The sequence below is a fragment of the Nelumbo nucifera genome, chromosome 5, assembly GCF_055504915.1.
Source record: "Nelumbo nucifera cultivar China Antique chromosome 5, China Antique-T2T, whole genome shotgun sequence".
NCBI classification, from domain to species: domain Eukaryota; kingdom Viridiplantae; phylum Streptophyta; class Magnoliopsida; order Proteales; family Nelumbonaceae; genus Nelumbo; species Nelumbo nucifera.
In genome coordinates this window covers 49596692-49668780 of record NC_142653.1, presented here as the reverse complement: position 1 = coordinate 49668780, position 72089 = coordinate 49596692, and the positions used below count along the sequence as shown (strand labels likewise).

At 38.6% G+C, this 72089-nt stretch overlaps 2 protein-coding genes and 1 pseudogene across 4 annotated transcripts; all 3 read left to right on the top strand.

The window, feature by feature from the left end:
- The first annotated feature begins 22484 nt into the window (after positions 1-22484).
- LOC148791595 (wall-associated receptor kinase 2-like) lies at positions 22485-37372 on the top strand. 3 transcript variants are annotated; one of them, XM_088888819.1, is made up of 3 exons: positions 22492-23280; positions 28311-29159; positions 29264-37372. In XM_088888819.1, the coding sequence occupies exons 2-3, from the start codon at positions 28544-28546 to the stop codon at positions 29929-29931; spliced, it is 1284 nt and encodes a 427-aa protein (XP_088744945.1). In that variant the 5' UTR covers positions 22492-23280; positions 28311-28543; the 3' UTR covers positions 29932-37372. The 3 variants fall into 3 exon arrangements, with proteins under 3 accessions (XP_088744943.1, XP_088744945.1, XP_088744944.1); XM_088888818.1 differs by having other exon boundaries at positions 22493-23280; positions 28332-29159; XM_088888817.1 differs by having other exon boundaries at positions 22485-29159; positions 29264-37370.
- Positions 37373-39519: 2147 nt separating this feature from the next.
- Positions 39520-41526, top strand: LOC148791594 (uncharacterized; annotated as a pseudogene).
- Positions 41527-54772: 13246 nt separating this feature from the next.
- LOC148791593 (uncharacterized) lies at positions 54773-66327 on the top strand. The gene is made up of 7 exons (XM_088887155.1): positions 54773-55742; positions 55971-56132; positions 56391-57248; positions 57768-57926; positions 60640-61515; positions 62834-63001; positions 65021-66327. Exons 1-7 carry the CDS (start codon positions 54815-54817, stop codon positions 65596-65598), a joined length of 3729 nt encoding a protein of 1242 aa, XP_088743281.1. The 5' UTR covers positions 54773-54814; the 3' UTR covers positions 65599-66327.
- Positions 66328-72089: the final 5762 nt, after the last annotated feature.

The window sequence follows — 72089 nt, the reverse complement described above, 5'->3', positions numbered from 1 at the left end:
GATAGGGAGGGGGACTACTTTGGTACTTTTAGATATTCACAAGCTAGAAAAATGGTTGCGTAGTTCTGTAAACCCACAATATAAAAAAGTTTATAGGGATACTATAAGAACCGATGCTTTAAAAATTTTTTATTCATATAAACAAAAGTTAATTTCTTTGTTAGCAAATTTTAATTCTAAAGTTGCAATTACTTCGTATATTTGGACATCCTAATTTAATATTAGTCATATTTGTGTTACAGGCCATTTCATTGATGAAAATTGGCTTTTGAATAAAATAATTTTAAGTTTTATTAGGCTTGAATGGCCACATAGTGGCCCAGCTATTGCTGCAAGTATTTTAAGTACTTTGCATGCTTATGGATATTCGTTTTAATAATGCTAGCAATAATGATTCTGCAATAAATATTTTAAAATTTCAATTAAAACCAAGCTTAAATAATAAATTATTTCATATTAGATGTGCATGTTACATCTTAAATTTATGATTTCAAGATGCCTTGAATATTATTTCAAATTATATTTCAAAAATTAGAAATTGTATTATATATATAAAAAGTTTAGGAGCAAGAAAACAAGAATTTAAATATTTATGCCAAAATTATAGTTTAAAATATAAACATTTTATATTAGAAGTAAAGCATAAGTGGAATTCTACCTATGCTATGTTAGAAAGTTGTATATCTCATAAACAAATTCTTTCTGATTTTCATAATTTTAAAATGTCTAATGATATGATATTTGAGGAAGACTGGGAAATGACAGTCTGTATAAGAGATTTTTTAAAACATTTTTATAATGCAACAAATGAATTATCTTGAATTTATTATCCAACTTGTTGTAATTTACCATATCAATTAATGGTAATTAGTGATTTTTTGCTAAATATAGAAATAATCCATAATTTCAATGTATTGTTAAAATTATGAAAAATAAATTTAAAAATTATATTGGGAGAACATTTCTCCCCTTTATTGTTTAGCCACAATATTAGACCCTACGATTAGGAAAGATGGTTTAGATATTTTACTTTAAACATATTGTGAAAATATGAATATTGATATAGGAAATAAAAAAGAAGAAATTAGTAATTTATTATTTGAAATGTACAGTTTGTATGAATCTGAAGTTGTAGAAAATGTTCCTACAACAGTAGTAGAAGAGAAAAACTTTTTTATTTAAGAAGTAGAAGGCAGAAATCTACTAGTTCCACAAGTTCATTTACTGAACTTAATTTTTATTTACAAGCAAATTTTTCTAATTTAGATGAAGTATCAAATAATTTTGATATTTTAGCCTGGTAGAGTGAACACTCGAAAAATTATTCGGTTCTCGCCACCATGGCACGTGATCTACTAACCCCTCTGGTATCTATAGTTCCATCAGAGTCTTGTTTTAGTGCAGGTACTAGGGTGCTGGATGACAAAAGAAGCTGCATGAACAATGAAAGCATAGAGATGTGCATTTGCTTCAAGGATTGGCTAGATGCAGAAGATATATTACAAGACAAGGGAGGGCATGATACAACATCGGACAAAGAAGCTGCATGAACAATGAAAGTCTTGAATGATGATTCATGAATTTTGACTACTTGTATAGAATTTTTCATATTTTCAAATTATTGTAATTTTTTTAATTTTATTTAATTTACTTTTTTAATTTTTTAACAATTTAATTTTGTATTTTCAATTTGTAACCATATTTTATTTTTTATATTTTATTAATTTATTCCATTTTTATATTTTATTCATCAAAGTATGTAATGATCAAATCATTGTATTTGTAATTCATTAATTTGTAGCATTCAAATTTAAATGAAATAAAATTCCTATTTTTCTTCCAATTTGTTATTCCATCATTCTTATTTAAATTTGGTTAAGTATTTTTTTTTTCATTTATGTGTAAAATAAATTAGAATTCTCATTTCCTAATTTTTTAAATAGTTCCCAATTCCTAAAGTCCATAGGAAAGTTAAATATTTTAGTTTTACAATTTTACTTAGAAAAGAAATCAAAATTTTCAAAAAAGAAATAGAAAAAAATGAAAAGAAAATAGTGCAGCCCAGTTCAGCCTAGGCCCAAAGCTCGCCCTGTGGCCCAGCCCGGTACGGCTTGCAGCTCGACCCGGCCTAGGCCCGCGTGCCAGCACAGCACGGCAAGAGCCCTTTTGGGCCTAGGCCGTGGGCCATGCTGGGCTGACCCCCAAAATTTCCACTAGGGAGGACGACACGACCCACTTTACACCTCTAATAGTGGAGAATCCCCTGCTTTAGAAACCACCAACGCCGAATGTGACTGAATCTCCCTTCTCCTTGTCTCTCCACAAATCCCGTGACTCAGAGCCTACCGATTCTTCCTGATGATGGAGGATTTGACCCTCCATTGGCACATCCTATCACCTCGGATGCACTTGGGAGCCACCCTGGAACACTAGGAGAGGACCTTGCACGTGCTAAGGAGCCTCAACGACACCTCGGCATACTGATGAACTGGTCATGGCCGACCTGTTGACCTCGGCAAAGGAGAGACCTCCCGCCGAGGTCCCATAGATCTAACCGCAACCTAGCTGATAACTGCATGATGTGGTGAACAGTCCCCTACATGCGTATTCCTCCCTCTAGGATCAGGCCTCCTAGTTTCCCGGGATCATGTTCCATACTCTACGGGCCCATTTCCCCATGCTGCACTCTTTAGGAATGACTCCCCCATGCGGACCCTGACTTTGACTCATAAATGACCTCCGAATGAGACAAACACATCTTCATCGAGGATCTCGAGCAAACAGCATGAAACACACGTATCTCGCATGTATATAAAGGCACCCCATTCACCAAAAGAGGTATTCGCGATTTAGCTCTCAAGCATCCTTAGCTCTCCTGCTTTCTAGATCTCCAAAATGTACTTCACTAACTTAAGCATCAGAGTGCCTACATTGGGAAAGCACCCTGTCGCTCTTATTGTTTTTCTTGCAGTTCATCTAGGTGACCTACTCAGTCCGGCATCTGAGCTATACTACGAGTAGGGAGCACCAGATCACGCATCATAAATTAGCATTGTCTGTGGGAACCATGACTAAAAGCCGAAGTTCTCACCAACTCCACTGCAATCACGCAAGCCACACGAAAAATAATGCCAACAACGTCCTAGTAGATGACACTACACAAGGGGGGTAGAATCAGCTTGTGATGAGCATTGAAAGTCCAATGGTTGCAGTCGGGCAAATTAGCAATACCCTCACCTTGCTAAGCATCGCATCCCCCTCGGTGGTTCCTACTGGGATTGATGGTTGACATTTTATGAGTTGTTATAGTACGTCCACAATATGGATTTACGGATGCAGTTCTGGAGGGTCGATGGCTGCCATTTTTATGAGTTGATACAATACATCATGGCCCCCTCGGTGTGCCAATGCCATTAGCCCCTCACTACCAACAGTAGCAACCACATCAGTATCAGATCACTGGTACATTCCCCACCCCGGTGGTGAACGAAAACATCAACCAGAACCCCAGCGACCAGAATCAAAACCATGCTAGTAGGCAGCAATGCACTCATAACCTTGAAGTTCGAGACTTAGTAGCATTCGAAGGCACTAGCCGAGCTAGCTCTGTTGCCGACCCGCCAATACAGACACGAAGGGGTCACGAAGGAGGCATCGCAGACTCTCCTAGTAGAACCTGAGAAGGACTCGCTTTGTGCCGAGCAAAGAAAAAGACAAGAAAGAAGAGGTGGTCGCCACTTCCACTACACTAACCGTCACTCGAGTGCAGCTATTAGCACCCGAGATCCTTGCGACTATTAGATAGTGTATGCCCTTCGCTCCAATCAGATTGATGTATAGATACATTTATTGTAATAGAATAAAAGTTCATTATTTGTTGATATTGGTATATTTCTATGTAATTACCCCTTAAATGGGAAACTTATGAGACTCGTGTTAGTTTAAAATCTTCTCAACTGTTGGATAGACTTAGGAAGTTTATCCTGCAAAGGCTAACACTGATATGCTACCAAAGAAATTGGGGCAACTTGTCTCAGCTACTATTAGTAGACCCGAAGGACATGTAATCTATGTTTGGATGAAACACTAAACCCGGACCATTTTCTAATTATGCTTTGGACCTTGGAAATTGATGGGTAAAACTGGAAAGTTACACATAACCCCTAGACTTGATTATGGTACTGCACTAGGTGTTGGATTGGGATGTCTTTGATATGCCAATCAGTGAGATCCATCAAGGTTCAAAACCAGGGTATGTTGGGGCAGTTTAAGAATTCATTTGAATGGGTGATCATAGTGATATGATCGACCCCTTTGTCGAACAAAGTGAATGATAGGAATTACACTCTCTCTGATGGAAACCTAAACTGTCGGTAGTGGATTTTAAATGTGTTTGAGATTTGGTTTTGCAAAATATATTTATATGATATATATATTATGTTTTATGAAAAATGTTTGCAAAAGATTTTAATTTATAGGATCCATCCGAGTTGAGAGTGTGACACTGAACCTTGTAGCCAAGGGAGAGGTCATTCCTTGTAGGGCAGTGTTTGATCATTATGAGCAGAGAAGTTAAGTGTAAGAGACCATTACAGGGCTGATTACCTGGTGGACTTTATCTTACTTAAGGCCATCATCGTCTGATCTTCATAGGATTGATGAATTCATTAATTATTTAGGTGTAAATGTTGGGCCCATATTGAGCCCATAGTGATGTGCTCAAGGGTTTACTACGTTTAGGAGTAAATTCAGCTTAACCTTTTCATAGAGGTTGGGCTGAACACATGTAGACTTATGTGAGGTCATTGTGGAGTCTCACGTCATACAAATCATGCCTAAGTTTTCCATGCAACATTTTGGGTCATGAGCCTTTGAAGGAAATGGGCCTAAGGCCCATAATTAATAAGATTAAGTAAGTTGTCACATGACAACTTAAGTTGCCATATGCTCTGGGTCAAATCTAGGTTTGGAAATGGGTATAGAGCACCCATCCTTTTAAGAGGATAGGGCTTATCTCTTAATAAATTCCAGATCCAAATTAGATTTGGATAATCTCCTAATTTGATTAGGAGAGTACTCCATAAGGAGATAAAAGAAGAAGAGGGCGAACTAGACTAGAACACCACTTTCTCTTGTTGACTCTTCTTCTCTTTTGTCTTCCAAGAAACCCTATCACGACTTAGGCTTCAAGGACTGATAGAGATTAGTTTTCTTTTGATTTTTGCAAGAAAAATTCAAAAGAATTTCAGGTTAACCTTCCCTAAATTGATCTAAGAACTTGATTGCAGTTTGTTAAAAACTGTGTTGTTGAATCAACTTCACCTATACACTATGCCATTTTCAATGGAGGCTGGTTTTAGGACTGAGTTGGGCGTGAACTTCCACCCTGGAATCTGCTTTTTTGGTATCCGTATCAGGTACAATTATCCTTCTTTGTTTGGTGTCAAATCTGGTCTGGTTCAATGCAAGACCGATCTTGAAAAATGTAGTTTTTCAAAACATAGGGAACTCAATTCCCAAAAGGACTAGAGAATTTTTGAAACTTTGCCTAGCCATCTAGCATGGTTCGGCCATCCATATGATGCATCCTAATCCTTCTAACAAAGGCACCCCATTCCAAGGACTTCAAGGCTCTCAGCCTCGAGTCTTATGATGGTACTACAGATTTGGTCAATCGCAATGACAGTTTTCAAGCCCTGATAAAGCTTCATAGGGCAACAGATGCCAGTTTGTGCATGGTGTTTCCTACAACATTTTGAGGCATAGCTTGGTTGTGGTATTTTGGGTTGACACTGGGTTCAATAAAGACATAGAATCAGTTCGCAGTCCTATTTACAACGGCGATGAAGTCAGTAACTTGCCTCCTATACGTAGTCCAATAAGACGATGAATCACTTAGGAACTATATTAAGAGGTTTAATCTGTAGTGCCTATAGATACCCAACCTCGACCCTACCGTTCAGCTCTCCGCGGTGTTCAACACTACAACTTGTGTTGAGAGGTTGAATTGAACCCCCAACAGTTCCTCGACCAAGCGGCCAAGTTTACTAAGGCTGAAGAAGCAATCGAATCTCAAGTAGAGCTCAGTGAGAAAAGGAAAGATCACAGGATGGCCAAAGCAATAGCAAATAGATGAAGAGAAGCAGGTTGCCCTGAAGACATAGTAGGTTGCCGCGTAGGCGTAGCAGGTATCCTTGTCGTAGAAGCAAAACCCTCCGTTGCAATAGCAGGTCGTCAGGTCAATGCTCCTGATCTTTGCCAGTCCAAACAAAGAACTATACACCCCTTAACGCAAAAAGAAGGGAGATACTACTGGAGCTTAAATCTATGGAGTACGTAAAGTGGCCAACTAGAGAATCGTCTCTTTGAACTAATTGAAAGTCGGCTTTTGAAAGAGGAAAATATTAAAGAATTTTTGGTGGTTGCTGAAATTACAAAGCGATGCCTCAATGTAAAAGGTGAAGAAAGACCAGCTTTGAAAGAGGTTGCAATTGGGATACAAGGACTGAGGTTAGAAAAACACCCATGGGTTCAACCACGAGAAGATGAGAATGTGAACATATTATCTAAACCCACAAAACTTTGTCCAGTACCACCAAAACATCATGTTGGTGATACATCTAAGTAGTCTTCTTTGCTGAAAGACATGATATTGTCAATGGATTTCCCTCACTAAGATGATCTAAGACATCTTATATGGTTAGTCTAAGTTCAAGGTATTTGACAATTATGTACTCTTTTGTTGGTTGATTTCAAAAGAAGAAACTTCCTATATGGATAAATAATAGGATCTATTCCCATATTGTAACATTAAAGCTATATGGCCATTTTGATAAATTTCATACCCCCATTTAAGTACCAACGTGCCATTGATAATCATTATAGAAATATTGAAACAATAAGTAGAGCACTTATTAAACAATTTGTTTTGTTAGTAAAGAACTTTTATATCCTAGATACAATGAGTTCTTCATTATTGTCCAAATGCACATTAAAGTTCTTCATTATTAATTGTATGAAAAACAGGGTTTTATTGCTTGGTGCAAGGTTGAAACCTCAAGGCTAGCAAAGATGAGAATTTGCGTTTGAATGTCTAAGTATTGCAGGGTTAAGCTTGTATCTAGTCTACTCTCCAATGACAAATGATGGATTCCATGCGGTATAATTTCAAGTAACAAACATGAGCACATGAATTCAAGTGGCAACTTTGTTTATTCACCACATTGATTGGTTCCATCTATTTCTCAACAAAGTTGGATTTTAGGTTCTACTTAAATCACCCCCATCACCTATAACTTTGGTTATTCTAAATTACTACTAACAAAGAATATGGAAAATATTGCACCAATTAGATGAAGCTAGTATCAAAAAAAGTCCAACAAAGGAATCAAAAGTTAAGGAAAAGAAAAATCAAAGGAAAACAAGAAACTTTGCCTCCTTATTTGGCCTTGTTAATAGATCTTTGAAGGACAACAAGAAAGCCCAAGGTTGATGAAACTTCATCACTTCCTTCAGCTCTCTCTCTCTCCCTCCCTCCCTCCCTCCCTCTCTCTCTCTCTCAAATTGAGAGTTTTTTATGGCAAACTCTAAAATTAAGAAATGCAGGGTAATAGATGTAGGGTTAAGGTATACAACAAGGGGAGGCGAGTGGTAATGTGTATTATGAGAAGGAAAGGACATAGACAAACATCACACCTCCAACACACTAACCTACATAGACAATCTACCATACACCCTTTCACCTCTGAATCTGTATGTACCTATGTCCTCACTCTCGTCCTCAAATACTTTCTTATCATACTTATCTTAGCCCATGTCAGCACCCAATTTTTTCTCGGTCCATTCACCCTACCTCTTTGTACTCTCCTTTTAGACCCAAGAAACTTGGAAACCCAACCAGATAAACTTGAGACTTTCCAAAGTCCGAAATACCCTCCTTTGACACAATCCACGAGACGAATAAGAACCTTGAGATCAACATCAACGTTTGATCAGACATCATCCCAGACTTGGAAAACAACAACTTAGTTACACATTAGTTTTCATGGCTAAACAACAAATATCCACTGTTCATCATGGCAACTTCCTTTCTAATGGTTCCGATCTATGCGATATACAAGTTCTAACTCCTTAAAATCAAATTCAACACACCCATCACCTCAAGATCACTAGAAAGTAATCAACGAGCGAATTCCACTACAAATCTACGATAACCAACCGCAAAAACATTAAGATCTTATTGTGATGGCCCTGAATGATTACCAAGACCAACCATATCTTTCTTAGATCTGAATTATCCGCTTGAATTTTCACCCTAATCCATGCCTACCTACCAAATTGTAGCTCAAAATACCCCCGTTTAACTCCCCATCAAGCCTACATCATATTTCAATAAATCTCATTAATTAGAGCTTACCATCCGTCATCCCAACTTTGTGACTAATCAGACCTTATTGTACTCGGAGACCTAAAAAACCTTAGCACATCAAATTTCATGACCAAACACCTCCATTTGATCGTTAAAAAAGTAAAATTCTATTTCCGGCCCTCTTCTTGATTAAAAAACCATAAGCTAAGACCATGATCAAAACTAAACCAGTCAATCTACACATCTGATCAAAGATCCATCAATTCCATTAAATTTAGTATGTTCAAAAGTTCCAACCCACCAAATTTCATCAAAAAATTCCCTTGTTTGACCCTTATCAAACAAAGATTCTATTTTACAAAAACCCGTTGATCCAAATTTGTCAACCATAGATCTCAATCATCCTGACTCTATTTGACCAATCAGACATCACCACTATGTTCAAAGACCCAAAATACCCTAGCATGTCAAATTTGACATCCTAGAGGTGTAAAGTGGGTCATGTCAGGCCGACACGGCACCGCCTGTGGGCCGTACCGTATTGGCCCACGGTTCGTCACGGGCCGTGCCACCCTCCCCAGTGAAAATTTTGGGGGTCAGCCCAGCATGGCCCATGGCCCGGGCCCTGCCATGCCATGCCGCAAGCTGGGGTGGCACGTGGGCTAAGCCTTAGGCCAGGTCGAGACATGCATCGGGCCAAAGCTAGTTATTTAAAAAAAATTGACAAAAATTTAAAATTTTAATTTTATATGAATTTTGTGTATAAAATTGCTTATATATGCAATAATTAAATAAATTAGTATAATAAAATTAAAAAATATATTTATTTTATTAATATATTATATATTATATATTATTATATAATATTATATATATGGGCCGTGATGGCCTGTAGACCTAAAACCCCAGGCCCAGCACGACCTACATGGTCATGCCGGGCCGGGCCGCGAGCGGCACGACCCAATTTACACCTCTATCACATCCTAATTCATCCATTTGACTGTTAAACTAGAAAGATATCATTTAGACGCATCAGATTGAATCACCACATCAGTAGTCCCAACCCAGGACCTCAAGAGTGTAGGGTCTGATGCCAATCCCTTACCTGACCCGTTAGAACACTTGGATCAATGAAATTTAGTCTAATAGACTCAGAAAACCCAAAACCCAAAGGTACCCCACTTAAAACTAAGAAAAGACAAAATAGCATTTTAAAATTCATCAAATTTACATTTTTTGCTACCAACAACCTCAAATACGAAACTGCCATGACATGCATGCCTCAAGCTCCCATTAGATGCACAAAACCCATGAAAACCATCCCAAATTGGTGAAAATGTTTCACCAAATAGGAAAACTTGACTAGACATTTGTTTCTTTGAAGAATTTTCGCTTATTTGTGTGAAAAAATTGCCATTGAGTCCCAAGCACTATATTTGGACGAATTTCAAACCTTTTCTCCTCATTTTTTTTCTCTATAAATAGATATCCAACTTGAGCTTGAAAAAGGGGTGCAATTTTCCAACTTTTATAATACACCCGTTCTACTTAAATCCTTAAATCCTTGAAGCCAAGCTCAAGCCTCAAATTTGTTTCTCCTATTTTCCAGACTTAACACCAAAAACATTCAATCCGGCTCTGTAATTCGCTCAAGCTTCATTTGAAGTATTTCTAGCTGCTGGAAAGTTTGTATCGAGGTCACACATGATGTGTCTTTTCCATGAAGAACAAAGTCACTATCAAAGGCAAATCAATTTTTCAAATTAAAAAATGAGGACCCATTTCCTCTTAAAAATGGGTGGTGACTCCACCTTTTTAAGCTAGCCATGAGCTTCTCGGAATGCATGGCCCATTCCTCTAAAAACTCATGGTGTCCAATGAAACTCAAATCTCTAAAACTCAACAGCATCCTCATCTGTTGTTGCAACCACTGTGTACCCCATCACTAGTTATCTCAAATATTACATCGCTCATTCCTATCAAGCTTGGTAGTACAAATTATCTTCTTTGCATCATGTTTGACATGTTTGACACTGTGAGTACCCCACTGGCAATATTTGAGATGTTTGACATGTTTGACATCTTTGGATCATGTTTGGTAGTACAACCACTGTGAGTACCCCACTGGCCACCGTATGATGTTTATTATTGATGGATCATGTTTGACACTGGCAAAGAAAAGTTTTGCATTTGAATCCTGGTATGAAAAGGATCAAATGCTCCTTTCTTGGATTCAGGCGACTCCGTCTACATTTGTGTTACGTGACACGGTAGGAGTAAAGTTGGTTAAGCAAGCTTGGGACATTGAGACATTCTCAAATGCCGTTATGCATCCCCGACACCCATGCACATCACCACCTTATGTCGACAATTGCATAGGCTCAAAAAGGGATTACACACCATGACCGAGTACCCATAACGGTGTAAAGGCATTTGTGATCAGCTTGTAACTTGTGGCTCCCTTGTATCTGATGAGGAGTTTCAAATTTGTCTTCTTGATGGATTGCCTCCTTCATACCGTCCTTTTGCATCAACTTTTAAAGGGCGATCTCGTAGAGATGGTGTCACTCTCTAGGAACTACACGATCTCCTTATTTGTGAAGAATTATATCTTTAATTTGGATTTTGGCACTTGCTCACAGCGCCCACATAAATCTAGATGTAATACATTCAATGGTCGTTCCTCTCCACAACAACGTGATAATGGCATTGGCAAATACTCTAGATCATCAACAATGACAATCACATCTCCACCCAACCCCTCTAGTGTTTCTCACTGCCTTCCCTTGATCTGGAGAACAACCATACACCTCCATTGTAGACTCTCACCACGTCTTTTTGCTACAAAAAGGAAGCCCCCGAGGGAAGACCTCTTGCATGGCTGCATGAAACTTTGAAGCCCAACGCTTTACGGGCTTCTTTTGATTTTCCCAAAATCTTTAATTATAACTAACAAGTTGATGGGCCCGATTCTCTCTTGGGCTCAATCCCACTTTAGAAAGCTAGGAAGAAAGGAGATTAGAAAACCTTTGACTATCATAACAACAAGGATTCCCCTTAACAAATCGGGAAACATAGACTTGGAGAAGAGGGTTTTATTTTGCTCTAGAATAGTTAAATACTAATTTAAGATGATGAAATTGGTTTATTTTCTTTTTATATTTTGATAAATAAGATTGGGGTTTGCATTTCTCAATACGGATCAAGCGCTCAAGGTAAGTGGTAGTTTTGAGATCAAAGATGTTTTTTGAGGTCTTATTTGCTCTAACAATACGTCCTTCAAATGTGTTTTTTGTTGAAATGGAGAAGAGAACTTGTAAATGCAGAACTCCTTGATTAATTTCTCATCATTCTCTACGATGGAAATGGAGGTCTGCTAAGACAAGGAACTAGAGTCGTGAAATAGGCCTGTTCTGACAACCAAGGCTTCAGCCGTTCAGCATCAATGATCAATGATGCTGAAGGAATCAATGGATTCCAGTGCTGAAATCATCACAAGTCGTCTCAGATAGTGTTATGTTTGTGTCTTGAATTATTTGTGGCGTCCCACTTCATGAATCCGCTCCGAATTAATTTGAGAAAAAATCCAAAGGTAAATTTTCATAGTGGTTTGTAGTGGATGCATAGGGGCTTGGGCCGATAGGACCCGACCCATTTTCATCTTATAGGTCTGAACCGAATACGAAGAGTTATGTATTTCGGCGGTTTTCTCTCTTGTACAGAGAGTCTGAGTCTTGTGAGAGACGAGGGAGACATTGGATGTATTTGGGGCTTAGGGTTTTTTGTGAGAGCACAACACTATATTTCTTCTCCATTACCTACTTCATAGTGGAGTTTTGTTCCTTCTTCGCCAATGGACGTAGGCTATAAGCCAGACCACATAAATCTATGTATTCTCTATGCTTTGTTTCTCTTTATCTCTGTTTTACTTTCATTTTGAGTGCCATTTTGAATCTATTTTCTTGGATTTTTCTCAACAGATAATGTTTGGTATTGTGGCAGTTTCGAATGAGGCGTTTTGTGTAGGAAACGGAAACACCATGCTAGGACACTTGAAATGGCCACAAAATACCTTTTCGTGTTTTGAGTGGGACATTTTGTCGTCAGGTAGGAATAGTGGAGTCATGTTGCCGAACCGTTTGAAGAAATGCATGGCTGAAGCAATGGTAATTAGTTGCATGCTTTTCCAAGGAGTTTTGGTTTTTTACCATTTTTTATTTTTCTTCCAAAATGGTCTCAAAATGCCTATATGGCACCCATGTTTACTCAAAGCAGCAACACCACACAACCATAACAAACAACTCCAGAGCAGTTTGGCTTCAATCGGTGCAAGCCAGTGCTCATACCATTCGAACAGTCTCGGGGATAGGCACATGCCTTAGTTGCCCTAGCTTAGCTTTACTTGGGGACTCTTGGGGTGTGAACCTATGGGAAGTTGAGGCCGTAAGGTTGTGCCTGGGCGAGGTCACAAAATGCTTCCTATTTTAGTGAAGTACTTAGTTGAATTTGTGTGTTTGCTCATGGTGGGCTGAAGTCTTAGGCCAATGCCATATCCGAGGTCCCCATAGTGTCTTACCTTAGCTAGAAGATCAAGTAGGCATATGGCCCATCAAGAGTTCTATGCCTTGGTTGTCATCCTGTCCAAGCGTATAGCCTTGGCAAAGGTTGTGTGCTTCAGCTAGTTGCACAACCGAGGGTTTCCGGTAGTTGGGCACAACCAGAACATTTCACTAGAGTTGAAGCTGAGGGGGGAGGAACTTTTTACTTTTCATTGATAAGCCTTCAAAATTACAATTTATTTGTAGTACATTCAGAGATTACCAGAATTCCAAGTATAAGGAACCGGTCTTCCATTCAAATACTCTAGCTGAAAGGTGTTGGAGTCGAGGGGTCCTAGCAGTTGGTCATAGTCAGAACATTTCACTAGAGCTGAAGCTGAGGGGCGAGGAGCTTTACACTTTTCATTGATAAGCCTTCAAAATTACAACTCATTGGTAGTACATTAGGAGATTATCAGAATTCCAAGTATGAGGAATTGGTCTTCTATTCAAATACTCTAGCCAAAAGGTATCAGGGCCAACGACCTTCTGTAGGGATCTTCCCAATTGGAACCAAGCTTGCTAACGCCAGGCTCAGGTACCATAACTTTTTTAAGGATGAGGTCTCATTCCTTATAATGCATTTCCTTCACTCAAGAGTTGTTATAGCAGGCTACCCTTTGCTAGTAGGCCGCAACCCTGAGTTTAGCTTGTTCTCGAACACCTTCCAATAGGTCTAAGTTATTTTTGAGTTCTTCATCATTTTCGGCCTCATCGTACACCGATCTTTATTGGAATGACAACCTCAATTCCATAAGTCAATTTGAACAAGGTCTCTCCCATGGCAGTCTGAGGTCTTGTTCGGTAAGCCCATAGGACGCTGAATGGCTCATTGGCCCAAAGGCATTTAGCTTTGTCTAACCTTGTCTTCAGTCCATCAAGGATATCTCTATTGGTGACCTCAGCCAGGCCATTGGTTTGAGGGTAGCCTACCGAGGTATATTGTTGCTTAATGTTGAGAACAGAAAACCATTCTCAGAATCTAACGTCATCGAATTGTTTGTCATTGTTAGTAACGAGCATTTGGGGGATGTTGAAGCGACAATTGATGTTCCTCAAAAGAGATTTTGAACCATCTTTCCGTGATGGTGGCCAAGGGCTTGGCTTCGATTCACTTGGTAAAGTAATCAATTGCAATGACGAGGTATTTCTTGTTTCCTGTGGCTTGAGGGAAGGGGTCAAGGACATCCATGCCCCATTTGAAAAGGGCCATGGACTGCTAAGCGCCAAGAGGGTGATGGCTGGCCGATGGGAGATGCCGGAATGTCTCTAGCACCAATGACACTTCTCCATAAGCTCGATTGCATCCTTTTGAATGTTTAGCCAAAAATACCCTTGTCTTAGTGCTTTTGAGACCAAGGCTCTTCCTCCGAGGTGGTTGCCATATATGCCTTCATAGATCTCTTGGAGAACATACTCACACTCCTCTTGATGAAGGCATTGGAGGTAGGGTAAGGTGAAAGACTTTCTATACACTTTCCCTTCAAGCAAAGTGTAGTCAGCCGCCTACCGTCGAATTCGTCTTGCTTCGTTTCTATCAGTGGGCAATTGCTCATGTTGTAGGTAGGCGAGGATGGGGTCCATCCAATAGGGGTTGGCTTACATGGGGAGCACCTAAACTTCTTCGATGTTGGGCCGCGCTAGTTTTTCTACACAGACAATGCGGCTAAGGGCTGGACCCAATGTGCTTGCCAATTTGGAGAGGGCATCAGCCCTCATATTTCCGGCTCGTGGGACTTGCAGCAAGGGAAAGCACTAGAAGTGGCGGGCAAGCTTTGGTTCTTTCGCCAAGTACTTGGCCATGTTGGGTTCTCTAGCCTCATACTCGTCATTCACTTGGTTCACCACCAGCTGAGAGTCACTAAAAACTTAAATGTGCTGGGCACCAAGGTCTTTGGCAAGTTATAAATTAGCGAGCATTGCCTTATTCTCAACTTCATTGTTACAGAGTAAGAAGTCAAATCTCAATACGTACTCCACTTTAATGTCATCTAGGGCAAGGAATATGAGACCTAGTCTGATTTGTTTTGCGTTGGAGGATCCATCTATGAACAACTTCCAAGTCGGTCGAGGTCTATTATCTTTTATTGGAGATTGGCTGAGGGGTTTACTGAAGGTGCACTCCACCAAGAAACTAGTCAAGACCTGCACTTTGATTCCAGGCCTCGGCTAATGCTATAGGTCAAACTCAAACAACTTAATGGCCCATTTGGTCAGCCAACTAGAGGTTTCCAGCTTGGAGAGGTTGGACTTGAGGGGTTGGCTGGTCAATACAGTGATATTGTGGGCTTGGAAGTTGGGTTTGAGTTTCTTGGCCAAGACCACAAGGGAAAAAGATAATTTCTCCACTTTAGGGTATCTCATCTCGGCGTCGCAGAGGACCTTACTGACATATTAGATAGGCCCATACACTCCTTCTTCTCTCACCAGTATGGAACTAATGGCCTCATCCCCGGCCAAGAGATATAGGAACGTGTCTCCTGGAAGCGGATGAGTGAGTAGAGGGGGCAAAGCGAGGTAGGACTTCAACTCATCAAAGGCTCATTGGCATTCTCTAGTCCACTAGAAGTCCTTCAGTTTCTTTAGGGTGCGAAACCAGGATAGGCAGCAATCAGTCGACTTCAACATGAATCAGCTGAGGGTAGCTACTTGGCTAGTAAGTCTCTGAGTTTCTTTGATTGACCTAGGTGGCATGACGTTAAGTATAGCTTGAATCTTTTCTAGGTTGGTCTCAATACCCCGCTGCATGACGATGAAGCCCAAGAATTTGTTTGCGGTGACACCAAAAGCACACTTTTTGGGATTAAACTTTATGTTATATTTCCACAAAGTGGCAAAGGTCTCAACTAAATCCGAGGTGTGTTGGTTGGCCTTCAGGATTTTGACAACCATGTCATCTACGTAGGCTTCAACGTTTCTTCCCATCTGATGCTCGAAAAACCTTGTTCACAATCTATTGATAGGTGGCTCTGGTATTCTTCAGGCCAAAGGGCATGACTTTGTGGTATTAGGTGCCATGCTCAGTGATGAATGAGGTATTCTCCTCGTCCTCAGGGTGCATCTATATTTGGTTGTATCTAGAGAAAGCATCCTTAAAGCTCAGTAGCTCGTACCCTATAGTGGTGTCAATGAGGTGGTTGATCCCTGGCAAAAGAAAGCTGTCTTTAGAGTAGGCCCAATTGAGGTTTGTGGAATCAATACAGATTCGCCATTTCCTACTAGTGTAATGTACCTTTTGGATGAAGTTGATGTCAAGTAGCTTGTCAAATTCCTCTTTGATAGATTTTTAATGCTGTAGTGCAAAGTTCTTCTTTTTCTGCCCAACTAGCCTACAACCTGGGTCCATGCTCAACCTTTGATTGAGTAATGACTGAAGGGTTAATTCAGGCCATGTTAGTGGTAGACCAAGCAAAGACGTTGACATTGGTTTTGAGAAAACATACCAGTTCGAAAAGGGTGTTTGGAGGAAGGTTGGACCCGATGTGTACTGCCTTCTTGGGCTTGTCCTCATCTAGGGGAACTGAGACAAGGGCCTTGGCTGGTTGGCTTCGGCTCGCTAGTTTGTCCCCAAGGTCGAGTCCTTCCAGCAATAAAGCTTCCTTGTTTTTCCTTTTAGCGTTGCCACATAGCATTGTATAGCTATTTATTGGTCCCTTCAAACAACTCCGATGCCATGCTTAGTGGGGAACTTGAGGATGAGGTGGTAGGAGGAGATGGCTACCTTGAGCACATGAAGGGTTGGCTGGCCAAGTATCATGACAAGGAGCTCGGTCATCCTCATCACCTACCAAGCATCATGACAACGAGTGGTACGCCGACCGGTTGTAGTTGCTCTTTAATCAACTTCTTCTTTTCAAAAGTGTCATGGAAGAGGATGTCGAATGATGATCCATTATCGATGAGGCTCCTCTTGACCATGAAGTTGGAGATGGTCATCGTGACCACCAATGCATTGTCTTGGGGCACTGGGACCCCCTACAAGTCATCGTTTGAGAAGGAGATGACATCATCTTTCTTCCGCTTCTTGGGAACTGGCCCTTGGATGTTGAGTTGCCTGGTGTAGGCCTTGTGGTCCAAGACCAAGGCACCACCTGTGGTTGTTCCCTCCACTATGATGTCGATTATGCCGACTAGATTGTTGTGCTTTTGTTGCTATGAGGATAAGGTGTTGACGTCGCCTCCAACATATTCCTTCAAGTGACCACAGCAGATGAGAGACTCGATCTCATTCTTTAAGTCATAGCAGTCCTCCATGTCATGGCTGGTGCCGCGGTGGTGTTTGCAATATTTTTTGAGATTAACCCTCTTGGGGTTCCTCTTCATCTTCTCATGTCACTTTATGTACTCCTATTTCCTTACTTGCATGAGAATTTGCATCTGGCTGGAGTTGAGCGGCGTGTAGTTGTTGTAGGTTAAGGTTGGCGGCTTCTTGTTGCCATCTTTATTGTTGTTGTTGCCAAGACCATCACCATTCTTCCTCTTCTTTTCTGATCCCCACCGGCCATGGTCAGCCTTGCCTTCTTGACGCTCGCCGGCCGAGGCCTCCTTGACGGTGATGTACTTCTATGCTATATTCAAAAATTTTGCCTTGGTTTTGGGTAGTGTCTTGGCAATGGAGCACTTGAGAGGCCCAAGTAGGAGGTTGTTGATTGCTGCATGCATGGAGACCGTGGGGTCAAGATCTCAAACCTCGAGCTCTTCTTTCTTGAAGCGGTCAATGTAGGACTGCAAACTCTTGCCACGCTTCTGTTGGATAGACATGAGTGAGATGACACTCTTCTAACACTATCGGCTTCCGATAAAGTGGGTGAGGAAAAGACTGGCGAACTACTACCTTGAAAGATTCCTGGAAAGCCTGGCATGTCAAGGTGTAAGAGTATCTGTAAAGGAGCATAAGCGCTCTAAAGCTTTCCAGGTGGTCATCCGAATCAGTGGTTGCGTCGTACATCTCCAATGTGGGGGCATTGAAGTGGGACATTAGGGACTCTGAGATGATGGAGTCGATGAAGTTGTCCATTTTGTTGGACGACGGACTCTGGCTTGTAGAAGCATCACATCGGCCCTCCTTAACCTACTGAAGTTCATTTTGCATGGTGCCAATCTATGCTTGAAGGTGGACAATCTTCTGGTTGATGGGAGCCTGGGCCTCGTCCCGGTCCTCTCGGACATGGAATGAGTCAGACCAGTTCCTAGAGTATTCGAACGCGGGCACATCTTGATTCCTTCCGGACATGGGCACATCCTAATTCCTTTAGGCCCGTCGATTGTTGAGGAGTTTGCGGAGCTCTAATACATGTGAGGGAGAGGTGTGGTGTCTGCCTCTAGCCCTTGGAGGAGGACTGTAGTAGCTAGAGCACCCGCCATCGTCTAGGGGGCTTTCAACTCGGTAGTGCCGTTTGTAGTCCCGATGGTTGTCGTAGGACCTTGTTGGATCTCCCCCCATTGGTTGGAGGTCTTCGATAGCTGGCTTGCGTGTCAGCTACTGCTGGATACGGAGGGGTTGGCCTTTTTGCGTCCAATGGTATTCGAAAATCCGATTTTGAATTCGATATTCGACATAATTGAATTGAATTTAGATAGTTTGGATATTTAATCAGTCAAATTCGGATATCCTATTCATACCGATTAGTTAATTGAATTCGAATTCAGATATGACGTGATTTCATTTGATAAATATCCGAATTCGACCAATTATTTTATTCTTATATATAATATATAAAATATTTTATATAATTTATATATATAATAATTAAGTTATATAAATAATTTATATATTTATGTACTTTATATCAATAAAATATTTATTTTATATTTATTAATTATCTCAAGTAATTAATTAAACGAATTCGAATCAAATCAAATATTCAAATATTTAATCGGATTCGAATTCAGATATTAATTTTCAATATTTGTCGGATATCGAATCAAATTCAAATATCGGGTTTTCTATTCGGATTCAAACTCGAATATTGTCTAATCTGATTCGAATTCGATCGGTTTACACCCCTAAGAAGAGTGTCTACTATGATGCCCCAAGCTCCTAGCGGGGCAGCTACCTTGAGGGTGGCCTCCTTTCGGGCACCCCACCTCGTCCAATCTCTGGGTGATGTTATCAAGCCGATTGAGGACCATCCTGAATTGGTCCATGGTTACCAGGTTCTGAGCATTTTGAATATTATCTTGATTATCAGCAATTGTATTGAAAGTTTGGTAGTTTTTTCAAAGAATAAATGTTCACTTGAGGGAAGTCTTAGCAGTCGTTCCCACAGACAGTGCCAATTGTTGCTGCCTAGGATGGGTTGAGGGCAACAATATAAATTTACCTCCTTGAGCTGAGGATTGATGTATCCGAAGGCTGTTAGAGTTGAGGGCTTATAGGTCTGACCTATAGAGGAAGAAATATGTCAGAGGGGCAGGCCCCTAGTGTTGTCCTTGGGGCGAAGGCTTCGACGGTCGAGTTAGTAAATACGTATTGAGGGGGTCGGATGAGGCATAAATAAAAATAGATTACATAAAGTCACTAGGGAAATAGAAAACTTAAAGCATTAAAATGCCAAATAGCTTACTTAAGAAATGACGCTAGTTATTTATACTTAACCTGCAATTTGTTAAGGGTGAACGGTTAAGATGCAATCTGCTGAATATCACATATCACTGTCCTGAGCCTGCCATGTGCGCCTATGCAATTGGGCTTGCCATGTGCGCCTCCATCACATAACAACTTACCTTTTGAATTGGGTATCCGCTTCCCACAGGAATCACTTTAATTCCTCATGACAAAACCAAGAAAGTTGGTACTATAACTTTAATTACTTTAATTCGTTGTCCAATTTTGAAAGTTGGATAAGAAGGCTTTAACATCAGCTTTTTTTTCTTTTTTTAATGGGTTGAAGCTTTACTACCTCTTTAAAGTAACCTACTTTATAACAACAGCCAAAAATTATTTCGCAATCAAGGGCTATTTCGTTAGTGGGAGGTATAGCAGCTCAGCATCCATGGCTCGAATGTGCTTAATAAAGTGAAAAGTCAAAATTTGAATGCATTTCGACCTGGAGGCCCAATAATTGCATTTAGTCTCTGCCATACAACTTATGATTGAAATCTGCCTGTAAGGACGTAATATTAATCAAGAGAGAAAGGTATGCCGTATGCCTCATCTACCAAGGATTTTATAAAACGGACCGGACAACGGACGGTTTTGGCCATCGGTTCCCGGGTTAAATAGGCCAGTTTAAATGGATGGCCTGTTCTGTTTTAAAAAATAAAAATTAAAAGAAAGCAGTGAAAACCATTATTTGGGCAAGAATGGTTTCAGGATGAAAAAAAACCAATTGCCTACATGGTTCGAGGTCAACCGGTTGGACCGTTTAGTCCAATCCAATTTTCAAAACCTATAGCACTTAATATCATGGTCAATACAAAACTGAAGTCCCAGATGGCATTACAAACTGTTATCAAAGGAAGATTCATCGAATAAATCTATTACACACTATAGAGGGTGTTTTAGTAAAATACAAAAGTTATTAAATGGCCATTTTTTGAATCTTTGAAACTACATAACGAGTGTCTTAAATGGCCATTTTTTTGGCCCTATAATTTTTAACGTGAACAAAAGTTAAATGAGGCATAATCATTCACATAGATAAAGCATCCCAGCAACTACCCAAATGTCACATCCCTTCCAACTGGAAAGAACAAAACAGCTAGCATTATTTTAGCCTAGGCCAAGTTATTGTATAGGGATTGTAAGGGGTGGATTTTGTAAATTCTATATTCTTCTGGCTACCCAACCCCTCCCAAACATGAAAAATATAAAATCCTCTCCAACCCTATCCCTCGCATGTTTGAGGATGGGTTTGTGATGGGTCTACAACCTGTATATATCTAAATTTTTGTTATTTTCTATTATTTATAAAAAAAAGCAAAATAACATACACAAACATCAAAATTTCTATTTATTTGATTGAAACATGTAAAAAATATAAAAACTATCAAATATCTTTTACATAAGCTTCAAAGCATTAATTAATTTTTAAATTTATACATAACACATAAGCTCATATGCTTTAAAATAACGTCTAATATTATAAGCATTAAATTTAATAAATGGGTATAGGAGGATTGTCATCCCAAAATAAATCCATCTTCTAACAAAAAATGTGCTCCTAGAGGGAGAAAAGTATTCACATTGCCATGGGGTGGGGGGGGGGGATTGTCATCCTTATATTTTCTTGTGTGATACACGTTCCCATGGGAATGGGAGAAAGGTATTCACAACCAAAATTCTTTTAACCAAAAAGTTTCCAAGTAGAGGACGCCAAACAGCCTAGGCTGTTTATTTCCTGTTCACTTTGAAACGCTAAGTTTGACATATTGGAAACAAGATGTGTAAAGCTGGCTACTACATCAAATTAGAGACAAGCACACCAATTACAAGTACATTTGTTTCTGTTACAAGTACATTTGTTTCTGTTTGTGTAGAAGCAACTTTTACATTAAGCTGTCAATGGATTTCCATAGTTTTTCGAGGGAGAATAACATTATGTCATATATATTAACAAAGGAGGAAGGAACTTAAGACGAAAGCGCCCTATATATCTAGGGGTAGACATGAATGGAGCTTTTCATGAGCTATTCAAGCTCAATTTATGAAAAGCTTGATTTGACTTGGCATAAACTGAGTTTCAAGCTGAGCTCAAGTCCAATAAATTTGGCTTGTGAGGCTAGCAAGCCTAATCGAGCCTATATTATATATATATATGCAAAATAATAAATAAATTTTATATGCAAAATCAGAAGTATTTTTATATGTATAATGTTTATTTTTTTATAGGAAACTTTGCACATAGTTGAACTTGCTCTTTAACATGAGTTTTTGACTTGAGCCGAATTTGAGTTTAAGTCCCTAACTTGAATCAATTATCGAACTTGACCCTCATTTTTTTTGTGAATAGAGTTTGACTAGCTAGGTATTTGGCTCGTCTTTAATTAAAATCTACCCCTAAACACCAGATTATATCTACAAAAATATTTAACTCCTGTAAAGTTGCAGCGATATTTCTCGCCTCCAATGGGTAATGTTCCAATTTCCTGGGTCCTTATTGATCAGCTTTGAGCCAACATTAATAGAATCACTTACCACTAGAAAGAAGAAAAACCTAGTTGTTTGGCAATGTAAAGACTTGTGAGAGCAGCAATGGATTTCGAAAGTTTCGATATACTTGATTCCACATCCGGTCTGATTATTTTGTTCGAACTTACATATAATTAATAATGAGATTGAATGTACACTTAACTCCACCTAGGTATGAAAATAAATCTGTTCGGATTCAAATTAGGGTATCTCGAATCCAATCCAATCTGAAGATCTGGTCGAATCTCACAAATGATGATTTGAATCCGAATCAACTAAGGATATTGGATATCCAAATCTGATTCGATCCGATTCAAATAACGAAAATTTTAATAAATTATTAAAAGAGAAAACATAAAAGTGTATATAAAGAAAATAAAAATACACTCCACAACATTTTAATGCTCGTTCAAGTGAAGGCAACAAAAGTTATATATATATATATATATATATATAGTGGCAAGGGTCATTGTGAATTTGTGATTAACTCCAGTCTCGAGGTATAGCAGTGTTGTGTTCATGATTTGGCCCATGTTGCTTCATCTCATTGTCATCCTATTCCGGCTGCTTCTGATGACGAACGCAGCAGCTGCAGCAGAGGCGTCCACATTAATGTCTCTGACAAAGCCCGGCTGTGTGCAGAAGTGTGGGAACCTCAGCATCCCTTACCCGTTTGGCATCGGCGATGATCCAAACTGTTTCTTGAACGAAGATTTTCAGTTGATCTGCAACACCACCGGTGATACTCAACTACTGCAGATGTCCCACAGTAGTACTCTGCCCGTTTTGAACATATGGCTGCAAGGCCAACTGACGACCTCCGTTTCTGGAGCTACCAAATGTTACATGTTTGGGGGCAAAGACCGGTGCGGCAGAGGTATGACATGGCTTGGGCTAGTTTTGCGAATGTGTATAGGGTATCTGATACCAGAAACAACGTGAATGACCTTAGAATCGTTGGCATCCGAAGTCAATTAGTGCTGGATTGGGCAATTCGAAACAACAATAAGACTTGCGAGGAAGCACGACGAACGAACAATTATGCCTGCGGGAGAAAGGAAGCAGGAATTACGCATGTGGGGATAATACCGACTGCTCTATCTCCAACAACAGCCCTGGATATATTTGCCAATGTATCGACGGTTTTCATGGGAATCCTTATCTCCCCCATGGATGCCAAGGTATGAGTTATCAGATCTTAATTTTTCCGGTTTGGATTCAAACTTCTCAATTTAGTTAACTAGGAAAATAAAGGTAGGCATCTTATATTACTGCATATACGATACCACCCATTGCTACGTTTCGGAGAAATGTGTGGCCGATCCAAACTATTCGTTGGAGGATGTGTCTAGAGTCTAGACCCGCCTTGCCTTCAGTCTTTCTGTTTTGGACTTTTGGGACTTTTTTGACTGCACTTTACCTTACAATTCTGATTTGCAGCCCCCTCCTACTCGTAGACCTCTCTATAAACCGCATTCTGCCGGTAAATTTGGCATCAATCCACAGAAAGGATTCATTCCAGCCCTAGTAAAATGTTGGTGACGCACACATATCCTCTAATACACCCCTCAAGTAAAATGCTTGGATTTGAAACTAGCTTACTCCGTAAAGTCTATAAATATGCTCGCTCCATTGATGGGTTTAGTACTCAAGATGTACATCCGCTATCTCATCACCAGGAGAGATCAACTGAAGTTGATGTAAGCGCGTGTGATCAAGATAAGGACAATAAAGTGGTAGTCAACTTGACATGCCAAGGTTGTACACGAAAGATAGGGTGATGTTATCACACTAAATGAGTGGTGGCATCAAGAATCAAACTCCAATCTCAATTCTGATTCTAATTCCGACTGCAAATCAAACGGACCCTTATATTCCAAAGCATTTGGTAGAGGCTCGCCACTGAACTTTGATAGGTGTGTGAAGATAGTCATGGAAGAGCTAAGTGGCATAGAATTTTCCATGTGCATTTATTTGAGTAAATTGAGGATATAACACCTCTGAGAGAGTAATAGATGGGAGGAATGTGAAAGTTGATCGTTCAATGATTATGTTGTGCCAAAAGTGAACTAGAGAGGTAGAATTTCAAAAATTTATAGAACCCAAATGTTGAAATTGCACAAGTGACAAAACTGGTTTTTCTTATTGGATCGATTGCGTTCTTAGACCATGAAAGATAAGATTTTTTGGATCAAAATTAAATATATTACCTTGATATCCAAAAGTAAAAATCAAAGTTGTGTAAACACCCAAGCTTGAATTTTCCCGGTAACATAGCAACAAGTTGAAGATGGTACAACTTTATCCTTACAATTTTGGATTTCTTCTCTAGAACTTACAATAGCAAAGGTCCAATCTTTGTTACATTTTTGGGTGGTCTTTTGACCCGAAACAGACCTAAAATAGTGCTAGAATAATGGATAATAGTTATGATCTAATGTGGTTAAAAACTCCAGCCAAAAGGTTTCACAATGGTGGGATAGAATTTAGGTAATAAGGAAAAACTTGCATAGTTTAATCCCTTTTAACTCTTCTCTAGACTGAGGGTTGAAAGAGCCCTCTTCTAATCTATTAATAACTCCTAACTCATTCAGGATAAGACTGCCACTACATCGGAATTCTTCTAACTAGCCAAACTACAAAACCTACTTTTACTACACTTATCTAGCACATAGTTTAACTAGGACTCTTATGAAAGACTCTTAATTATCTATTAGAACTTTGTTAATTTCAAAAATTTTTTATCCAATTAAGAGGTTATAGCTTGTATAGAGTGGAACTCACAACATAACAGGAGTACGAGTATGCTACAATTCTGTAAACACTTGACACTACATTAAGGGAAGGACTTTTTTCTTCTTTATCTTTATATCATGGTGTCCAACTTCTAACACCATTAGATTCTTCATTGAGGATTCAAATAATTCTACTGATGACAAATTTAAGACTCTAAGCAGGAAGTTGTATAAAGTGTTATTTGTGTTTTAACATAGTAGCAGATCCTATCACATTAATTATTTAGCAACATATAATTCTTGAATGTCTCAACATACCTAGTATTTGACCTCAAAAGGATTTAACTAGTTAGTATATCAAGGACATACAAATTTGATATCCATTTTGATATCAAAAATTGTTGTTTGGTATCATTTACGCCATGTAAGATGGTTTTTGAGAAATCATGTTTGAGTCTGTTTGGTACTGATTTATTTTTTGTTTTAGAGTTATTATTCAATGCCATGTTGGATGCCATGTCTTCCTCAAAAAATCAGATTTAGTGAAAAATCAGGAAATCACAAAAAATGTGATTCCTGAAAAGGGATGATTTCAATAATTGATTTTTGGCTGATTTCCTAGAAATAAACAAAATCGGCCAACCAAACAAGAAAGAAATCACTAATTCTTCAAATTCTGTTATGGATCCTACATGGCGCCGATTTATGGGAAATCATCCTTGATGCCAAACATCACCTAGAAGTACCACTACTGCCATCCTTCGTGTCATTCATTCGTATGCTCTAGAATTTGCGTTAAAAGATCTTGAGCCCTTAAGTTTGTTCTTGGGTATTGACTGGTCTTATTCTCTTGCAAAGTAACACATTCTTGATGTTGTCAAATGGGCTGATATGGATGGATCAAAACTCGTATCATCTCCTCTACCTCTCAAGTCATCACTTTCTCTAACTTTAGGTAAATTTGTCTTTGGGCCAACGACTTATAAGAGCTTAGTAGGCGCTCTCCAATATATTACCCTCAATAGACCAGATTTGGCTTATGCTATGAACTGGGTATGCCAATTCATGCATGCATCCACTAATGAACACTTTGTTGTAGTTATGGCATTTATAGATGCACTTCCGGCCTTCACAAATGCAAATTAGCAAGGTAACCAGATGATGGGCAATTCATTGGTAATTATGCCATTTACCTTAGAATTTAGTCTCTTGGGCTCTTGTAAACAAAAGACCATAGCTAGGTCAAGTATAGAGGCCAAATTAAGATCTCTTGCTGATGGCACTGTTGAAATCATATGGTTATAATAATACTTAACAAGATTTGTGTTCTTCTCTCTTTTGGCCCAATAATTTACTGTGATAATGTAGGAGCCATTTACCTCTTTGCCGTTTGAGTGTATCACTCTTGCACAAAGCATATTGCTATTGATTTTAACTTTTTATAAAAGCAGGTAAATTCTAAGCAACTCCAAATTCATCATCTGTCTTTTGCTAACCAGCTCGCCAATCTATATATATACTAAAGTAGAAACATTCTACATCATGGCTTGAGCTTTCTCCCTTACCCCAACTGAGAAATCTCAGATTCTTTACATTTTAGCCTTCGTTGCTCCCTCATGAAACCACCTCATCACTCCCTTCACCCTCTCTTATTTTGACATCTCAACATGCCTGGCCCATCCCTCTTTCCTCTATGTTTATCCCTTTGGATATCCTTTTCTAAAACTATTCCTAAAATCACTCTCATTCCTAATTATCTCTAATTCTTGTTTATCCTATCCCCTACTTTTGATCTATATCTATCAAAAGAATATGTAATAAACTTAAAAATTGTATTAAAATTAGAAAATCATTATAATATATTTCATAATATTTGAATTAATAATAATTTTATATTTTACAAAATGAATAAAAAAATTATGTATTAATTTATGCATTATGAAATTCAATAAATAAGTAATATTTAAATAACTAAATAATGATATTATTTAAATAGATAAATAATATTGTAAATAACTAATTTTAAATATTATAAAAATAATAACTAAATCATATTTTAAATATTATTTAAAAATAAATAAAATGGATTAAATAATGATATTATGTAATAACCTTAAAAATTTTATCAAAAACAAAAAAATAATTATAACAAATTTAATAATATTTGATAACAAGAATATAAAATATAAATAATTTAAAAAGTAACTAAGTAATATTATAAATAAATAAATTTTAAATGTTTTAAAATAAAAAAATTAATACTGGATCATATTTTAAAGGTTATTTTAAAACAAAAAATAGATTAATAATGAAATTATGTAATAACTTTCAAAATTTATTAAAGACAAAAAATTAATTATAATACATTTAATAATATTCGATAATAATAATATAAAATATAAATAATTGAAAATTTTTAAGTAGTTTTGAAATAGTGAAAGTAGATTAATTAAATAATCTAGAGGGTAGGTAAGTAAGCCCTCCAGGCGACTTCATTAGCCCTACCTCTCAGTTGTCCGCTAGCAAGGAATTGTTAGATCGCGCATCATCAACATATAAGTTAAATTGGAGAAGCAACACAAGAGTTTATTCAAATGCTGCTGCAGCTTCATTCTTCAACATAGAGGAAGGTGAAGGGCATTTACACAAGTTCGAAAATTGAGAAAAAAGAAAAAAAGAAGTAAAATGGTTTAGGAGCAGTAAATGAAAGAAACAGAAAGAGGGTAGCACTTCCTTTAATGAAAGAATTAAATTTTATTAAACTTACTTTTAGATAACAAAAGCAGGGTGCATTTACTCTACAACTAAAACTGAGGAACAGTATGGGAGAAAGAAGTTAGATACAGTAGTAACTCTCCAACTGAAATTGAGAAACCGTGCAGGAGAAAGAGGCTAGAATGGGTTGCCCCAAGTGGGAAGTACAAAAAAAAAGAAAAGGAGAAAGTGTAAAATAGAAAAACAAAGAGAAAACTTAGGACTGAGCCAACCAAGTTTACCTGTTCCACCCCAAATTTGTCATCCAAAACGAAGAGAAAACTAAGAGAGAGAAAGAGAAAGAGAGAGAACTGAAAATTTTTGGAAGATTTTGAGAGGGACGATTTTCGGAAGGAAAATACAAAAAAAAAATAGAAAGCTGGGATCGAGAAGTTCTTTGGGTGCTTTCTTAGTATAGTGTGGTGGTTAATTTCCTATTATATCATGATTAGAATGGTGAATGGTTTTGTCTCTAGTTATGAAAGGTGGAAAACAGATAGAGGGCATGCTGAGTTTTCAACTTTTGAGACATGAAAAAGGAATGAAGGGTGGGTTAAGCCCATATGATGTGGCCATCTTTATTTTAATCTATACTCTACATAATAAATTATAGATATTTAATTTGCTCAAATATGAATTAAAAGAGGAAAAATTTGTTTAATTTGTTGTTTTCTGTCCTATCACCTTGTGATACTACATCGAGCTGACGATGATGACGACAGCATTTTTGACGTGGTCGTCAGATACAAGGTCTGGTTGCCAAAATAAATGTGGGAATATTGATATCCCATACCCATTTGGCCTAGTGGGAGATGATCCAACCTGTTACAAAGATGATGAATTTAAGTTGTTCTGCAACACTGCCGTTGATCCTCCCCAATTGACGATTTATAGCGGCAGTGACGATTACTGGATTGACCATTCCATTCTGAATATATCACTTGAAGGTGAACTGATGACCTCCATTTGGGGAGCTGTCATATGTAACATGGAGGCAACAAAAGGCCTGCGGAGCGGCATTAGTGTTAAATATAAATTTCCAAACACATACAGGCTCTCCAACACTGGCAACAGATTAATCACTGTTGGTTGCAACATGTATGGAGCTTTGTTTGGCGATGTAGGCTGTCGGTCCTTATGCCAGAAAGATGTAAAAATTAAAAATTCATCCTGCGGTGGCTCTGGTGGTTGCTGCCAAACAACGATACCAAAGGATCTTAATGAGTTTCTACCTTCCATAGGATTCTTTTCTGGCTTCGCACAAAACTGGAATATCAGCAGATGTGGGTTCACCATCTTGTCCGATAAGGACTTGTTTGCATCACAAGTGTCAGGTCTTTGGGATGTAAGAAACGACGTGGAATACCTTTTGAACATTGGGATCAGGTCTTCGATGATATTGGACTGGGCAATTCGCAACCAAACTTGCGATGAAGCACAAAGAGGTGTGAGTAGTGGTTATGCCTGCGGGAGCAATGCTTATTGTATCGACTCCACCAATGGCCCTGGATATCTATGTCATTGTCTCCAAGGTTACCAAGGGAACCCTTACCTCTCCAATGGATGCCAAGGTATGCAATCTCAATTGTTCTCTGTTTTTATTTATAGCCACCCAAACTCTCAATCTTGTTTAATTAATTAATTTGATTAGAAGGCTCTATTTTTGGATTCACAGCGCTTGACAGGTCAAATACAAAAAAGACATGTGAGAAAGGAAGCAGAGATTATGCATGCGGAAACAACACCGACTGTTCTATCTCCAACAACAATCCAGGTTATATATGCCACTGTATGCAAGGCTACGACGGGAATCCTTATCTCCCTGATGGATGTCAAGGTAATACATTCTTTCTGCTCTTTTTCATCATCAAATTGCACAGTTTAATCTATGCAATTGTTCTCACATATATAGAGAGGATCGTTAAGACAATATGTTTAACACCTACTCTTTCAAACCGCACTATATTAAGGCATATATGCATAGACAGTATATTCAGTAAGCAACATGCATCTGTTGTAGTAGAAGCTAGGCTCCGGTACTTTGATTCGGTACCAGACCGTGAAACAGTGCTCTGTTTAGGAATGTATTTTATTTTGTACACATTAAATTTGAGTCGAAATAAAATTTTCACAATTTTTTTCAACTTGCAGTCTATTATTCATGTTAATTTTCTGTTATTATTTTTTTATTTTTTTCTAAATTTTCTTAATTTAGGAAAATTGGAAAAGAAAAAAATAGGCCCAAATTGGGCCCAACCTACGATGCTTCGGTTCCTTAGGAGGGGCACCGGGCTGCCCAAGCACAACCCACCAAGGCCTGAGGCCTGGCATAGCACAACATAGATGGCGTCTAGGCCGCCTTCAATCTGTGTCATGCTGTCACGGCATGACCCACATTACAAGTCTAATCCCATCCACTCTATACTTCTTTTGGGCTCGACAATCTACCTGATTGAGTTGAGCATATGCCTTTCGAGCTAAAGAGCTCTCTGCCCCTGTTGTCACCCCCGTAGAGATAATGGTGATGAATCTAACAAGAGGGGGGTCTTGATCACCTGGAGCTTCAGCATTGCTGGGGGATGGCTTTGTCGTGGTCTAAGAAGTCGGCAACGTACGGTCTCTATCCTCGTCATATGGTGTCCTCAATTTAATTGAAGAGCTCTCTGTAGTCCTTGGTGTCATGGGTATGGTCGCAGTGGAATCAATAGTATTTGTCCTAACATCTTTGTTCTACAATCTCATCTGCTCTGGCCAGTAGATGTATCTCTATACTTCACCTGCTATCGGCTCGTGGAGTGTTAAGTAGCATGTACTTTCTGAAGTTTCATAGATTGGACCTCCAACTATGATAATGCTACCTGTCCAATCTCTTACTATCACAAACAAACTGACGATCATCTCCATCATTGCATTTTGGAATCATGCCACTATTCCTCAACTTCTCTCCTACTGGCCTGCACATACTCCATTAATGTACTTGTCTAAACATAAGATAAGCTCAGACATGTCGTTCATGCATGAGGGCAGCCACCTTGACCAATGGGTCTAAGTCCTACATCTGTATAAACCCGATGTTGAATCTTGATAATAATTCTTAGAGGGACTCGTAGCAACCCTCTAGTGTCATTGGTTGCTAATGTACAAGGTGAGCATATCTTTGAATTGGCTCTAGGAGCTTAGAAAATGAAGTAGTACTAGAGCAGAGTACCATTCATAGGTAGCTTCCTTAGGACTCACGAGGCTTAACATCCTCACCCACGATAAGATATTAAATTTGTGCATTTTCCATTAATTCAAACTTTTGGTATATTGGTAAGCACTTGATCCTTAAGTCATACTTGGTATTAGAGCATAGGTTGCAGGTTCAAGTCCCCTAGGTAATGCTAGGGGAGAATTGTTAGTTAGGCTACAACTGTCTTCATCCCTTAGGCTGCATTTGTTTTAGGTATAAATTCAGTTTTACACGTATGGGAAATGGGAATCGATTTAGTTATCAATGGAAATTGGGACTGGTAGATTTTGAAAATTTACACAGACCATATTTGGTTGTTAAAGTGTAAATTTGGTGAGATGGTGCAGAGGAGGAAAAGATGATCTACAGAGGAGGAGGTAAGCAGGAGAAGAAGAAGAAGAAAAAGGAGGACGAGAACAGAGAAAGAGAGAACAAAAGAGAGACAGATGGTGAGAGAAAGGTTGGAGGTGGGTTCAGATCTGCCATTGCCAACAGCGGTGACAGAACAGAGAGAAAAATGGGGGGAAGAAGAAGAAGAAGAGAGAGAGAGTGAGAGAGAGAAAAATCACCACTGCCGCTACCGCCTTTGGTTCAGATCTGCTCTGGGTTCAGACCGGAAATGCCTATCAACAAACTCGTCGACTGATAATGTCTTTGAAGATTGAAATATAAGGGTATGATCTTTGGTAGCAATGTGGATGGCCGTTGTCCCCAAGTCAACTCCTTGTTAATGCAAATGCTAGTCTCCCTCTCCACACTTGACAAATGACTAATCTGAGAGCAAAAACTGTCTCTCATCTCCTACAGAATGGTTGTCTTCTGGGAAATGGATTAATAGAATAAAAGAATGGAAATGAAGGCATAAATTAAGACAGAAGAAAGAAATCTCACTCGGGCATGGTGGGTGTCGAACCCAGAAGCATCAAGGGTGTCGTGGAGGATGAACTGGTGGTCTTGGGTGAGGTTCTAGCTCTGGCATTGACAAATGAGGCGAGGTGGAGACGATGACAGAAATGGAAGGTGCTTTGGGAAGTTGGAGCGAGAGGAAAAGGTGAAGAGGTGAGAGCCAAGCTCTTCACGAGCTACTTGAGCTCGGCTCGACTCGGTTTCAACTAAGCTTCGAGCTAAGCTCGAGCCTAATAGAGCTTGACTCATGAGGCTCGCGAGCCGACTCAAATATATAATAAATTTATAGAAAATAATATATATAATAAAAATATTATAATTATTAATTTTTTAAATATTAAATAAAAATATTTATATATTATTTTTATAAAACATTTTTTCTCAAAATGAAGATCGAGATCGAGCCTTGTAAAATAGTCTCGAGCTGAGCTCGAGCCTCGTACTATTCAGCTCAACTCGACTCAAATCCACCCCTAAGGAGAAGAGAGAAAGAGAGAGAATGAAAGAGAGACAAATAGTGAGAGAAAGGTCAAAGGCAGATTCAGATCTGTCACAGCAACTGGTAGCAATGGTGATGATGGAACAAAGAAAGAAAGAAGGGGGGAAGAAGAAGAAGAAGAGAGAAGGAGAAGATAGTGGCAAAGAGGAAGAAAGAGACATTAGTTTTACATCAATAAATTCAATGTATATATTACATCGATTATAGGTGTAAAGAAAATTCAAAATGAACTTTTACACCAATTTATGGTGTAAAATTAACTCTTTCCAAATGAATGTAAAACCGACCAATGGTGTAAAGTTTACCCTAGTTCAAATTTCCACCCGAACAAACGTGGCCTTAAGGCTCGCAGGGCTTAACATCCTTACCCACTATAAGGTACTAAAGTTATTTTTACACCATCAATCATCGCTTGATCCTTTAAGTCATACCTAATTGTTAACCTTATGTGTTTTGATGATAACAACCTCATTGATAGTATCAATGGATTTAGAATTTAAGTATGTTGATAATTCAAGTGATTCCATAAATAAGCTAGAACCCAACCAAGAAATGCAAATCTACTCTCATGGACAAGAAGTGAAGAAATCAAATTTTAGGAGTTTATGAAGTTTGTTTTTACATTTATTAGGACTCAATGTAATAATATGACATGATGCACTACATGGGTTAGGTACAGAACTATTTTGGTTTACTACAAGAATAGAGACTGATGGTTAATTTATATAAAGTTCATAGGCTTTCATTAATAAACTCTATTTTAGACTAAAATGTGAAAAATCTATGTTTGGAAGCCTAAGGATTTGATTATCAAACTTTAGGAGTTGATTGGTTATTGTTCTATGTTTGAGGCACTAGATTGATTATTGTTCTATGTTTGAGGCACCCTTAGTAGTTGACTAATTGTGATGATTGATATTAGTGTCACCTAGTAGTTGACTACTTAGAAGGTAGTAGTCGATTGCCCAAGGTTGTCAAGTCTGGGGTCACACTAGCACTAACCAATGGTCAACTATGTGTGACAACCAAGATGACCTTGCAAATAGTAATCGACTATAAAAAGGTAGCAGTTGACTACTAGAGAAAAGAGATTCCTTCTCACACATAGTAGTAAAACTATCATGGCCTAGTCGGTCGCCTACCTCACAATGAGAATGAGATTTTTTTGACCATTTGAAACACCAACGATTATCTCCTCTTTGGATAAACCATTAATTTTATTGAAAAATTCATTTTTGAATGTTTCCTAAAGGAGGAGAAAGATCATCCTCCAATGGCTCAATAATGGTTACAAGTGCTTTTGCATTGATTCAAAGTTATTTAGGTAGTGTTTCAATTGAAGAACAAAAATAGGAGAAAGATTTGGAAGTTTTTTGAGAAAGAAAGTCCAAAGAAAACAAAGCAAATAGAAAGAGAAAAGTGTGAAGAGACTTTGTGCTAAGAAGAGTTTCATTCTTGAGAGAAGAACTATTTGTGGTTGATTATTTCTCACCAAGCATCTTCTCTCTTTTCTAGTTTCAGTACCAGTGCATTCTCTTGCATTTGTAATAGTTTAATTATATATTTCATATCAGCCTTCTAGAGGAATTTTATTCAGTAAAATTATTGTTTATTATTATATTTGTTGTGATTGCACATATGAAGCCATTCAGTTATTGTAAATAATTTGTTCGCATTTAAGAAGTCCAATAAAATAGTGGAGTTGAAACTCTCATAAGGTGTGCCTGAGGAGTGGATATGTAGGTTAAGAACAAATGAATCTCTACAAATCTATATATATATATATATATATATATATATATTATCTTGGGATCAATGCATATATTTTTAGTGCATTTGCTCTCTGTTACATTGTTTTTGCATTCTCGATAGATAAGGAAAAATAGGCAATATCCTTTTAGAACCCAATTCAACCCACTCTTAGATTGGGCCACACTTGGGTAACAATGAAGGCCATGCACATAATGGCATCGATGGCACTATGGAGCATCACTAGAGCCTTGAATCATTCTAGGTGGTTAACAAGGTCTATGGTGCCATCATATTTCTTGAAATGGGGCACTTTAAACTTGGTCGGGGAAAGATCCTCCAGGATCTCCTTTGTAAATACTGGTTCCTTAATCACATGGACTTTTGTAGAAGTAGCTTGGTGGCTCTAGTTATTCCCCATTTGGTGCATCTTTTTGCGCGGTCTTCCAATTGTTTACAAGTCAGGTAGACCAATTTTCAGTCTATTCCCATTTGGTTTACAGAAGATCTAACCGTCAAAGGCCAAAGAGCCGAAAAGATTCGAGAAGCCCATTTTGGTCTAATTCTGGGAAGCTCCAAATGAAGCTTTTCATGTCTTTCACATTTTATTCTCGTGTGGAAAGACATGGAAAGAAACACGAAAAGACGTGTATTTTCCAAACTAGTTTTGGGCTCCTCAGATCATCATGCAAAAGCTCAATATGTTCTTTCATTGTCAAAGCTACCAGAAGATCTTCCCAAAAAGACTTGCCAAATGACCCCTTATACTCTTTCTAACCTGATGGCTTTTCTCAATTGCATCAAGCCTTTGGCATATGTCCTGGAGTTATTAAGCCAATGTTGTGTTTTTCGTAGCTTAGTTTTAGGGATGGGTTGTCCCTTTATCCTTAATTAAGCTCGATGTAGAATGAGGACAGTGGGGTTGGACTTGTGGCCCCAAGCATTCCTTGGCTAGAATTTAAGAATTGGAGTGATGCAACTGTTGGGCATTTCGAGGTTGACTTTGGTGGGGGTTCTCTCTTCGACAAGTTGAAGGAGGTCAACCATGCTGATTCTGGCCAACAACCGATGGGTCAATCATTTGAGCCATTTTTTCTTGCATAGTCTGGTTGCTCAATTGAGGCAACCCACCCTAGATTGTGGCCAATATTGAGGACCTCGACCCATTGTTGGAACATGGTAAACTACTCTTTAATGATGAGCTAATTCTTATATCCATGGGTGAGAATGCAGTTTTTCTAGTTCACAAGCCCGAGTGTCATTGCCAAAGCAGCTAGAGTGGATTGTGGAGCATTTCTTAGGAGGCATTGTCATCAAAAAGGAGAGTGAAGGTGGCTTTTTGTTTAGTTTTACACAAACAAATGCCAATTTGATGCTTTCCAATCTAGGTGGATGAGAAGTAGAAAAATTTGTCGCTGATGAGATGGATGAGGTAAATTGGATCGATCCAACAATTTGTGCATACAAGAAATCAAAGGCCTTTGGAGTAATTTCCCAAAGAGGAGCACTCTAGTGCTCATGTCAATAAGAGAGTAGGGTGGTTAGCTAAGCCGAGCTGTCATAATTATACAAGCTGAAGAGCTTATAAACATGAGAGAAATGTAGAATTTAAGAGTTGGGAGTGTGTAGATATCTTTACCTTGGGAAATGTGCCCTTATATGCTTAAATTTGGATTAGCTAAATGTGATGTCTATTTAGCAGGTTGTAGAACCAGCAATAATGTTTCATGTTAGTAATAAATTCATAAGCCCCATTATGAAAGGTGCAGATCCCATGTATTTTATTACTAGCATGGAACATCATTATCATCGATTCCACAGCCCATTGAACATAGACATCGCATTAAGATAATCTTTTTTCATGACCTAACTGCTCCCATTGGCTGAAGTCGTGTGGCACTCACTTGGCCCTCCAAGCAAGCCAACAAAATTGCACGCCCAAGACCCTTCTTGCTAGGCTGCTTAAGTGCTAAGGACACACACCAAGGCACACAAGAGCACATCAAGTATTGTAAGAAGAAATTGTATTGCACTAGAAGAAAGCTTACAACTCAATGAATGCTCTTACAACTTGGAAGCCTATTGCAAATGAATGAGAGATCCCCTATTTATACACTACCCCTTCCAGGAATCCTCTAGAACTATGTACAATTGAAATCATGTAGAAGCACATCTAGACCATTCTACTTTCTACACTCTTTTAGAGGGATGCCTTCTCCATAAGATCTAAGAATACTCTAGAGGAAGTCTTGATTGCTCTCAACCCCTCTAGGTTGTTCCACACATACCCGAATTGTTCTACAAGGTTCTAGAGAGTTCCCCCAGCACCTAGCCCCTTCTAGGTACATGGAGAATACTCCAGGACACCTTAGAACGCTTTGGAATACTCCAGAAACATGCAGAATCGGTTAGAAACCTCAAGAACCATCTACAAAACCTCTAGCCAAGCACCATATTGTGTCACTCCGTGACTTTCTCCCCCACCTGATTGTGTAATGCCCTCATTGCACTCAGTTCGCTAGTGCATCCCATTGTTTGATCAAGTCCTCGTCGTCGGTTGCAATCAACTTGTCTACTCATACATCTGATGCTTATGATGTAGGAAACCCCTTCCACTTAACTGCATACTCCACCCATGGAGTTACCAAAGTAAAAGTGGCCATGGTTTTAGCAATAATCTTTTCAGGTTCCCTGCCCTTTGGATATGTGGCCTGCATTGCTGCTATAGCTGCCTACTTGCCCCAATCTTGATCAGTTACCTAACCCTATCAATGTCCTTGCCTCAGCCTCTGCCTTCGCTTGTTTCGGCATACACAACTTTGTCCTTGCAAAGGACCTGCTTTCCGTATTGTGCTTCCCTTAGTTGTTTATCCACCCCTGGACTAGATTGGCCCCCATGGCCTTGCCCCACACCTACTTGTAAGGCTGATAACTTCTTCGCTGTTGTGCATGTTGAAGAAATCCATACCTAATATCTTCTAGTAGTCATCCATTGGCACCACGGTCACATCTATGGCACCCTACCAGCTCCCTAGCTAGATGCTTACCCCCTGAACAATGCCCTCGATCTCATGTTCTTGGGAATTAATTTCCTTGATCGTGTCCATGCTCTTTCTAACCTCTAAGCCTATGCGCTTTGCCTCCCCAATTGAGACAAAGTTGTGAGTCACCCCTGTGTCGATCATGGCCTGGGTCTTCTCACCATTGATCAATGCCTCAACATACATCAGCCTTGACCTAACCATGGTCTTGGCTACTCCCTTAGCTGGCTTGTCCATCTTCTTAACACTGCAAAGTAACTACAGTGACTCCCATCTTGGCCTCCCCATGATCGTCTTTCTGCTCCCCATCTGTGCCACTAGTGTACTAAGTGCCCTCCCCTGACTTAGGCAGGTTGGTCTTGCCATCCTAAGGTTTGGTTTGGGCCCCCCTTGCCTTGGTAATCACTTGCATTGCATGCCCCAATCATCCTATGGTTATGGTGAACTCCACCTATGTCATGGCCACTCCTTGCAAACTTGGGCTCCATTGAGCTACCTATGTTGCTCTCCCCCAACTTCTTTGCCTCGGCCTTGGCAGTGGCTAGATCTTGCATGCCCCTGCATTGCAACTCAATCTTTGCCCACGATTGGAGTCTATCCATGAAGTTGAACAACTCCTTGTCATCCATGTCAGGTATCTCAAGCATGAGTGTGGAGAACTCCCGTACATAGTCCCTAATCGACCTAGTATGCTTCAACTTCCTCAAATTGCACCATGCCAAGTACTGTACATTCTTTGAATAGAATTGGCATTTCATGCCCCGCTTGAACTTCTCCTAAGTGTCAATGTGACACTACCCCTTCTCCATGTCTGCACATGCCACCTCCACCATAAGGCAGTTGTGTCGGTTAAGTACCTAGTGGCAACACGTACCTTGGCTTGTTCATCCCTTATGTACATGGCTTCAAAGTACTGCTCCATGTGCCATAGGAAGTTGTCCAATGTCCATGCATCCCTGACACCATTGAAGTGAGGTGGCTTAGGTGCCCTTACCTTTGGCATGTCCCGTAGAGTCCCCACCTCATCCTATGCTAACAGCTTCTTATAGAGCACCACGTCTGCCTTCAGCTTGTCCACATTAGCTTGGACCTTGACCAGGCTTCCCATCATCTTGGCTTCCAGCCTTTCCCACTTCTTGTCTTCCACATTCCAAGCAAGATCTATGACCTCTCCCATGTTTACCTTGAGCTCCACCAGCCTACCCTCCAGGCCATCAACTCGACTACCCATGTCTGTGAACTTGTCTTGCATGTCTCCCGCGGCAAGCTCCAACCTCACCATCCTAGCCTCCAATGCAGCAATGAAGTCCCTTGATGCTTCCCTTGTTTCCTTTGAGTGGCCCTTCTCCCACTTGTGTGTCTTGTTATTGTCGAGTTTGTCCAACATTATGTCCACACACAAGCTCCCACGCACTCCTAGCAAAGTTGCTCTGATACCACTTATCATGACCTAACTACTCCCATTGACTAAAGTTGTGTGGTACTCACTTGGTACTCCAAGCAAGTCAAGCCAAACTGCACGCCCAAGACCCTTCTTGCTAAGTTGCTTAATTGCTAAGGACATACACCAAGACATACAAGAGCACACTAAGTATTAAGTATTATAAGAAGAGATTGTATTGCACTAAAAGAAAGCTTACAACTCAAAAAATGCTCTTACAACTTGGATGCTTTCTACAGTTTGGAAGCCTCTTGCAAATGAAGGAGGGGACCCACCCCTATTTATACACTACCCCCTCCAAGAATCCTATAGAACTATGTACAATTGGCATTATCTAGAAGCACATGTAGAATATTTTACCTTCTACACTCTTCTAGGGAATGCCTTTTCCATAAGATCCAAGAAAACTCTAGAGGAAATTTGGATTGCTCTCAACCCCTCTAGGTTGTTCCACACAAACCCGAATTATTTTACAAAGTTGTAGAAAGATCCACCAGCATTTAACCCCTTCTAGACACATGGAGAACACTTCAGAACACCCCATAACACTCCAGAACACTCCACAAACATGTAAAATTGGCTATAAACCTCAAGAAACATCTAGAAAACCTCTAGCCAAGCACCCTATTGTGTCATTCCATGACACTTTGTTCTTACATACCTTCTAGGGAGTGCCCTTGTACTGTTTTCTAGTGGGGACCCATTGGTCTACGGAGCTACCAATGGTTGAGTTAGGGGTTTGCCAAGCAAAGAGTTTTGGGCAATTTAGGTGGGTTTGGTTAGCATTCCCCCCATGCCCTTCTCCTACTAAGGATCGTGGTGTGTATCGATGTTAACTCTTTTGACCAGATGAGCAAATGCCATCTCAAAAGTCTCCTTGTTTGCTTTCAACTATGTATCAATCTTCAATTCAGTCACGTGTCACTTCTCCAAATTATCCACGTGTGCTGAACTTGAGTCATGACCACATCATATGCTAAGTTCTGTTGTACATGAACTCTTTTCGAAGCAATGATGGTCTAAAGCCATTCCCAAATATTGGATTTATTAATCCATTGAATGAATGGGTGTAGCACTATACGTAGCTTCAACAATTGGCCCAAATGCAAAGGTGCAAATTCAGGCATGCCAAAGAGTCCGAATCTCCTACACTCGAAGTTTTTGGGCGGGGTGTACTTCCAATAACAAATTAACATGTCTTCTGTTCAGAGTGTGGACACCCACACGCAAGGAGTGGGATTAAACGATGAAACTTCCATTGGATTAATATTTTACTTTTTAGGGGTTCACAGTAAGGGCAACTTTTCGCCCTAAAAACCAATAAAAGATAATATTTTTATAAAATAATAGAAAAAAGTTACTTTTTTTTTTAATATCAAGGAAGGGCAATGACACTGTTCATTATCTTCCTCTACGTCTAGCCAGTTTCAGCTCTCTGTCACCACCCTCGTCAGATTTCTAGATATTGAGGTCAACTGCTCATGGAATCCGTATAACCTCCAACTCAAAGTGGTCTCCTGCAGACATCTGAAGTCCTTCAATTTCTTCCAGAAGCTTTCCATCTATGCTGTCATCTCCATCGTCAACGATGAATCATGGCAAAATCAATCACTTCGGCTGTAGAAGCGAGAAAACACCAATCAATAGAAATGGAGACAAAAACCCCAAATGGAATCATGAGACGAAATTCGATCTCAAACATATCTCCTTTCTTGATTGCGATAACGTCTTTATCGAATTTGATTTGCACTGCAACGGTATCATCTTCGGATATAAGAGCATCGAAGAAGTTTGTGTCCCGTTCAAACATCTCGTGGATGAGCTTGATGAATCCATTTGGTTCGTTACTTATTAGGTTCGGTCTATTTATGGAAAACCAAATGGAGTTTTGAATTACTCTTATAAATTGAATGATAAAGGGAAGAAGTATCCGGAAAGCAAGAATGAGAACGGTGGCTTTCCAGTGCCATCATTGAGGCTCACTATCCATCACCTCACATCAATAACCTCGCATCGGCAATTCATTATCTGTACCCGGACATAAATTTTGTACCACCGCCGACAATCGGAATTCATTATCAGACCCTAGTGGAGGTTTTGTTGGGTAGAAACCAAGTTTATCCACAAACTATTTCTCTCCCAAATAACCAAACTTGTAGATATTCAGCTAGCACAATCACAAGCAAGATATCAACCAAAAACAATCATAAGCCAAGCAAAGAGAGACACACGATATTTAACATGGAAAACCCCTCCAATGTGAAGGGTAAAAACCATGGGGCCAAGGAGACCCAACCAAAATATCTACTAATAACTTGAGGTAACAATTATAGCAACTCAAACACCACAATATACTCACAAACTTAGAGCAAATACAGATTCTCAAACATATACACAAGAATAACAAAAGCAGTGAAAAAAACAGTTAGAAAATCTCACAAACGTGGCTACTGTTCAGGCCACAAATTTCCAGTGCTCCAAATCAGATCTCCACCGTTCAGATAGTAGGTCCACGAGTTCCAAAGAAGCCCACCAAATTTCAGCCAAATCGGACCACAGATGACCCTTGATCAGAATGTTTGATGAAGACTACCGCAAGCTGTTTTCTTTTCCCAACCAGCTGCGAGTTACTTCTGTTCGACCTCAAATAACCGACGATTCCGAATATCGATCAAAGATCCAACGGTTCATAATGTGGAACATTGAGTCCTCCACCTAATATCCAAGTTTCAGATCAATCGGACGGTGGGTCGGAAAGTTTCGACCGTTTAATGAACTCTGTGCATTGAAAATCTGCAGCACAGTTTTTTTGATTTCTCTCTTTTTGCTCTCTATTTTCAACACACTCAAAGATCAGATATAACCCTAGTTTTGAAGACAAAAACAATGGGCTGAAGGAATATGGGTTGTAACATGGGTCAATGTCTCATAATGGGCTGGACCCAACAATTCTCCCCCTCCAGCCCATGAGAGAAGGGAGACACTTCAAAAAGCAACTATCCAAATTTAAGGCTGACTGCTCGGGCACACAGTTCAAGCATCTCTTGAGGCACCACTTTTGTCATCATGTTAGCAGCATTTTTGTCACACACCCTGTGGATTTAACATACATGTATGGCAGATATTTCCAATGTGCAGCTGGATGCTATATGACAGATATTCCTAATATACAGCTGGATGCTATGTAAGTAAATCATTTGCTTGCACAAGATCCGGGCTCTGTTCCCCTACTTCAAGTACTGCATGCTTACCTGTTGCTAGACTTCACCACCACATCACTGTAAAAATCTACCAACTTTTTGGATTTTCTACAGCTTCTGAGGTAGTCAAAATTATTAGAAGTGGAACATTGTCCAAGTCCGACTCCTCATCTGGTTCATCTTTTTTTCCGTTGTAAAATAAAAGTTTTATTATAGAAACAAAAGTGAAGAGAAAAAACATACAATATATAGGCCTTATTCGAAGAAGACCGGCCCAAAAACTATCTAATAATAGTTTAATCTCTAATAAAAATTAATCACTAAGTTAGAAGAAAAATATAATAAATACAATAAGTACCATGAATTAAATTTAAAATTTTCAATAATAGTAGTTTAATCTCCAATAATTGTTAAAAATATTTTTGTTAAATAGCAAACAAAATAAGTTTATACATAATCATTGAAAATACATTTATCACCAAAAGAAAATAATAAATAATTACTGAAGTACAATAAATATTAATTTTAGTATATATAATTATATAATAAATACAGATCAAGAGTTTAAAATTATTATAAATAAATATTAATTTTTAAAAGTTATTTTCTCGAATTATTACTTGATATAATTGAAATTAGTTATTTACAATATTATGTAAAAATGTTAAATTATTATTAACTTCAATATTATGTTATAACTATATTTCTAATTTTTAGGATTTTTTAAATTTATTACAAAATTTCTTTATTTTAACTATTTAAAATATAGTTATGTTAAATAATTTTTTATTTAAAATAGTTAATTATTAATTTTGTAATATATTAAATTATTATTAAATCCAATTTTATGTTATAAATATTTTTCTACTTTGAAGATTTTTTTTAAATTTATTACATAATTTTGTTATTTTAAATATTTAAAATATAGTTATGATAAATATTTAGTTATTTAAATATTTAAATAATCTAAAAAATATTTAAAATCTTTTGTTAATTAAATTTTATTTATTTCAATCTATTACATATTATTAAATATTGAAAAAAAAACATTTAAGTTGATAGTCAAGAAAAACATAATTTAAATTGTTAGTACATAATTTTGTTATATATTTTGTAAAAATATAAATTTTTTTTTTGAGTTTTAATAAATATTTTAAAGTTATTATATAATTTTGTTTGAATATTTGAATAATTCTTAAATTTTTTTAATTTAAACTTTCTTTAGATAGATATAGATAAAAAGTAGGGGAGAGGATAAATAGGAATTAGAGATAATTTAGGAGAGAAAGTCTCTACTAAATTATAGATAACTTTGCAAATAAATAGGAATTGGAGATAATTTATAATTTTAGAGAAAGTAGTGAATAGTGGGGGAGATAGTTTAGGAGAAATTTCAGAAGAAAAGATTATTTAAGTTATTAGGAAATTGCATCTCAATAGTTTTTTAAAAAATGACATAAAATAAAAAAATAAAAAATGAGAAAATTTCTTTATCAATTTGTTTTAATATATATATATATGTGACGTATCATCCGTGTTTGCTTCACGTTTTCTTTATTACTGCAACAAGCTGACGATGTCGATGATGATGGTAACAGCAATTTTGATATCGTCGGATACAAGACCTGATTGGCAAAACAAATGTGGGAATGTGGTAATATTAGCATCCCATATCCGTTTGGGTTAGTCGGAGATGATCGGACATGTTATAAAAATGATGACTTGAAGTTATTTTGCAACACCGCTACTGATCCTCCAGAATTGATAATTTATGGCCATGGTAATAGTCAGTCATACCATTCTGAACTGAATATATCACTTGAAAGCCAATTGACGGCCTCCATTTGGGGAGCTTACCAATGTTACATGGGGACAAGCAAAAACTTGTCATTAGATATAATTTTTCAAAGACATACACGCTCTCTGACAACAGACACATATAACGATTTGTATGACTACAATGGCGAGCTTTTTTACGTCGTCTGTTCCTCCTAAATTTTGTGTTCCAAACTCCAGTAACAAGAATTGCAAGGAAGCTCAAAGAAGCGGGACAACTGGTTATTTATGCCTGCGGAAACAACACCTATTGGCTATTGCACCAACTCCACAAATGGCCTTGGATATCTTTGCCATTGTTTGAGAGCTCACCAAGGGAATCCTTATCTTTCCACCTTGCAACCCAAATTTATATTTGTTGATTTGGAAAATAAAGTATGAAATGCTATGCTTCCAAATCCTTAGACGTAAGTGATAAAAATGGTTGAAAATTTGGAAAAGCACTTTAAACCATTTGCTGAAACACTTTTCCTTATCTACCATACTTTCCAAAACCAAAAGCAGCCAAAGCAATTTTTGCTTGATTTATAGGATGGGGAGGGATAAAATGGATTTTTCTTGAACATTCTTCTCTTCCCATATTTTGGTTTGTGGGATGTTATGAGATGGGATAGGATGGGAAGCTAGGGAAAAACTTTAGCTATTGGGACTAACAGCCTATACTGTTGAGAGAAACAAGATTGTAAAAGATCACTAATGTGTCTGTTCTGACTCGATCCAATATTCCAAAGCAGTCATGAATATAGAATGGATGGGTGGCTGACAGATGGCCACCTATACCGAGATGGAATAACTGCTGGAAAATTCTAGAATAACTCCCCTGCTTAGCAAAGACAGAGAAAACATATAAAACCCATTTTTCATGTCGGTAGTTGACTTATGGACTTATGGTTAGTATTGGTTCTGAGGTGGTGTTGTCGATAGCGTAGTGTTGGGGTGGTTAGTAAGATTTTTATTATCCCTTGAACTTTCATTTACATCAAAATCACTCAATATTATGGGGGTCAGTCACAATTACTCTCTTAATCTTTCATTTGTGATAAAGATCTCTTTTAACTTTCTCTTTGAAATAAATACCTCTAGTCATTAAGGCAGACGAGAAAATGTGTTAAATTACAAAAATACTCATCAGAACTTTTGTTATTTTCTTTTCTTTGCCCTTTTCTCTAAAATCTTTATTGACCCAAAAATACTTTCATTTTTCTCTAAAAGAAATCAGCAAAAATAACAAGAGCCATTTTATTGGTATAGTCTTTTTAAGCATACCCCCCCCCACCCCACCCACTACCCATCAAGAGGCCTTACAACCAACCAGTAGGCATCTTGCATATAGAAAAACAAGTTGCTTTAAACTCTTACTTCATTTCACTAAGAAAAAATGTCTCTCTTCATCTTAAAATATAAAAGTTATACACTCCTTTTTTTAATAAATATAGAAAAACCAAATGAAACCTTAAGGTTGTGTAATCTTAAGGTTGTGTTTAGTTTTAAGGAAAAAGTGTAGAAAGTAAAGAAAAGGTAGAGAAAGATGTACAAATCTTGTATAAGTTTTCCTATCATTTCCTTTCTTTCCCTACTTTTTCCTTCAAACCAAATATAGTCTAAATTTATATCCATCAGAAAGAAACCCCTATGATTTCATTTGAATATTTAATTCAGTCGGAAATCTGTGATAATCTATTAAAGCAATAGAGGGGACTTCAATATTATATTTTGAAAACTAATCAAATCAAAAATTGTACAAATAAATTAGAAAAAGTAATTTGGGGATAAAAAAAATTTAAATGGTTCAATAAGAATCTTTTTTGAAATTAATTGATAGAACTCTACTGAAGGGGGCATTTGTCACAAAGTGTAAGTTCAGGAGGGTTTTTGTCGCAAATGAATGTTCAAGAGGGTAATTGTCACTGAACCCATAGTAGAGTGGGCGTTTATAGCTAATAAAAGTCCAAAGAGATAATTGCCATTGACCCATAGTATGCACTCGGCATTTCCTACTCACTTAAATGTTTTTTTAAGTTTACTTCTAAGAAAAGACGCATATGCTCCCCAGAGTTGTTCCTACATCCCTACCCACAGCTGTGGATTTGGAATAATCTCTACTACACTGAAAAAAGCCACCGGAATTGATCCCAATTAATGTACATACAGCTGCCCATCTCAAGGTCTGATCATTCTATTTCATTCCGTACCGATTATAGTCATCTTTTCCTCAGAGCTTCGGAAACCAAACCATCGCCTCCACCTCCATCATATCCCTGCTTAAACAAGGGTTCGCTTGAAATGAAAGAAATTAGAAAAACGTTTTTATTGTTTTACCATCCCAACCGAGGTGCAGGCGGAATTGGATCCCAAGTCTCTACAACGGCCTGCATAGACCCTACAAAGTACCAACCTACTGGTTGGCACCTTGCAAATTTAAAAAACATTTTAATTGTTACAATTGACATACAATTAATGGTGACGGTAGTTTTGCGTGGGAACAGAAATGCCCACATCATTAGAGACAAGACCTGGTTGCCGAAACAAATGTGGGAATGTTAGCATCCCGTATCCCTTTGGTCTAGTTGGTGACGATTCAACCTGTTACAGAGATGAATTTAAGTTGTTTTGCAACACTGCCACTGATCCACCAAATTTGACGATTTATGGCGATTCTCTCTATTCCCATAGCATTTTGAATATATCACTACAAGGCCAATTGACATTCTCAAGGAAGGCTGCTACATCCTGTTACATGGGAGAGAACCAAGATCAACAGGGGATCGCGTCAACCATCGAACTACCAAATTCTCCAACACCCGGAACAAATTCACGGCAATTGGTTGTAACACACTTGGCATCATGTCTGACTCCCATGACAAAAACTTCCACAGAAGTGAATGGGTCATCTTGTGAAGAATTGGATGTTGCCAGACGGCAATACCACATGATCTTGGCACATTTGATCTAAAACATCAAACGTATAGTAATGACACCAGTTCCGCTTACACTTGGAACATCAGCAGATGCAGCTTTGCCTTTCTCTCGGACTAAGACTGGTTCGTTTCGACTGGATATAAAATATGGAATTTAAGAAACAAGGTGGACTATCTATTAAACATTCAGTTCAGAACTACAATGATTGTTGATCAAGCAAATCGAAACATGACTTGCGAGCAAATGCAGAGAGGAAAGTCTGACTTTGCGTGCGGGAAAAATGCAGAAGTTGCAAACTCCATTAATGGCCCTAGATATCTTTGCCATTGTAAGAAAGTTTTTCATGGGAACCCTTACCTGTCCGATGGGTGCCAAGGTAACCAATCTAAACTTTATCTTTCTACTTTATTCTTTATGCGAAGATAAGATCAATGTATGAAAAAACGAAGGTAAACATTTCGAAACAATGGGTGCCAAGGTAAATGATGATGCGCGATCTAGTTGCTCCAACGTCGTCCCGTAGGATTATCTTCTTGGGTGAGTACTTGCAAGATCATAATGTACATGTTCTATCCCCCCCCCCTCCCCCTTTGTCTGATTGTCACAGAGGAGCTAGTGAGAAAAATAATCACGCATACCTTATTCTCTAGTTCTTTGGGGTTGGTGCCATTATATAGGCATTGTTTGGTGTGGGCCTCACGCATCGCATTCGAGATTTCTGGGAGGTCATGCCTAATCGGTCCGAAATCCTCGAAGGTAACTACCATGCATGTTGACCACCCTCTGGAATGTTCGGTACGTGGGCCAACTTTCGAGAAATGTGGGAGTGTCAAGATATGCATGCCGAATTTGTCGACAAGCATGTCTCGCAAGTCGCCACCTGGACCTCAGTCAAGCCGACAAGCCCTCAAGGGAGGTCTTTCCTCGCATCGAGGTCACTTTGGCTAGTGACGAGGTGCTACAAGTCGACCTTGGATGAGGTGCTTCTAGCCGACCTGAGTTGTGGTCGAGGTCGTCAGTTTGTCAGTGAAGGTAGGTCGCCAGGTCGGGGCAAAGAGAAACCGCAATCTAGGACTCCAAGTCATTTTTTAGAAGATGTCCAGGTGTCATCCAGTTATTCCAAGATGAGATGTGTCATGATGTCATTGGAGGGCCAAATCCACCCTCATAAATTGACATAGATCACGGTTTCTCTTTGCCCCATCCTGGCAACCTACCTTCACTGCCAACCTAGCAACCTTGAGAACAACTCAGGTTGACTAGAAGCACCTCGTCCAGGGCTGACCTGTAGCATCTCGTCACTAGCCGAAGTGACCTTGACGTGAGGAGTGACCTCCCTCGAGGGCTTGTTGGCCTGACTAAGGTCCAGGTAGTGACCTGCGAGACGTGTTCACCGACAAATTCAACATGCATATCCCAAGACTCACATTTTTCAAAAGTTGGCCCACGTACCAAACATTTCAGAGGGTGGTCAATGTGCATGGTGGTTACCTCTGAGGATTTCGGACTAGTTAGGCATGACCTCTTAGAAATCTCAGATATGGTGCATGAGGCCCACACCAAACAATGCCTATATAAAGACATTAACTCCAAAGACCCAGAGAAGAAGGTACATGCGATTATTTGCTCACTAGCTCTCTCTACACTCAAGCTTTTAGCTCGCAACTAAAATAATACAATACTAACTTAAGCATTGGAGCGACCTCGCCGAGTTAGCGACTCCGAGTTCTCTGATCTATTTTCTTGTAATTCAAACCAAATTACTACACAACTAGCTCCCATATCATCTTCTAACTAAGAATAGCTAGATCGCGCATCATCAATAACCATTCAGACTAAGGATCCTCCATGAAGCCTTGTCTGTATTTAGCTTTACACAACTCACTGCTGGCTTTGTCCATTTTGTAACAATAGACTTTTGCCTCCAAATTAGACCAAAGTTTAGATTCAAGCTTGGGAGATAAAGCTGGAGTAGTGTAGAAGACTCCTTGAGGAATTTTATGCTATATATGACAAGTATGTCTAATCCCGCACCATATCAATTATCTTCATGGATCAAAGCAATTTTTCATGGAGCCCTCTGATTTTTCCCAGTTCGAAGAGATAATGCTGTACGTTCAATGAGCACTTTGGACGTTAGGCTGAAGACAAAAAGGACTCTGGATCAGATACCGCTAAAACTCCACCCACACCTATTCACAGAACACTAACTCCCTGCATTCGGAATATCTCCCTATACAATAATTTCTAAGAGATTGAGATATTCCCATATGTGGCTAAGATGTCATGTGGGTATATGTTCCCCATGTGTGGCTAACACACAACCCCCACAGAACTTATAATAGTGATAATATCATTGGAATATAGAATATAGAAAATTATAATTTTAGAAAAAATATCATTGAAATTTCATGATCCCTAACTTGAATAATAGATTAAAAGTATTGCATTACTTGGTAGGAAAATTTTCATTATTAATCATTCCCTCCAAAGCATATTCATGCCATTAATATTGTTTAATTATTACTATTTTCATTACACGGTTTAAATGTGATTAATGAATTCATTAAACAATATTAATCTGGGGTATAAAAAGTAATAATAATTTTCTTTATTGCGTATGACCTAATGCTTCATTTATTGTCCTTTTGCCAGACATAAATGAATGTGAAGATCCAAATAATTATCCTTGTATAGGCGGTTGCACTAATACAATTGGATCTTACCATTGCACTTGCCCGAAGGGGAGTTATGGTGATGGTAGGAAAAAGGGCCAAGGTTGCAAGAATAATGTTTTCCTTGTACTTAAGATCACCCTAGGTAAATGCTCTTGTCCTAATCCAATTTTCACCCAAGTGTTATAAAATATGTTTTCTGCATTCAATTTCTTTCTATTCGTCAATTCATTAAGTCATGTTCCTTTGAAAATTACAATATGAAATAAGTACTTACATTATACGATACCTCTGCTTTCTATTAACTCGTTATCTATTTCTTTGCAGGTGTAAGATTGGGCATCTTGTTTTTACTCATTTGTATCTCTTGGTTATACTTCATTATAAGGAAAAGAAAACTCATGAAATTAAAAGAGAAATTCTTTGAGAAAAATGGTGGATTGCTTTTATAACAACAACTATCTTCAATTGGAGGTTCAAAGGCAATAACAACTATCTTCAATTGCTTTTACAACAACACAAATAGAATTGCAATTTTTCCTTCACCTTTCTTCACAAATAAAGTGTGGTCTAACTGGCATTGTTTGAACCCCATCTGTTGAACTGCTAAGTGGAACTTATCAAACCAGACCCGAGGTGATTGTTTCAACCAATATAAAGATTTTTTTAACCTACACACTTTCTGTTCACTGCCTTTGGCACAAAAACCTGGAGGTTGGGTTATATATACATCCTCTTCTAAGTCACCATTCAAGAAAGTATTTTTAATGTTCAATTGATGAAATTCCCAAACAAGATTTATTGCCAATGAAAGAAGAATCTTGATAGACTTCATATTGGCTACTGGAGCAAAAGTCTCTACATAGTCCACTCTATATATCTATGTAAAACATTTTTCCACTAGTCTAGCTTTGTACCTTTCAATAGTTCCATTAGCATTGTGTTTTACTATGAACACCCACTTGCAACCCACTGGTTCCTCCCTTCAAAAAGATCCATCAACTCCTAAGTGTCATTTTTGTGTAATGCATCAATTTCTTCATTGAATCTGTCCATTCAGGTTTGGATAAAGCTTCTGCCACATTCTTAGGGTGTCCTAGCACAAGAGCTTTGTTGAAGCAATCCACTCGAAGCAAAGAAAGTTTCACAATGCATTGAAACTGAGTGAACAATCCACTCAGTTTGGAACTGAGTGAACACCATGCATTGAAAGTCTTTCACAATTTTAGGGACTTCATCTCTAGATCGCATTGGATAAACCCAAGTGTATCTAGAATAATAATGGACTAAGGTAATGAAGTACTTTTATGCAGCGTCATTAGGTAGAGTAATAAGGCCCCAAACACCAAAATAAACAATATGAAACATAAATTCAGATCTTTTATTTCTTAAAGGAAAAAAACTTCTATAATGTTTACTCCATTGACATGTCTGACACTACAACTGACTCACTAACAAAGACTCAAACAACTTTGGAAGCATAGCTTTAATGACTCAAAAGAAAGATGACCATAATGATTGTGCCATAAATAGGCTTGATTCTCACTAGAAGAACTCAATGACTCTTTAGCCATAAGACTAGTTTTATTCTCCAACACATATAGACCATCCACCATGCTTCTTCTATCAATCGTCTTCCCCGAGGCCAAATCATGAAACACACATGAAGACAAAGAGAAAGTAACTGAACAATTCAATGAGTGAATAATATTACTAATGGAAAGCAAATTTATAGGTAATTTAGGAACATGCGGTACATTAGAAAAGGTAAGGCCAAGTGGGAGAGATATGGTTCATTGGCCGGCTATGGTGGAGAATGAACCATCAGTTAGTCTCACCTTATCACTCCCAAAGAGAACGTTGTATGCCAAAAATAAATTTATCTTACTAGTCATGATGTGGTTTTGAGGCTTTATAGTCAATTACCAAAGGAGAATCAGAAGTATGAGATGACACATGGAAGGTAATGGCAGTGTTACCTGATGTCGATGCAAAAGAGGTAGAAGGAGTAGGACCTGAATCCATATGGCAAAGAATCCTACTATATAACTCCAAATGGTCATTAAAGGAGTTGATAATCTCTTCCTTAGGGTCAAAACTGGGATGCCTTTCTTGATTTATCATGGGCCTAATCTCTTGAGATGCCATATTATCTGAGTTATACTTTTTCTGAATCTGTTAACTGTGTTTCTTGACCAAATCAATTATTGACTTTACCCAAATCCTATGCTTATTTAGGTTTTCAATGGAGATCACAACATGTATCTCTGGTGTGTCTTGTCTTCTGGCAGAGAGTGCACCAAAGTTTACTCTTGTCATCTATTCTCTTTTGAGAGTCACCCTTCTTAAAAGTACTTCTAACATTAGTATCTGAACTTCCCGAGCAGCTAGGGCAACTAGTTCCCCCTCTATACAATTCATCACACTTCTACTCTCTTTTGACTGAACTAAGGCATAAACCACCTAAACTGATGGAAAGTCTTTACTTCCCAAGATCTGCACCCTAGTGGACTCATATGAAGGATTTAGCCCAAAGAAAAAAGCAAATACCCGTTGCTAAGATACAAGTGACTTGTATATCTTTGCATCTTCATCATACTTCCAATTCACATTATGATAGTGATCAAGTACTTTCTATATTGATGTCAGATCTAAATAGTGCATTGAGAGACATCTTTCCCCCTGCTTGCAAGTAGAGGATTCAACGTATAGTTGGTATATCTTGGCATAGTGTCTTTGCTCTGAATAGATGAACTTTGCTTGTTCCCATATTTCACAAGTAGTTTCAGCCCACATAAATGTCTTTCTTACTTGTGGCAGCATGGAAACCAAGAGTCATGACATCACCATACTATTTTGTTGGTTCTACCTAACATATTCAACACATCTTTTCTTTGGGTCCTTCACTTTCCCATTGATGTATCATATTTTTCCCCTAGCACTGATGTAGAGTTTTATTCCCCTATACCATTCAAGTTAGTTCAGACTGTCAAATGGAATAACAGCCATGAGGAAACTCATATCCATTTTCCCACTCACTCCATTTTGACTTTTGAAACCCCTGAAGAACGACATGGTCAACACAGAATTTTTTATCTAAATTCCCAACTTAGGAACCCTCCTTATATCAGAAAAAAAGCTCCACACACAACAAGTGACCAGTCCACACACACTTCAATTGTGGACTTAATCTAAGCACAAGAACAACACCAATTTTCAAAAAAAAAAAAAATATGACAAAACTAATTTTCTGACCTATATGGAATAACAGTCCCAGCCTACTAGTTTTCCAGAAGGTCTACAAGCATTGATCATTAAGAGAGATCCTTACACACATGAAATCAAGCCAACAAGCGAAGAAAACAGGTCATCTGTGATCTACAGTCACCTTTCACAGGTATAAGATCACACGATCCAAAACAAAAAGAGGTATAAACTTCACAAGGGTGTGCCGACATTCAGTGGTTCAGATTCATTCGTTTTCCTCTTGGTACACGACCAAGGAAGAAATAAAAAAAATAGGGTTGTATTAGTTGTAGATCTAATTCAATCAACCCAGATTCAATCTTTTGTTCCGCCTAAATTCAACAACTTGAAGAAGAAACTTGATCGCCTAGATTCAATAGCCTTGCTCTTATACCATCTTGGCAATAAATCCGATTGAAAAACAAAGAAGAAGAGAAGAGAAGAGAAGAGAAGAGAAAAGAAGAAGAAAAAAAGAAAAAAAGGAAGAAGAAAGATTGGAGGCATGAAATTAAGGTAGATAGAGAGTATGTTATTATAAAATAAATAAATCTTTACGTTTGAAAATTATGGTAAAATTAAATTAAGGCAAAGCTAATTATTTTTTCAAAAAATTAAGGCAGGTTTTTTAATTATTTTTGTGTAAGTTATTTTTAAAATTAAGGTAGAGAGAATAGGTTATAAAAAAAGTAAATAAGTCTGCATTTCTGGGAAAGGTAAAATTAAATTAAGATAAGTTATTTTTTTTTTCTTTTCTGAAAATTAAGGTAGGGAGAATAGGTTATAAAAAATTTAAGGGAGAGAGATTCTTCTTTCGTGCTGGTTCCAATTTCACGTCGCATTCATTGTTTTCGCTCTCACAACTGGCAAGCAAGCCACATTTCACGCTGGTTTGGTCAGCTCTCAGTCAGGCCCAATTTTACGTCCCGACGATTGGACAGATGGCAGCCGATGCAACGAGTTTGGTATTCAAAGAATAATAAATCTTATTGGGGAGGGTATTTTAAGGAAATAAGCGATAGTTACTGTATTAAATTCCATTTCCTGAATCGTCAGGGTATCTATATATATATATATATATATAATTATCCATTTCTTCTTGTGATACAACATTAAAATCATTTTTAGTTCATTTTATTAATGATAAGTAATATTTTGATGATTTATAGTTTACTTTATCTATGCTATTTGATATCTAATTACAATATCCAAATTTAATTCAAATCCAACCTAAATTCAACAAACAAAATTTAATTAGAAGTCAAATAAAAGTAAATCAAATTTAGATACACCTTATATGTAATTCCATTTGATCCATTTGCTGCCCTAAAAAATGTAACATCTTGCTCTAAAACATCTCTATGTCAAGAGTGATTATGTGTTTTCATGTGAGACGTTTTGCCCTTCAAACTACCTTTAGAGCAGGCCATTGGCCATTAGACATACTTTTGTTTGTAGATTATCAGGATTTGACTCATAATACTAACATGATTGAGCCATATAATCCCATTTTACACGGCCTTATTCGTAGCTCATCCAAACTTGAATCATAATATCGCCAAGAGAGGAATAGTTCTACAAGACGTGGAATCGGAATTGAAAGATTCATGAATGACATTTCAAAGAAAAAACAGACCAAAAGGAATCTTTTACAAATATTTGGAATTGAATGCGAGCGAAGAAGATACACGGATAGATTACATTTAGTCCAGCCCCTCCCGCACGCGAAGTTATATGATTATGACGTGAAGTCTTATTATAGGTACACACGAAACCGTCCACCCAGATTTTCCATTTAAAATCGTCCATGAACCCTTGATGTTCACTATCTTGTTGGATTCCAGCAGCAGCTTACATTATTAGACTTGTATGTGGGGACTTGGGCCAATATGTTCCAACGTACCATTTGGGTTTAGTGATATTTAGTGACGGGTTTAATTAACTACAGTATTAGTGTTGGATTAACTATTTCTTTGTGTTTTTTCTCTTCCGTGTTTTATTCTTTTCTCCGATTTGTGCATTCATTTATTCATCATGACATCCCTTGGATCAGCAAATCATTTGAACCAGACAGAGTAACAAGTAAACCGTCACCCACCAGCTTACTGCTTTATCAACTTTTTTAGTCCGATCAATCTACTGCAAACTCCATAAGCTAATACTAATACACTAATAGCTTATTACTCGTTCAGTCAAGACAAGGTATTCACATTTGTCCGATCAGCTTTCTGTATGGGCTTTAATTTGATTAATATAACACACCGTGACCTTAACGTTAGTGAATTGGAAAACTATTTTTAGTTTATTGACATCTGAAGTGAAGATGATGGAGAGAGAGAGAGAGAGAGTCGTTAACTTTAGTTGACTTGCTAATTAAACCGTGACCATAGAAAGCTTGGATCAACACTTATATATGGTGGCATGGCTCAGATAATTCCCGGTATAGTAGCGTTTTGTTTCTTTTCCCACCAGGATCGATTATCCTATGACCATGCTTTGGTCCATGTTGCTTCATTTGGTCCTACTGTTGCTGTTGATGACCAAGACAGCAGTAGCACGAGCATCAGCATCGCCGACATCGTCTCTGACGAAACCCGGCTATCAAGAGAAATGTGGGAAACTTAGCATCCCATACCCGTTTGGCGTCGGCGATGATCCAAAGTGTTTCCTGAATGAAGATTTTCAGTTGTTCTGTAACACCACTAATGGCGAACCCCAGCTGACGATGTACTCCGATTCCGATGATACACCAATTTTTAACATATCTCTGCATGGGCAACTGGCGACCACCATGTTGGCGGCTGTCCAATGTTACGCAGGGGAGGACAAAGACTTGGTAGGGAATGATTATTACTGGGAACTTCCAAAACCATACATGCTGTCGGACACCAGAAATAGATTCATGACTGTCGGTTGCGACACATCTGGAACTTTGTATGACTCCGAGGACGAGGCATTCTATGTGGGGTGCCGTTCAGGTTGCCTGAACGATACGAAAGTTATGATGGATTTATCATGTGATGGCCTTGTGTGCTGCCAGACCACCATACCCAAGGGTATCACCGATTTTCAAATTTCCACAGGTAGCCTTTACAAATTCAGGTACACATGGAATATCACTAGATGCGGGTATGCCTTTCTGTGCGACAAGGATTTGATGGCCTCACAAGTTTCACGCCTTCGGAATATAAGAAACAACCTGAAATACCTGCAAAATTCTGGCATCCAAACTCCAATAATACTGGATTGGGCAATTCGAAACAAGGCTGCTTGCGAGGACGCAGGAGGAATGGGCTATAATATTGTCTGTGGTAACAACACCTATTGCACTAATTCAACAAATGGCCCTGGATATCTTTGCCACTGTTTGGAAGGTTACCAAGGAAATCCTTATCTCCCTGATGGATGCCAAGGTATGACCTTTTTATTCTTACTATATATTTTGATGACATGGAGCAAGCATTTCACCAATCACAACTATTTATAGAACATGCTCTATGTGATTTCTCTGCATCGTGCCATTTGCTCGTTCCATATCTTCTACTTGGAGTTATATAAGCCGGCTGATCAATTTTCAGTTTATAATCTTAATATTTGGAAAAGCAGCCTTTGATTTAAGAAATATTGTTTTGTGTGCCTAGCATCCAACTGGTCAACTGCAAAAAAGGCATGTGAGAAAGGAAGCATAAATTATGCATGCGGGATTAACACCAACTGCTCTATCTCCAACAACAGCCCTGGATATGTTTGCCGCTGTTTGCAAGGATATCAAGGGAATCCTTATCTCCCCCATGGTTGCCAAGGTATGAGTTCGTTTGCTGTAAAATAAAGATAACGCGCGATTAGGGCTTGTAGATCGTGCTCACTTGGCCCTGCATGTGCGGCTCTTATTACAAATTTTATTTTATATTTTGTTGCAAAATTTTTGTTCATAAATGAAAATGTTCAAAACACTCGTGCAATGATGTAGCCTGAAATCATCAAAGAAATTAGCTAGAAAAATATTTTAATTCTACATTTCATATCCAATTACTGGTGGTGATGATTTCACATGGGAACAGCAATACCGACATCATCAAATACGATTCCCGGTTGCCAAAACAAATGTGGGAATGTTACCATCCCATACCCATTTGGTCTAGTGGGTGATAAACCAATCTGCTACAAAAGTGACGAGTTCAGGTTGTTCTGCAACACTGCCACCCATCTTCCGAAATTGACATTTTATGGCGATGATCGGGGATGGCATCATAACATTCTGAATATATCACTTGAAGGTCAACTGACGATCTCCATTCTGGGCGGTGTCAAATGCTACATGGATGCAGATGACTTGGAGAGCCATGGTATTAGCTATTATTTTCCAAATGCATACAGGCTCTCAGACACCAGAAACAGATTCATGGCAATCGGTTGCGATGCATATGGAATGTTGTATGACTACGAGGACAAGGCGTTTTATGTCGACTGTTGGTCATCATGCTTGAACGATACAAAAGTACTCACAGATCCTTCGTCTTGTGGTGGCTATGGTTGCTGCCAGACAACCATACCAAAGGATCTCAATAACTTCTCTCCATCCATAGGTAGCCGTAACAACTTCGCATACACTTGGAATATTAGTAGATGTGGGTTCGCCGTTCTTATGTCCGACGAACAGGACACATTTGATTCACAAGTTTCACACCTCTGGGATATGAGAAACAACGTTGAATACCTTCGAAACGTCGGGATCAACACTTCCATAGTATTGGATTGGGCAATTCGAAACCAGACTTGCAGGGAAGCACGAAGAGATGCAACAGGTTATGCCTGTGGGCGTAACACTTATTGCATTGACTCCACAAATGGTGCAGGATATCTTTGTCATTGTATACAAGGTTACAAAGGGAATCCTTATCTCCTCAATGGATGCCAAGGTATGTTCTAAATCTACATAGTTAATCTTTTTTTTTTTTTATTGTTTGTTTCCTTCAAAATTTAAATTAAAATGTAGGGAAAATCTATTATGCGGGAAAGATATGGAAGTCATCAATCGAAACCATTGATCTGGTAAGGGATTTTGTCTGGATCGCCCCAAGAGTTCGCCTTCTCTTCCATATAGGACTCACAGTGTTCTGTATTATGGGTTTTGCTCAACCTAAATCCCATCTCAAGGCAATCCAACCCGACTTGATGAAACCCCATCTGATCGACCCATCCAAATAAAAGTACCAGTGTTTTAGCTACCTTCGGTTATAATCTTTTTTCTCTTCAATATTTTATACCTTGGGCCTGGTGTGTGGGTCAGCCTCAACCTGAAACCTAATTAAGATTGACCCTAATCTTATACCCAATATTCTATTTGATCATGGCTGAAGTAATCAATATATATTTTCAATATCTCTTAATTAGAAAAAAGTAATATTTAAAAGCATTATTTTTGGATATATATGTAGTGGTAGACAGTTCAATTGCAAACAAGACATGTGAGAAAGGAAGAATGAATGCATGTGGAAACAACGCCTACTGCTCCAACTCTAACAACAAGCGTGAATATATTTGCCATTGTATAGAAGGTTACCATGGGAATCCTTATCTCCCCAATGGATGCCAAGGTACGTGTTCATCTACAATAATTCCCTTTTTCTTCAAAATTTTAATGGAAAATTTAGTACAATTGGCCAATTAAGGCAATGAGATTAGGCTTCTCTTGATTACACTTTCTAATACTGCAAGAAATAGTGGGACCACGTTTCCAGTTTGAACTATTAGTTTATCTATTTGGATCAAGAATATCTTTATTCCTGGAACGAGCTCGGATCTCCCGGAGCAAAAATCATGTATACACCGTAAGAGCATGGCATCCGGCTATACATCGGGAATATCCCTCCTACTTGTACACATTGTGCTCTCAAGGTGTGTAAATGATTTTCACTTTCAGGAGATCCGTTTTCTCCTATAACATTCCACTTAAACAAATTTAGATTTGCCGTGAAAAATACATAGTCAAAGTTGTGAACACTGTTCAAATATTATCACATAACTAGCTAGGTTGTGCGACTGTAGAATCAATCAGACCATCAGGCTGCCTAGATCATCCTTGATGGGCATCAGACCCTAACTAGTCAGCGGCCATATGTGATGCACAAGTGTTGTTTAAAGAAATTGTGGCATGAGTCTTGTGACAATATCAATTGGGTCAAATGGTATCAAGCTCAATCCAAACTACTTTTGGGTTACGTGTTATTAGATAAAGGTGTTAGATTTTATTATTTATCATATTTTTTTACTATGTTACTATATTTCATTAGTTTTATTACTCAAAAATGTGATGCACAAGCTCTGTTAAATAACATTCTTAGGACATCTATAATTGTGTAAAGCTCAACCCTATCCATCTTAGAATTCTTTCTGGGTTATGTATTCTCTAACAAATTAACAAAAATCTGGAAGGCATTAGGAAGAGGGAGTTACTTTTTTAGTAAGTTAATTTCTTTATTTTAATTAACTTATGTTTTTTAATTTGTATTAACTTTAATTACTCTTTTTTCTCATTATAATAACAGTTTTTATTGTTTAAATTATGTTACTCTTTTATTAATAATTTAAATTTAATTTTTTATAAATTTTGTGAAATTCATTTTACTAATTTTGAAGTAAGATATTAAAACTAAGTTATTTAATTTATTTTAAATTACTTAATAAGTTAATCATGTAAAGTAAGCTGCTGATTTGTAATTTTCCCTTATTTTTATTTTTAGTTACTTTCTGATTTCAGTATTTTTTTGAAAAATATTGCTCTTAACATGTTAAAAAGTTTATGTTATTTTTTTAGTAAAATTTTCTGTCATTTTATCAGTAAATTTAAAAATTTATGTTATTTTTAGTTTTCCAATATTTTTACAAAATTTCCTTTACTTTTTTTTTTTCGTTTTTCTGTCTATTAACAAAATTGTTAATCGTGTTTTTTTGTTATTTTCCCTTATTTTGTTGAATTTTCCTTTTCTAACTAGTGAAAGTTTCCATTATTGCCCCTTTTGTTTTCAAAATTGCATAACCAAGTTGAATTGATCAAACCAAATTTGTCTAGTTTGATATGAACTAGTAATTAAAGGTAGCATGTTGGATAATTTTGGGTATTAAATTAGTTGGACCCATGAACTTCATTTTATTCATGCATAGCAATTTTACTGCAGCTTAATAGAGTTTTTTGCAAATATAATTGAAAAATATTTTATTGAAAATTTAACTAATAGTTAAATTAATATTTTAACAAAAACATGTTAATTAATATTGTTTCTACTTATTTAAAGATATATTTTCTAAAAGTTTATACAACAGATTTGCCAGACCAAATCGGATCAATTAAGACCCATTCGAATCAGTAACTAAATAAATTGGGGAGATCACTTTTTGGGTTATATAATCATCCAATCCAATTGAGTTCTCTTCTTGACTGATTTTCTTGTTACAATGTTCATCAATTCACTGGATGGGCATAATAGCAATTCAACATCAATATAAATAGTGATGTGTGGACTCCAAAACATCCCTTGGTGAGAGAAATAAATTCTATAATTGAAATACTAAAATATTATGTATAATTGTAACAATATTTTAATTAATTATTAAAATTTATTGCTTTCCTTTTATTATTTACCTTATTGTATTCTTTCTCTAAACTTGGGACGGGCTTGAGCTGAGGTCTCAGAAAGCTTAAGTCCAACGTAGGCCCGACCCAACCCAACCTTTAATAAATTATACTAAAAAAATTCTAAAAAGTTGAGTATTTCGGTAAAATTTTAAAATATTTTAAAAATACATACATATGTTTAAGTAGGAGATACAAAAGCTGATAAAATTTTAAAAAATTATACTAAATAAATTTTATAGCCAGTGTAATAGGGAAGGACAAATTTAGAAACCAAATTACCATTCACAAAGTTGAGTATTTCGGTAATTCTGCCACTTCCATCAGCTCAAGATAATGGAGGGAGTTTAGATTCAACAATATGAAAAATTTCACGCGAAAACAGTACAATTAACATAAAGCAAGGTACTAAAAAAAGTAGAGAGGAGGTTTAAGGCTTTAAGCAATTAGCAATATCTATCTATCTGTTTATAAATGTCCAGCTAAAACTAAGCCCTAAAACGCATCAGATGGTTGAGAGATGTTGAGTAAATAGCTTCATTTGGTAAAGGCTATTCATATAAAAATATTTTAACGTAACAGCAGCATCAATAATCAATTCATCCAAAATAAAAATGCTTTTGCTGCATTTGTTCACCTAAAGTTACAACAACTAATGATAATAGCGATTCCAACAGTATTGCCAAAATCTCCGGAGACAAAGCTAGGTTGTCAAAGCAAATGCGGGAATGTTAGCATTCCATACCCGTTTGGCCTCGTTGGAGACGATCCAACCTGTTACAGAGATGAATTGAAATTGTTTTGCAACACAGCCGCTGACCCTCCGAAACTGATGATGTATGGCCGCCCTGATTATGCTGAATATGGTGATGAGATTGTTTTAAACATATCACTGCAAGGTGAATTAACTATCTCCTATTGGGCTGCTGTCGACTGTTATATGGGGGAGAACCGAGACTCAGAATGGTACCCAGTCTATACCAAAATTCCAAAGGCATACAGATTCTCTAACTCACGGAACAAATTTACGGTTATCGGTTGTAACACACAAGGCAATATGTCTGATTACGATGACCAAGAGTCGTACATCCAATGTGTCTCATCTTGTCCTCATAATAGGGAGGTGACGAATGTACGTCGTGATGGCAACGGATGCTGTCAGGAGTCGATACCAGGGGATCTTAACTCGTTTGGGGTATCAGTTGACAATTACAGCAATCAAAATACCACATCCTCCGCTGCGAATATCAGTAAATGCAGCATGGCCTTTCTGTCCGATAAAGAATGGTTTAAATCAAATGCTTCTTATCTATGGAGTTCAAGAACTGAAGTCGAATACCTTATCAACGTTGGGTTCAGAACTCCAATAGTACTTGATTGGGCAATTCGAACTGGAAACTATGCATGCGAGGAAGCACAAGAAGGATTGACCGACACCGCCTATGCTTGCGGGAACAACACCTATTGCACCAACTCCAGAAATGGCCCAGGTTATCTTTGCCATTGTAAGAATGGTTTTCAAGGGAATCCTTATCTCCCCGAAGGGTGCCAAGGTACGAATTCCATGGATTCTCTCTTCCTTCAAAATTTTGAAACATAGAATTGTCCGAGTTTGCCTTCGCCTGGGCCTGGGCCCGTATTTTGATTTGTGGTTTGAGTACGCCTCTCAATCTCTTGTATACATCTTTTATAATTATATATATATATATATAAAATAAATATAAATATAAATATACTGGCAAATATGATATTATTTTCATTCCATGAATTTTTAGTGAATTATAAATAAATTATGGCACACATCACACAGATGTATCAAAGTTTGAAGTGACGTTCCAAAAGCCTAGGCCAGGCCCATTGTCTGGTTTGAATGGAGAGTTTGTGTTGGCTTCCTACAGAGCGTGTCCGCACACATGTCCTACAGCATATCTCAACCATATTGAGAACATTTTCCATACTATATGGAGAAGTTCCCAAGGTTTCATTTAAACTCAGCATAGATATTCATATTGGACTCGATTTGGCCTGAGATCAGAACTTCAAATAATTTTTTAAGTTAAGGTATAAATTTTAATAAAGAAAAACAAAGTGCAGAAAATTTACAATGAATAGTTTCAACGAAACAGAGTCAAGGCCCAGAGCAACCATTAGGTCCAGTACTCAAAAGCAGCACATATAAAAACAAGTTTCCCTATTATCTCCATGGAGAAACTCCATTACACAAGCTTTGCTCTAGGGGTTGACGATGGTCTGATTCGATCACATGGCTCCTCTGTTTAGCAGAACCAAACAGGTGGGGTCATGTATGAAGATTCAAAAGTAGTTGATTGCTGATCAGCCCTATTATCACTTATAAACTCATAATTGAGATGATCTAAAAGATATTTTTTCATTCCAATTCATAAATATAAATTCAAAAGTGAAGAAATACCATAACTCTAAATAATGTAATAATAAAAAGTGGAATGAAGGCCATGAGATAATTTTCTTTGAGTACTGTTTTAATCATGTCATTTATACTTTTCTATTAGAATCACCGTGAATATTATCATCATCTAAGTTTTAGATGAACTATATGGGATCTGTTACATGAATCTTGTTTAGTGCTATATTCACAGAAAAAATATGAGTCCACATATTATTTGTTACTACCTCGAACCATGTCCTATCCCCGAGCTTTTGGTATTATGTTCTTTCTTATGACTTTGTTAAAACGTGACTACAAGTTTCAATATTAATCAGTGGGTTAAAAAGTTCTTTAAAATAATAATCCTATCTTTTCTAACTTCTGATGTAACAGAATTTAAGCTGAAATTGAAAGAACTTATAATATTTGATCTAATGCTTTATATATTATCGTTATATTTCCAGATATAGATGAGTGTAAAGATCCAAATAATAATCCTTGCATAGGAGCTTGCACTAATACAAATGGATCTTACAAGTGCTCTTGCCCAAACGGTAGCTATGGTGATGGTAGGAAACCTGCAGGTTGCAAGCCAAAGAGCAAATCTTTTCCTGTGATTAAGGTTATCCTAGGTAATATTCATGTCCTAATGCAATTTTTGTTTAAGTTTTGTAAATTCATCTTCTGCATTTAGTCCCAGTTGTCAAGGACCTTTGTATGATAAAGCATGGAGAAAAAAAAAAATCATCAATGTAACCATAGGACATATAAAATCAATTTTTTTTATAAGGGTAAAGGATATAAACATACCTTGAGTTTTTATAAATTGACATAAATGTATCTTGAGTTTTTCACATAGACTTAATACCTTGTGGTTTGATCCCATTGGACTTCAATGAAACAAGTCATTTAAAATTTTAAGAAACCTATTTTACCCTTACGAATAGGAAATAAAAGAAAAGGAAGCTAGTGAGTAGGGCTGTTCATAAGAAGAACCAAATCGATCAGCCCGGACCGACCCAACCCGAGTTGGCCGTGTTTTCTTCAGCACCGGTCGGTTTTGGGTTGTAAAAAATCATAAATCGATGGTTCGGGTCGGTTTCAGTTTTCATACATGAAAACCAAAACTAACCCGAACCGAACCGACTTAGTAGTTAGTACTTAGTTCTTAATTAGTAATTATAACCTACTTAGTTCCTACTTAACTAAGTTGTCTCTATCCTATTTACAACCTAACTTAATTTCTAGTCTTCTATTTAGCAATGACATTAATAGCAAGTATTGTAAGACAACTAGACAATGAGTTTTTTTGAAAAAAGTTTAAAGAAAAGAATCAAAGGATCCTAGCTTTTATGGTCTTTTACACCAAATATGCAATCAATTACAGTTAGAATTAGGTGTCTTCTTTCTCTAATACAATTTGACTTTTTATTTTCTTAATAACTTCTATTTTAACATGGTCTGTCCCCTACCAATTTCAGTCTTCTTTCTCTAATAGAATTAGGTGTCCTTTTTTACATCAAATTTCAATCTTCTTTCTCTAACCTACCAATTTATTACCATGTTAAATTTAAAGCCGAAACTGACCCAACCCGACTCAAATCGACCAGGTCGGCTTTGCTTAACACAGGGTCAGTTTCGATTTTAATTCCAGGTAACCCAACCAGGTCGGATCGGTTGAAAAAATCTCAGTAAACCAATCCAACCCAACCCGTGAACAACCTTATTAGTGAGGTGGAAGAAGAACAAAAAGAAAGTTGGGCTATTTTTTACAGTAAAAGGAAGGTACAGAAGAAACAAAAAAACCTGCAAATATTAAGAAAACATAGTAAAAGGTGATTAATGGAGAATTAAATTGATTAAAACTAGAAAATTATAAGGACAAAATTTTGTTTTACCTCAACCAAGCACTTGAAAAAATAAAAACTATGTATAACAGAAATTAGAAATTCACTGCAGAGTGGGAGAGAATATTAAATTCTGCAATGCTTTTATAGTTTTTATACCGTGAAAAAGCTTGACAGAAAACCAACTTTAACTTGTTGGACACGTGGAGAAGGTAGCCACCAGTGAAAGCTACCTCAATTATGCATATTGGAGAGAGATATCTTTTAGACTGTGTAAAAAAATCAGGGTACATTTAAATCAATTTAAGAAAACTCAAGGTATATTCACGTCTACCTTTTTCATAATGTTTTGTATCATTTAATGGTAGTACAATGGTTTTTGCTATTAATTTAAAAGAAAATGAGTTCTTATGTTGTGCAATTCTACATTGAAGGTTTGGGAGTGAGCTAGAAACATTACATCAATTTCACAACAAGTACAACACTGACAAGTATTCTGGATAGAAAAATTATTAATACAAAATATTAAAAAAAAATCAAAATATGGACTACTAGTTAACTGGAATTAACATCAACAATGGACTTCTCCTGTCCATCCTATAGGATCTATTGTATACATGCACATTCCTAATGTTGTATAAATTAAGTTGGAAGAAAAAAATATATACGGATCCTTGGAATTATTTTTGTTTTTATGAAATTTTGTAAGAAAATTATAATATATCAATGAGTATTTTGTATGAGTCCTTTCTCTCCTATAGATATTTTGTTTGCTGATGATTGATTTATATATATGCTATGTAGGTACAAGCTTTTGCATCTTGTTTTTACTCATTTGTATCCCTTGGTTATACTTCATCACGAGGAAAAGAAAATTCATGAGATTGAAAGAGAAATACTTTAGGCAAAATGGTGGCTTCCTTCTACAGCAACAATTAACTTCAAATGGAGGCTCAAAGCTCTTAAAGATCTTTTCAACTGAAGAGTTAAAATTGGCAACCAATAACTTTAATGAAGAATGTATCATAGGCCGTGGAGGACAAGGTATAGTATACAAAGGTATCTTACCTAATCATCAAGCTGTTGCCATTAAAATGTCAAGAATAATGGATCAGAGCCAAAATGAGCAATTTATAAATGAGGTTCTCATTCTCACTCAAATTAACCACAGAAATGTGGTAAAGCTTTTGGGATGCTGCTTGGAGATCGAAGTACCTTTGTTAGTTTATGAATATGTTTCTAATGGAACCCTTTTTTACCATATTCATCAAAACAATGGCATCTTGCTTTCATGGGAAGACCGATTAAGAATTGCAACAGAAACTGCCAGTGCACTTGCCTATCTTCACTCTACAGTTTCTACACCAATCATTCATAGATGAAAATTATACAGCAAAAATATCTGATTTTGGAGTCTCAAGGTTACTTCCTATGAATCAAAGTCAAATAACCACATTGGTTCAAGGGACATTGGGTTATTTGGACCCAGAGTATTTCCACACAAGTCAATTAACAGAGAAGAGCGATGTTTATAGCTTTGGAGTAGTTCTTATAGAGCTCTTAACAAGTAAGAAACCTCTTTGTTTTGAAAGATCACAAGAGCAAAGAAACTTGGCTACATATTTCATTTCATCAATGAAAGAAAATTGTCTCTTCGAGATGATTGAAAATCGATTTGTGGATGAGAAAAATGTTGATGAACTTTGTGTAGTTGCTGAGCTAGCAAAAAGATGCCTCAGTATAAAAGGTGAAGAAAGGCCCACTATGGAAGAAGTTGCAATGGAGCTACAAAGATTGAGAAAGTCGAAAAACCATCCATGGATTCAACCAATGGAAGAAGAGAGTGTGAGCTTATTATCTAAACCCTTAGAACTATATCATGGTGGTGATGGTGATACATCTAACCAACCTACTTTGGTAAAAGATATGATATTGTCAATGAATTTCCCTCGCTAAGATATGGTGTCCCGTAAGGATAATGTTCTTTTTCTATGTTCATGGTATTTGAAAATAATGTGCTCCTATATTTATTAAATTCAGAACAAGAAGTTATGTATATGGACAAAATAACAAGATCCATTTCCATATTATAATATCAAAGGCATGTGACTACTTTAATAAATTTTTTATCTCCACGTTATTACCAAAATATCAATGAGAATTTTACCTTTCCTTGTGTCTACTTTAATAAAACGATTTATTTTACCTCTTCTCTTTTATCTATTACCTCTATATTTTATCTATTTTAAGTTGAGATTTGATGTGAGGGTGAAACAACTCAGAGTTTTGGGTGAATTTTCCCAAATGTAAGTGAGTACAACCATATAGAGTTTAAATTTGAATCTAATACAACAAAATCGTGAGTATATATGTGTTATCTTTATGTTGAAAGAGAGTTATTCGTAACACCCTCTCCAAAATGAAATAGGAAATGTTGAACCGTCAGATTGTCAGAAAGGTTTTGTATTCTATATATTTGCATTTCTATTCAACTAAAAGTAAACTTTGAGAGGAAAGAGGTTTAGTGGAATTTCTACAATTTAGTCCATGTATGAAATACTGGCTCATCAGATAAGAACGTGGCAGCAAGTTTGTCGCATCATAATCATTTAATCATTTGTTTATTACTAACTCCTGTTACATCATTTTAAATATTTTTCTTTAAGCCCCAAATACATAATACCCAAAATACCCTCTTATTTTCTTTCCCAATATGATCACTTCATTAGCTCCGATGAAGCTTTTGATGCATGCCATTTCTCTTAGAATAATGAAAGGACAAAATCCGTCAACTCATAGTGCCAAAGTACCGCTCAAAGACGATAGTCCGCTAATTTGTGAGAAATGGAGACGATGGAGAGAATAACTCGATCAAGACTCAATCATTCATTACTATTAATCGTGTACTCTACTCTATATAAAACCGTCGATGGCTTTTATATCTAATAGAATCTATTGTACGATAAAGGGTAGTGATTGGGAAAAACTTTAGCAGCTATTTGGGGTCAACACCCTATGTTATTAAGAGAATTTCTGGGAATGTTATGTCATCATGAAAATGGATAAATTAGTAATTATATCTTAATTTATTTTGACTAAAAGTAAAACATGATCATCAATAAGTGAACTTTCTAGAACATGCCCAACCCAGAAATTATCTCAACAGCCTATTCTGTTGGGCCCCAACAGCCAAAGTTAACCCTAGTTATTGGCATCAAGTCATGATTGGTAATGATAGATTGATGGCGATTCGGTTGCTTTCCTCTTATTTTTTTTTTTGGAGTCCCTTTTGAAAAAAAAGAAAGACATATTGCAAACTTCTTTTTTTTGCAAATAATTGCTTATTCTTATCTTTGCACATTATTGAAAATGTATAGATGGTTGTTTTATTTTTGTATTTTTTATTACCTTTAACTTTTCTTAGTGATGATGCACAATCCGGCCGGTCTTAGCTGTCAACGATCTTGCCTCTGAATTGAGTAGCGGGGGACCTGAAACGGAGGAGATGAAGAAGCTCCGGGAAGAACCCGGTGTAAAGGCTCCGAAGCTCAAGTTAGAATCCTTCAAAGGCAAGATAAGCCAGATAGCGCAAAGTTAGCATACCTCGTTCTTGGGGGGTAGGGAGCCTTTTATAACCACCTTGCGCACTCACTTCCAGGCTTCTATCAGATCGGGCATTATTATCTCTGAGCCCCTACCAGTTCGGATGTCACCCCCTCTGGCGGGGCAGAACCACCACTGCTCCTTTTGTTAGAGCCGTCTCTGCGGCTGGTGACGACGGTGGCAGGTGGCAGAAGACCGTTTGAAGTGCGGCTGTCAGGCGTCAGATCCCAAATCAGTCAGGCGCGCTGCCCTTGGATACGGACTTCCTCGGTGTCAGGTACGTTTGGTCAGTCTAGTGCTTCGAAGGCGAAGTACTGGGGTGGCGAGCAAGATGGAGTCTTGAGTTCGGTTTGGGGAGTGTTCCGAGCTGCCGTGGACCAGCTCGGGTCACGGCTTTGTGAGGCTTAGGGCCTAAGAGAGATTTCGGGCTCCTTACAGGGAGCTCGGGTTCTTAGTAGGGAGCTCGGGCTCCTAGTAGGGAGCTCGGGTTCTTAGTAGGGAGCTCAAGCTCCTAGTAGGGAGCTCGGGTTTTTAGTAGGGAGCTCGGGCTCCTAGTAGGGAGCTCGGGTTCTTAGTAGGGAGCTCGGGCTCCTAGTAGGGAGCTCGGGTTCTTAGACTGTAGGTTACCTTTGGTGCCTGTGTTTTGGGCGCTCTGCTGCCCCGAGCTGCTCGCTTTTGCTACATGTCGGGTGATTGCGAGGTCGGGCCAAATTTCCCTTCATCAATTGCCCCCCACTCCCTGCACTAAGGGTCCTGTCTTGGCGTGGGGAGTTTCGTAAGGTAGCAGGAGGGTTTTGGCCCGTACCTTGAATTTTACTCAACTGATGGCGTGCGTTTTGATTTTTCAAAAAGGCGCGCGTTTGGGAGACGTGTCGGTAGCCGTTTTCTCAAATTTCGGGAGTCGTGCCGCAGACGCTTTTATTGCGAAGAGATGTGCGCTGACACCCTGTCAGTCTCAAAAAGACGTGCGCCGGCGCCGTCCGTTTCAGAAAGACGTGCGCTGGTCACGTCTCGGCTTCGAAGGATGTGCGGTCAGCACGGCTGTGGTCCATTGGATTGGCTTCGATCTGGACCGTCGCTTTCCAGTTGCTGTGGATATAAATCGAGGGGGGGGACCCCAGTCGCTGCCACTGTACCTCTCGAGCTCGCGTCTAAGTTTCAGTTCGCGTCCAGGCTCTTCAGCTCGCGTCCCAGGTTCTTTCTGCTTGTTCGAGCTTTCGTGGTCTACTCCAGTCTTCTTCCCGGGTGAGTGCTTTTTCTGGAACTCTGTCTTCCATTCCTTGATGTCTATCTCGGAGGGTTCAGACAGTCCAAGCGGGTCTGATGCAAGTTCTACAAACCGATTTGCATCCCCCGGTAGTTCTAGCGAGCCCGATGTAGATTTTAAGGAAGAGGTTGAACCCGTAGGTCGAGGGGCTTCGGGTAGTTTTGCGTCCACCTCTCGTCGGGGTCGGGTTCTGGACCAGTTCGGACCTTCGGCCGTGACACTTGAGGGACTCCAATCCCTCATAACTTACTATAACTTGCCCGGGGAGTAAGCCTACTTTATCCCTACAGGCAACTTTCCTTGGGAACACGGTCCTGATGAGATCGTGATATTCCAGGAGCAGCTCGCTACGGGGCTGCGGCTGCCTTTCCATCCTCTTCTTGTCGAGGTCCTAAACCACTTCGGTGTGACGGTCGGCCAGCTTCACCCGAACTCCATTAGGAATTTAGTGGGGACGATCTCCCTATTCTGCGACGAGAACTTTCCTTTGGACTTGGAGATTTTTTCTTCTATTTTAATGCTAAAAAAGCAAGCGGGTCCCCTTCCTGGGCGTAGGCGAGCATACTACCTGTCTCCTCGCCCAGGTTTCAAGCTCTTACACGAACTCCCTAATAAGGTCCCGGCGTGGAAGCGGGACTATTTCGGGGTGCGAAGTGTGCTGGGGTGGCCATTTCAGAACGGCTGGGGGATGGCCGCTCCCGACTCCGGCGTTACACTTGATAAAGAGACGGTGAAGGGCCTTCGGCAATGGGCGCGGCTTGGGCTGACGTGTCAACAGTATCTGACGGAGGCCAAGCTTATTGCTGTTGGCCTGAGTTCGGGTAGGTTCTTCCCCTGGCGATCCTGTCTTGCTCTTCTTTTGCTTGTTTTACTGATGCCGAACTTCTTTTTGCAGGTGCGATGGACTCTCGAGGGACCTGAGGTGGGCACTTATTCCAGGGCATGAAGAGAAGAAAACGGGTGGCTAAGCGAGCTCGCGCCGAGCTGCCCCAGGGTGCGGAGCCCGAGGTGCCGGACTACCTTGCGGAGGGTCAGCCTATGGAGCCCGAGATGGTTCCTCCTATGCAGGAGCCGGCGGGGGGCCCTCACACAGGAGCTCCTACTTACTCCAGGTCTGCCTATACGCGAGCTGGGTCGTCGGGCTCGGACGCCCCGGGGGACTTCAGGAGTGTGTTGTCACCTATTCACGCTCTTCAGAGGAGTAAGGAGGCCATGTTTCCCGAGGAAGTCGCGGCGTGGACCGAGCTCCCTCTGCACCAAGTGGCTTGCCGTGCCGTTACCCATGCCATGGTGGTAAGTGATCTCCCTTCTTTAGAGTTCTTTAGCTTTTATTCTTCTATTCGTTCCTTTGATCACTTGTTTTCTTTTGGTAGGTGAACTCTTCTATTCACTTTTTGGTGAACCAGGTGGAGAGGTGCTCGAGGCAAGCGCGAGCTGCCGAGGAGGCTACTCGCCTCGCGCGGTCTAGGCAGGCGAGGTCTCAGAGAGATGCTGAGGCCATGGGAGTGGTGGTGAAGCATATGGCGGAATTGAAGCTGGACCTCCAGCATCAGGTCGAGTATCTTCAGGAGGATATCAGGGAGCGGACTCAGATCTTCTCTCAAGGCATCGAAGACGCGAAGAAGAAAGTTGTTAGCGATTATATTGCTTCGCCGGATTTCGATGATCTGATGGTGGACTCCTACAGGAGGGGTTTCAAGCTAAGCCGGTGGATGATCCGGAACACGTACCCCGAGCTCAACACCAGCGCCATATCCACTTCGCGCAATACTCAAGAGATGGCCAATGCTGCGGATGCCGAATCGGACTCCGAGGGGGAGGCAGGGCCTTCGGGTGTTGTCGAAGTAGTTTCTGATAATGATGAAGTAGCCCTAGATTTGTAAAAATGAAAGGTACACTTCCTCATCTGAAATGATGATGGCTCTTCTTTTTTTTTTTTTTTTGAATGTACACCTCATCATCTGAAATGAAATGGCTTTTTTGTTCAAGTGTTGGTTGTCCTGTCTTCGGGCTGTGTTTTGTTGCCGAACTGACCATTTCGGTCCTTTAGTTTTTTTTTTTTTTTTTACCTCGGCTTCGGGGTACTTGCCTTGGTGGTTTATAGGTAGTACCTTCTTAAGTTAACGATGTTCCATGCTCGGGGTACTTGTTTTCCTTCTAGGGTTTCGAGCTCGTATGCCCCCCCAAGTACTCTCTTTACTCTGTAGGGTCCTTCCCAATTTGGTCCAAATTTCCCTACGCCGGGTTCGGGCACCATGATCTTACGGAGAACTAGGTCACCGATGCGGAAGTTCCTCTTCTTTACTCTGGCGTTATAGTACCGAGCAACCTTTTGCTGGTAGGCCACAGTTCGGATGTGCGCGAGGTCTCTCACCTCGTCCAGTAGGTCGAGGTTGGTGCGTAACTCGCCCTCGTTTGTCTGTTCGTCGTATGCTTCTAGTCGCAGCGTAGGTACTTCGATTTCCGCCAGGATCACCGCCTTGGTGCCGTAGGTGAGGTTAAAGGGGGTCTCTCCTGTGGCGGTTTTATCCGTGGTTCGGTGGGCCCATAGAACACTTGGTAGTTTGTCTGCCCACAACCCTTTGGCTTGGTCTAGTTGTGCCTTCAGTCCGTAGAGGATGACTCTGTTCATTACTTCTATTTGGCCATTTGCCTGCGGGTGTGCGACCGACGTGAAGTTCTGACTAATTCCCAATACTTTGGCACCATTCTTAGAACTTGATATCCTCGAACTGTTTGTCGTTGTCGGAGATCAGTACCCAAGGTAGCCCGAAGTGACATACAATGTTCTTCCAAAAGAAGTTCTGTATGTTTCGGGCAGTAAGTATTGCCAGAGGTTCAGCTTCTATCCACTTGGTAAAGTAATCTACTGCTACCACTAGGAATTTTCTCCCGCCTGTCACTGGTGGGAATGGTCCCAGAAGGTCGATTCCCCATTGGGCGAAGGGCCATGGATTGGTAAGGTATTTGAGGTCGGCACCAGTCTGATGGTGGATATTGGCA

Coding starts and splice junctions, on each gene's coding strand:
- LOC148791595 (XM_088888817.1), top strand. CDS start 28,298: ATGATGACGACAGCATTTTTGACGTGGTCGTCAGATACAAGGTCTGGT. Junction 29,160..29,263: donor CCTCTCCAATGGATGCCAAG/GTATGCAATCTC, acceptor TTGGATTCACAG/CGCTTGACAGGTCAAATACA.
- LOC148791593 (XM_088887155.1), top strand. CDS start 54,815: ATGACCATGCTTTGGTCCATGTTGCTTCATTTGGTCCTACTGTTGCTG. Junction 55,743..55,970: donor TCTCCCTGATGGATGCCAAG/GTATGACCTTTT, acceptor TTGTGTGCCTAG/CATCCAACTGGTCAACTGCA. Junction 63,002..65,020: donor TGTGATTAAGGTTATCCTAG/GTAATATTCATG, acceptor TATGCTATGTAG/GTACAAGCTTTTGCATCTTG.